The sequence below is a fragment of the Myodes glareolus genome, chromosome 18 (assembly GCF_982192425.1).
Source record: "Myodes glareolus chromosome 18, mMyoGla1.1, whole genome shotgun sequence".
Taxonomy (NCBI): Eukaryota; Metazoa; Chordata; class Mammalia; order Rodentia; family Cricetidae; genus Myodes; species Myodes glareolus.
The window spans coordinates 9,911,674-9,972,621 of NC_142043.1; the positions used below are offsets into that span (position 1 = coordinate 9,911,674).

Genomic DNA, 60,948 nt, shown 5'->3' on the forward strand with positions numbered 1-60,948 from the left:
TGACCCCTCCTACTTCTCAGGGCCACCCTCTCCTGGCCCCTCCTACTTCACAGGGGGAGGGTTGGAGCCCTCTCTCCCTGGGTCTGCTTACCTCACCCTTTACTCTTTTATCTTCCTCTTCAGCCTCTTCAGTAGCCATAGGTAAGGAAGTCACACCCCTTCTGAGTCAAGTCAGAGATAAAGTTAAGGGGTGTGTTTCAGGGTGAAGGCTGGAGCTCTGCTGTGACTGGTGGTCAGAGAGTTTGGGGGCATGTAAGCACCCCAATTCTATCCTGTTCTCTGGGAAGAAGCTCTTTACTCAGGAGGGTTCATGTTCCTCAGGCAGGGAACACAGGCAGACATTCTCCCTTCCCTCGTTAGCCCACCGCAGCCCTTGTGACACGGGAGAGAGAGAGCAGTATTGAGGAAGAGATGGGTCACTGTGGGCTGGACCTGGGAGTGTCCAGGGAAGTGGTTACATCATTCTGAGGAAGGAAGAGAAGGGGAGAGGTCCCAAGCAGGAGGGAGATAAGGAGGAAGAGTGGGGAGGTCAGGTCTGATGGGGGTGGCTTTTGCCACCATCCTAATCTGTTCCTTCCGCCTTCTTCAAGGACAATGTGAGAAGGCAGAAGGCTGGGAGATAGGGGTGCCCCTCAGGCCACCCTGAGAGTCAACTGGGACAAGTGGTTGACTCAAACCCAGCCCTCACCCTACCTCAGCCTCTAGAGACCAGTGGTCACCAAGCATTGGGGTCAAGTCTGGTGCCTAGCTTCCCAGACTTCCTGATTGCCAGTCCCCAACCCCCACTGGGCTGACCGCCCTACTTGTCTCATTCCAAGGACACTAAGTTCAGAACACAACTCACCTCCAGAACTTGCTTCTCAATAGCTGTGAGGTCTTGGACAAATAGCTTAGTTTAGAGCCTCAGTCCCCCTCTCTCATAGACTTCGTGTATGCAGCCAGTCAGTTGTGATGGTGTACATGCCTTTAATCTCCCGCACTGGAGAGACAGAAGCAGGTGGGTGCCTGTGAGTTTCAAGCCAGCCTGGTCTACATAGTGAGTTCCAGGACAGCCAGTGCTACATAGAGAGACCCTGTCTCAAAAAGAAAGAAGGTAGAAGGAGCTGGAGAGATGACTGGAGGACGTGGGTTCGTTTTTCAGCACCCACAAGGCAATTGCTACCCCTAACTCCCGTGGTGGAATCCAGCGCCCTCTTCTTGGCGTTAGGGGACTCCTGCCACGCGGAAGGCACATAAACTCATACAGGCCCACACACATAGACACAAAAATAATAAATCCTTTTTTAAAAAATCGTAGCTGTTGGAACCAGACTAAACTTAAAAGAATCCGGCGACAAAATGCCTCAAACCTTAGCAAGTTCGCTGGAGGAAGCGGGGGCTCCAGGGGCCGGCAGGGGTCGCTGTGAGAGCGCGCCCATTTGTGCTGGAGGGGCTACAGGGACAAGGGGTGCAATCCATATCTGTGTGTGGATACCCCCAAGTCTGCAAATTTCCCACCTGATCCCGGTCCCTCAAGGGCTAGCGCCGCCCTTCTGTGCGCTGCAGGGCCCCCGCGGGCCACCCCAGGGCCGGCTGGCCTCCCGCTGCGGGGCTGGGGCCATGAATGGGCGCGTCAACTGGGGCAAATTAACACGTAGCAAAACACCCCAGCACCTGGAGAAACAGGAGCCGGGCTGGGGGAGGGGGCCCGAGCGGGCGATAATTCACCCGGGCGTCCTGCGGCCTCCAGCCGCCCCCCAGCTCGGCCCGCATCCTCCGGTTTCAAAGGCGGACAAATGGCGCACTGTGCGGCTGTGAGGCTCCCTCGCTAAATCTTTCTGTCTTCGACTCGCTGTAACCTGAGCCTCTCGCGCTGACCCTCCTCTGGAGGCCTAGGGAGGGCGTGAGGGATGCTGGAGGAGGGGGAGGCCCAAGAAAGTCTGAGCCCTCTTGCTTCTCTTTAGCACGGGTCAACTCTGGCCCACCTCGGTGGCTGCCCTAGTCCCTCAACCGTTGGGCGCCTCCCCCACCCCAGGATGCTAAAGTAGCGGAATGTGTGCATGCTTCTTTAAAGGGAGCTCCTGCTTCTAGGTGCTTCGGGGTAGAACCGGGCGGGTGTGCAAATGTGTGTGAGGCAGACTGGCTGCGGGGAGGTCGCATGTGGAAAAGTCATTTTTCCCCCGAGCGGAGTTGAAGAGCAGAGTCGTCGCCTGGCCTCCTAGTCACCGCACTACCTTGGGTCCAGACAGAGCCACCTGCAGACCATCCTAACACTCTACTAGTAATGGACCCAGAGGCCAGGGAAGGGTCGTATCTCCCCGGACCAGTTCCATGTGGGAACCTCATAGAGCCCCTGGAACGATGTTCAGGAACCTGCCTGGCCCTGGCCTGCGGGCGGTCAGGCCAGGGTAGAAGTGGGATTCCAAAAGCCCTAGTTCAGGATTCTGGAAGCCTGGGACATTGAATTAAAAGGGGACTGGCTGAATGAAGGAAGGGCAGTGGCAGGGGTGAAAGGCAGGATTAGGCCACTGTTGAACCCTCGAGAGAGTCAGTAAGGCTAAGGGTCAAGCCGCAGCGCTGAGGGCTGGGGTCAGGAGAGTGGCAGGTGAGGGAGGAATGCCCACACAGATGGAGGAGTGAACTGTCTGGCAAGGTCTGCCGGGTAAGCAGACGTCATTAATTCTATGAGCAACCTGGTGTGGTGGAGCAACAGCTTAAATCTCGGCATTCTGGACAAAGAGGCAGAGGGATTGCCTCAAGTCCGAGGCCAGTCGGAATTGCACAGCAAGAAGCTCCTGACATCAACAGAAGGTTGGGGATAGGACAGATGGCTTTCTTAGCAGGCTGTACCTGTGTCCTGTAGTCCCAGAATCTGGGAGATGGAAGCAGGGGGGATCAGAAGTCAAGGGTAACTTCTGCTACACACAGTTTGAAGCCAGACTGGGATATCTAAGACTGTCTTAGAAAGAAAGGGAGTTGGGGACATAGTTCAGTAGTGAGGTTCTTGCCTCTGTGGGTGAGGCCTGGTACCTGATGTTACCAAAAGAGTAAGTCATTCAAGACTCCACATGCACCCCTGCTGTCCCTTGGTTGGAACCCCTCCGAGCTCACAGTGGTTGCAGGGAGACACTGGTCAAGGCTGTGGAGACAATGCTAGGAAAGGGTAGGAAGTGACAGAGTGATGGCCTGCTGGGATGAGCCTCAAGCCTCTGGGAGGTAGGGCACCAGCCCAGGAGATGCCTGATGAAGTGCCTGCCTGCAAGTAAACCTTGCCCAGAAAGTTCTAGAAACAATTGTGAGCGTACGGAGAAAGACAGAAGAGAAGACTCGGGAGGTGAAAGGCTGAAGTGGGGGCTAGGATTCTCCAGGGAGGCTCTGTGTCTGCTTCCCCCTCTGAGTAGAGGGACCCTTGGGTGCCCAGAGAGAGGAAAGAGGTAGGGATAGAGACATTAGAGCAGTGGTTCTCAACCTGTGGGTCACGTATCGGATGACCTGCATACCAGATATTTACATTATGATTCATAACTAGCAAAATTACAGTTATGAAGCAGCAACAAAAATAATTTCATGGCTAGGGGTCACCATGACATGAGGGACTGTATCAAAGGGTCATAGCATCAGGAAGGCTAAGAATCACTGCCTTGGAGACAGGTGGAGCGGGTCTCCATGGAGAATTTCAGGCCAAGGCCTCTGGGTAGCTGCCTTCCCGTCTCTCCCCCCACCTCTCCCCCCTCCATGGCAGGAGACGCCACTTCACTGGAACCAGGCCTGAAGAATTTTGTCACCCATCCGCCCACCCCCACTTGTTTGCTAATAAAAAGACTGGGGGGCCCTGTCTGCTCCCCTCCCGTTCTCCCCCTGCCGATCCCCTCTCCCTTTCTCTCCCCAGAGCTGATGCAGTTAATTGGAACGTCTTGAAAGTGCACATTAACACAGAGAGAACCGCGGAGACGTCTTGGCAGCAGAATATCGTTATCACTTCTTGAGCTCCAGCCAAAATCCCCTCGCGGTCAAAACACAATTCTTTAAACTAAACAATTAAAGATTTGTGGGAGTATGGCTGCCATGAGGTATCAGCCTGGGAACCTCTGCTGGTGTCAGTGACAACCTGGTCTGGGGGCCCAGCCGGTGATGGGCAGGGAGGAGCATGATAGGAGCTGGGCCGCCAGAGCAACCTGCTCTCTCTCCCCAAATCAGGGCAAAGTGGGTTTGAGACCCCAAAGGAAAGAATGGCAAGACTATGCAGGCTTATTGCACCCATCAGGAGTTGGGGGTCCAAACCTACCTTTAAGCCACCTAGCCTTCGCCAGGGTAAAGTCCCAGCCTCTATACATGTGGCCAATCCCTTCAGTCTACATAGTTCATCAAATGAAATGAGAGACTGGAGAATGTCAGAGGTTAAGAACACATCCTGAGCCGGGCGGTGGTGGCGCACGCCTTTAATCCCAGCATTTAGGAGGCAGACACAGGCAGATCTCTGTGAGTTCGAGGCCAGTCTGGTCTACAAGGGCTAGTTCCAGGACAGGCTTCAGAGCAACACAGAGAAACCCTGTCTCAAAAAAGCAAAAAGAAAAGAAAAAAAAAAAAGAAGAAAAAAAGAAAAGGAAAAAGAAAAAAAAAGAAAGACATGTTGAAGCCAAATAAATAAATAAATGATGAAGCCGGCTATTCTAGAGGATTAGGGTTCCATTCCCAGCTCCCTACATGGTGGCTCACAGCCCTCTGTCAACTTCAGTCCCAGAGGGTTACACACCCTGTTCTGGCTTCCGCTGGCACCAGGCACCACTGGAACATGAGGTGCACAGGCACATACAAACAAAACAGCCATATACTCATAAAATAAATGCATGCACACATACAGATACTTGCCACACCCCAGAGCAAGGGACTCTGAGGAGGCCAGGGAAGGGTTCCCTGCCTCCAGCTGTTCTGAAATGCTGCTCCTCCAGCTGCTGAGGAAGCTGGAGTTTGCAGAAGCCAAACTGGAGCCAGACAGCCTGGATTCAATCCCAGTTCCCACTGTCTGGCTGAGTGACTTTGAACCAGATGCTCAGCCTCTCTGTGCCACAGACTCCCCACTTGCAGACTGTGGGGAGTAACACCGCCTCTACTTCACAGCATTGATAAGAAAATTAAATACAGTATGGACACCAGATCAGGGCCTGGCCATTGGAAGTCCTCAGCAATGGCAACTGTTATTGTTTTTGTGACTTTCGTAATGGGCTCAAAGGTAGCCTTATATTAACATGCCACCTCAAATGTGTGCCCTTCTGTAGGAAGGCTCTCTCCTGCTGAACCTAGGAAGGGCAGGATGAAGTAGCCCTGTGCGACTTCCAAGGATAGGCCACAATAACCTTGCTTCTCGTCAAGTTCACTGCCAAGTACCACATGAGGTGTCCACTTGGCTAAGCCCACTCTGGTGAGGAAGCCACAGTTAGCTTCATGGAGAAGTCACAGAACTCAGAGAGGAGGTTGCCTGGCCTGGTGCCCAGCAGTTATGTCCACCCTGGCTGAGATGCTAGACATGCGGGTGAAAGAGAGAGCTGGACACCCCTCCAGCTCCAGCCTTCGTCTGGCTCTAGGCCCAGCCGCCTCCTGTTGGAACCAAGTGAGAGACCCCACAGAGAAAACACCCTGCTGAGCCCAGTCATTGTGTGCTTGTGATAGACAGTACATCTGTCTTAAGGAACAACGCCTTAGGATCTTGGGGGGGGGGGGTCAGAAGGAACTTCGGCAATCCTTGCATGTGTGTGTGCATGCAAGCGTGCATGCATGTGTGCATGTGTGTATGTGTGTGTGCGCATGCATTTGTGTGCATGTAGTGCATGCACACTGCATGCAGAGCCATGGCCAGAGAAGGATGACAGGTGTCTTTCATGCCAGTCTCTACCTCATAACTTTGAGACAGGGCCACTCACTGAACCCAGAGCTAAGGTGGCAACCAGCAGGCCTTAATGATCCTCCTGTTTCTGATCCCCACGGCTGAAATCACAGAGGAGCAGTCACCCCTGGCTTTTTAGATAGGTGCTGGGATTTGAACTTATGTCCTCGTGCTTGCACAGCAAATTCTCACCCACTGAGCCAATGCCCCAGTCCAAAACCCCTAATTTGAATATAATTCTGATCTAATAGTGACCCCAAAATGGCCTCCCATCACTTACTAAAGATGTATCTTTTTTATTTTATTTATGTGTCTGTGTGTCTGTGTGAGTGAAGGCCACATGAGTGCAGGTGCCCACAGCTGCCGGAAGATGGCTCTAGATCTCCTGCAGTTTGAGTTCTCCGATTTGGCTGCTCGGAATCGAACCCTCGTGAAAGGACAGCAAGTCCTCCCAACCGCTGAGCTCTTCTGGGTAAATTCTTGTCTGCTTCCAATTGGCGGGTCTCCGAGGCTCTGTGCCCTCCTTTCCCTTTAAGATCACCTCTTACCACTACTCCTTCCCTTCCGCTGCTCCATGCGCTCTGGCTTCCGAGTCATTCCTTGGCAACCAGGCTCCTGCCTCAGAGGGAGCTCCACTGAAGAAGCTCCCTTCATTCAGCTTTTCCTTCTAGTTCTTTCTTAGATGAAAGGGTTGGCTTTCGGCTTTCCTGACACAGCAGCACCCAAGTCGTCCCAATAGCCCTTGTCCTGCTGTCTTTCCCCTCTGTATACTCTTGACTCCCAGACGTCATATTGCAAACTTAATTTTACTTCTATTGATTAGCGCTCGACTTTATCCTAGAATTTCAGCTCCAGGAAGGTAGACCTTTTGTCTACTGGTCTCTGGGTCCCAAAGCACTGAACACTGCTTAGGACATATGTCCCAGTCTTTATTTATGGAATGTGTGAGTCTTTCTCCATCCCGGGAAAGCAACTGAGGCCCAGCGACTGGAGAGGAACTTGCCTAGCAGGCCCCGCCCCCCAGCTCATCCTCCTGACTGTCCCAGGTTCACCTGCTCCTCTCAGAAGACCCCGTCTTTCATCTCCATCCGTTGTCACTCAGACAAGTCCAGAACCCTCGGCTCGCCCAGTTATTTCTGCCAAACAATATTTACAATAAACTTTGTTTGAACTTTTGTCTAAGTGATAATAATAATAACATGATAATTATACGGAGTATAACATACAGCCAGCTGTACTTAATTAAGGCTGTAATTTCACTAAGGGTTTCTGAATATGGAGTGAACCGCAAGAGTTGTGCCGCCTGTACCCTAGGTGGAGATTACATCCACACAGGAGTGAGCCAAGACCTGGGAGCCAGAGGCTGCCAACAGGGTCTAGCTGTCACAAGCATGAGTGCTCCCATCTTGGGGTAGGACCAGGATAGCCTTGAGCCAAAGAGCGAGTCTGGGACCTCTCGAATCATTCGCATGGATTTCCTCTGAGCTTTGTTGGTTTTCAGGGAAGGTGTGAGTGTGTGTGTGTGTGTGTGTGTGTGTGTGTACGCGCGCACGCGCGTGTTCACGCTCACATGCTCATGTATGTGGAGGCCAGAGGTAAACCTCGGGTGTTCTTCAGACTCCATTTACCTGCTTTCAGAGACAAGGTCTCTCACACAGGCCTGCAGCTCAGGAAGTAGACTAGAATGGCCAGGCTGTGGACTCTAGGCATCCCTCCTAGATGCTGTCTACTGGAGACTCTGCCTCTCCCCTTGGATGTTGTTTTGTTGTTGCTAGTTTGGGTTCTAGGGATGGGGCTTTCACTTACACACCAAGTCCTTTACACACTTGAACTATCTTCTCAGTCCTGGAAAGTTGTTTCTTTCAAGACTAGGGCTGGGGGCTGGAGAGATGGCTCAGAGGTTAAGAGCACTGCCTGCTCTTCCAAAGGTCCTGAGTTCAATTCCCAGCAACCACATGGTGGCTCACAACCATCTGTAATGAGGTCTGGAGCCCTCTTCTGGCCTACAGGCAAACACACAGACAGAATATTGTATACATAATAAATAAATAAATAAATATTTAAAAAAAAAAACAAAACTAGGGCTGATGGGCAAGGAGAAGTATTAGCACACCCTGATGCTCCACAGTGAAGAAGCCACGGTGTAAGAGGGAAAGATGACAACCTAGCCCGCCCAGGGTCGGACAGAACCGATGTGGTCACAGAACACCGCCTCCAGTGGATCACACGTTGGGTGCTGTGTCAGGCTTTGGGGCTGGTTAGAAGGCATGGGACTTTGCCCAGCGAAATCTGGTTAAGTCAGTCTGAAGAACTAAACACACAAGGCTCTCTAGAATGGACCAGAGCAGCCTGCTTCTCAGACAACAGCAGGAGGGGCCTTGTGAGTCACCTTGCTTGTTCCTAGCACAAGATCCATGCACACACGCACAAACACAAAACAAGGCAAGGGAAAAGAGGCCAGTTGGAAAAGGCTTTCTTGTGGGGATTATTCAGAATGGTGCGGTCAAATAGAGGCAATCTGAATTATCGAAAGAGGCTGCAGCCAGGGTAGAAGCTGAGCTAGGCCCCCTAAGAGATGCAGATATATCCCTAAGTAATAAAATATCCTTTTCTCAGTATCAAACTTAACGGCCCAGGCTTCAGGTAGAAGCATCTCATGAGAACACACACTCTGCCCCTGGAGAGGATGCAGCAGACAGGAAAAGATGGTGAGGGGGGCAACTTGTGTGCTCCCCTCACTTTAGAGCAAAAGGCATGATAGTCTCTGAAAGGCTGCTGTCTACTGGAGACCACTTGGCACCACAGGCATCCCTTGAATTAGTCTCCTGCACGTGAGCTATGCTGGCCCATTTCTTCTTTTTCTGGTCCCCTCCTCCTCTCCCTCCTCCTAGAGTGCTCTTTTCCTGTCCACCTGAGCTGCGCGGGACTGTGTCCCTGTCTGTGTGTGCACCGTCTTCCCCATCTGGGTTCTGCCTTACACTGGGACAAGAAGTGGGAATCCTACCCCTGCATACCCCCATGCCTGGTTAAATTCCCCACCAACAAGTGTCAGGTGGGCACAGGCCTTGGACAGCTCCTGCATGCCCTGCAGGCCACCAGTACCCCCACATCTCCCTGGCCCTCCACCTGCTGGCTTGTGCCTCGGCTCAACACACTGTCTCTGACAGGCCGCTGGTTTAAATATAGTTGCTCACGCAAGACGGGGCTAATTTTAGCAGGAATGTGCTGGAAACTTTGAGGGCTCTGTTCTCTAGCTGTCTCCCCTGTGCTCATCGCTAGGGCAGAAAGAAAACCTGATAGCCCTCCTGCTCCTCACATCCCCAGGCTGCATCTTAGCCACCTCTCCCCCCAGTCTCTGCAGCAATCCCTTTCCTGGAGCCTGAGTCCCGTCCTCAAAGCCCCTCCCCGAGGCCCCTCCCTAAGGCCCTCCCCTCCGCCCTCCAGACCCTCTCCGTCCCCAGTCTGTCCAGCCAGTCCAAGGCCAGCAACCATGGGGAAGATGGTCCACCAGTTTCCCTTCATCCCACCCCACCCCAGTGGCACCCACCTGCCTCACAGACAAACAACATCCGCGGAGCAGCGGGTGCCAGTCATTGTGTGGAGAGCTGTGGGGTGGGCAACCTATTCAGCCCTCACCATCGCCCATGAGGAAGTGTGGACAACAGTTCACTTTGCACACCAGGACCCTGAGACTGTGGGAAGTCCCGGGACTCGGTTAAGGTTGTTCCGCTCCACGGCAATGGTTGCCTGGAACTATACTTGTCTTTCCCAGGAGAGCCACAGAAGAGGGCAAGCTGAACACAAAGGGAGGGATCTATCATGGTGGGGAGCCAAAGACTGATTCTGGAAAAGCCTAGGCTGTTGAGCCAAGAGTGAGGACGGTCCTTAATTCAGCTTGTCAACCTTTCTATCTCCAACCCACCCACGGGACTGGGCAACGGCAAACTCGGCTTATTTATGACAACTTCATTTTAGCAATGAGAGCTTGACCATACCAGAAAAACATCTGACGGTAAACCACACTGCCGGCACTATATCTAGTTTTATTCAGATCCTGGACGGTTTTTGAGTAGTATTAATAGAGCACATACTAAGTACCCTTTATAAAGCACATACTAAGTACTCGGCAACGTTGCAAATGTCTGGCTGCAAAGATGGAGGAGGAGCAGGGCACGGTTGGGCTCTGAAGTCCTCACCCAAGAGCTAGTACCAGGCATCAGCTGCCGTAACCAATCAGCAAGGAGGAGGGCTTGGAACAGGACCGGAGAGGAGAGGAAGAGCTGACACCCAGCAGAGGCAGCCTACCCCCGCCACCTCCCCCCAGGCGTCAACTCGTCCTCCCTCCCAGTGGCTGTAACCGCCCTCTCTAGCAGCTCAAACAACGTGCCCGTCTCCTCACCGCGCCGTGGAACAACCAGCGCTGCGTGCTTGTTGTGCTTGAGTGTGAGGACAGTTCTATAATGAGGATGAGAATAGTAACGAGGAAGCTGACACGCTACCACCGAGAGAGCTGCGTATCCTGGAGGCGGGCTGACTGCTGGGGAGCTGCCCAGGAGCCCCTTCCGCTGGACTGGCGGGGAGGGCGCTTTTAACCCGCTCCCCCCACCCGCCCCCTTTCCTTTGCCGTTCTCCACAGCTCTAAACTACCTCTCCTGAACAGCATGACTTGTCTTTTTGTTTTTCTTGTTGTCTGTCTCCCCGAAGAAAATGTAGCCTCCATGTTTGTGGCCTGTGGGTTCTCCAAGGACTAGAGCAGTCCCGACCCACAGTTCGAGAACAATTTGTATATGAAAAAACAAAAAAAAAAAAGTTGTACTGTACAGACTCTTGGTGGAAAGGGATCGGAACTGAGTTTCCAAGGATTTGGAGCTTGTGTTGGTGCCTGCCTGTGAGAGAGGGTGAGAGGTGTATGTGTGTGAAGTGTGTGGAGATGAAGTGTGGGTGTCCATGATGTGTGTCTGTGTGCAGTGCACGTGTGTGAGGTGTGTGAAGCGGTGTGAGAAAGTCAACCCTTTGAGATGTGAGTGTGAGAGGTTGTGTATAAGGAATATGTGGAATACGTATGAGGTATGGATGGAAGGTACATGAGTGGCACATGTGTAAGGTGTGTGTGTGTGTGTGTGTGTGTGTGTGTGTGTGTGAAGTGTATGTGTGTATCAGGTACATATGAAGTATGTCTGTGGTTTGTGTCCAAGGTGTGTCTGGGCTGGAGGTGTCTCTGTGAGGTGTACTGTGTCTATATCTCTGCAATCCATGTGTGTGCACTTTTCATTCTGGTCACTGACTTCTGTCACATTGTTCCCACGGAGTCTCCTCATGTGAGCACTCGGTTCTCTAGAAGATGCCATGGCTGCCGTGTCCAGATCGTAGATTCCTAACATCCTCACTTTCTCTACGCATCTGGAGCAGACTGCCATGTCCGCATGCCCCCCGTTGACACCTGGGCCCCTTCATGCTCTTCTTGCACATAAACTACAGACAGTAAGAGTGGGCCCCGTTCAGGTGGGGATTCCCAAGCGTGTCTCCTTTGTTGCTGAGGAGAAAGCAAGACTCGTGGGAAACAGCAAGAATGGACCAAACCTCAGGTTTCGCCGGCGTTGTGCCGCCATCATTCTCCCTCCTCATCCTCATGAGACTGAGATACTGCCGGTATAGACGAGAAAGCTGAGACTCTGAGGGAAGAAAAACGTGTCCAAGGCCACCACAGGCACTACACTCCTGCCCCCTCCTCATCCCAAGTCCTCCTCCTTTCCCTGCTTCAAAAGGATGCCCTCCTCTGCTCACAAGGCCCAGGGCAGGGTGGAGGGGGGAGGTGTGTGCTGTCTGCTGTCTCTGCTCACAGGATGACACCCCTGCCCTGGCTGCAGTTGGATCACCTCAAAGGTATCTTCATTCCCATCCTTGACACCTGCTCACGTGGCGTGGTTTGGAGATCAGATCTTCACAGGTGTAATAGAGTTAAGATGAAATCAGACAGGACGTAGGCTGGTGTCCTTCTAAAAAGGAAACTAACTGTCCAGTTGCCTCTGCGAAAACACAGGGAAATGCCATCCAACCATGGAATACGGGCCAGACACATCTGCAAGCCAAGAAGTATGGAGACTGTCAACGCCAGCAGCAGGAAGGCAGAGGCAGGGTCCTGGAGCATCTTCAATTTCCCCTGATGGCTACTTGTTTAGAGTGGACTCCTATGCTTTGGGGAGGAGCATGAATGTAAGAGGCTCACTGAAGCTCTTCTGTATGTGTGCATGCCCCCTCCAGTGCTGGGGAGGGAGCAGGATCCATGCCTGGACTTTCTTCAGGAGCAAACTGCTGCCTTGGTGTCTTTCAGCAACAGGAATGTAACCTACCCTAGTTGTACCAGCCAGAACTGTAAGCCTGTGAAGACAACGACACTGGCCCCGGCGAGTGTAGCTCCAGGGGACCAGATGCCCTCTTCTGGTCTCCCTGGACACCCCCACCCACACGAAAATATACATATACACATAAATAAAAATAAAATAAATCCTTAGAGCCTGGAGAGCCGGTTCTGTTGTTAAGGGCATTTGTTGGGTCTGCAGTACCCACATGGTGGCTCACAATCATCTGGAATTCCAGTTCCAGGGTACCTGCCACCCTGTACCAACCCCCACAGAGACCGGGCATGCATGTGGGGCACGTACACTCATGCCGGCAAAACACACACATAGAATAAATGCAAAAAAAAAAAAAGTACTTTTAAGAAAGAGAAGCTGCCCTGAGGACAGAAACTATTCCATTCCTTCTAGGTTTTTCCCTGCTCCTTTTCTTCACTTTCCAACTTCCTCCGCGTCCCTCCCACCCTCCTCCACCCACCCCCCTGCTACCCTCCTCCACACTCCACCCCTGCTACCCTCTTCCTCCCCCACCCCTACTACCCTCCTCCACTCCACCCCTGCTTCCCTCCTCCACACTCCACCCCTGCTACCCTCCTCCACCCATCTTCTAATGAATCTGTCTCTTTCCCACCTTTCTTTTCTCTTTCCCTCCCTCTCTCAGACCCTTCCCCTCTCCTTTCCTCTCCTCCTTCCATCCTGTTCTCCCCTCTCCTTCTTTCTCGTTTTCTTTCTCACTGAGTAAGCACAGCCCCGTCCCCCCACCAGCAGCACATTGCCACCTGTTGCTATGGAGAAGGTCCTTTATCACAAACACTGGGTAAACAGCTGCTGCTGGGAGCCCTTTCTGCTGGCCAGGGGTTTATTTGGAGAAAGTCAATAAGGAAAAATAAACATTCCAGGCCCTGTGTATATACAGCCTCGGGACCAGTGTTCCGCAGCATCTCGGGCCAGCCGCTCCCTAGAGGGTCAGTGAGCCCACCCCCACCTCTGCTCCCAAGATCCTCCACTCAGCAGAGGCGGGGCAAGATAGCCACTCACACTGGACCATTAGGCCACCCTGCAGGCTCACCTATCCAGGCTGAAGAATGAAGCTCAGTCCTCAACTTCTCCCTCTTGGACCACAGTCTGTTGAGAGAGACCGTCTACCCTGGTCCTCCCAGCCTGTTCTGACCATTCGTCTCTTCCAGAAACCCTTTTCTGACCTCCCTCCAAATATACTGAGATACCTGGGTTTGAGGGTAGGGGGAAAGGATGGGGGTGAGTCCCAAGGCCTGTCTGGCTTGATTCAGATCCCTCATTCTTTTCCTCCTTCTTTTTAAGATTTTTTTCATGGGGCTGGAGAGATGGCTCTGAGGTTAAGAGCACAGACTGCTCTTCCAGAGGTCTTGAATTTAATTCCAAGCAACCACATGGTGGCTCACAACCATCTGTAATGAGATCTGGTACCATCTTCTGGCCTGCAGGCATACATGCAGGCAGAATACTGTATACATAATAAATAAATAAATCTTTTAAAAAGATTATTCATTTTATTGGGACTGGAAATACAGGTCACCAGGTTCAATTCCAAGCACCCACATAGTTGTTATCAGCCATCTGTAATTCCAGTTCCAGGGAATCCAGTGCCCTCTTCTGGCCTCCTCCAGCACTATGCATGCACGCGTTGTGCAGACGTACATGCAGACAAAACATCTATGTACAAAAAATAAAATAGTATATTTTAAAAGATTAATACAGATTTATTTAATGCTATTTGATGTGTGTGAGTGTTAGCCTACATGTATGTCTGTGCACCATGTGTGTGCAGTATCTGAGAAGACCAGATCATCTGGAGTTACAAATGGTTGTGAGCCACCATGTGGGTGCTGGGAGGACTGTGTCCTCTGCAGGAGCAGCAAGTGAGCACCATGTGGGTGCTGGGAGGACTGTGTCCTCTGCAGGAGCAGCAAGTGAGCACCATGTGGGTGCTGGGAGGACTGTGTCCTCTGCAGGAGCAGCAAGTGAGCACCATGTGGGTGCTGGGAAGACTGTGTCCTCTGCAGGAGCAGCAAGTGAGCACCATGTGGGTGCTGGGAGGACTGTGTCCTCTGCAGGAGCAGCAAGTGAGCACCATGTGGGTGCTGGGAGGACTGTGTCCTCTGCAGGAGCAGCAAGTGAGCACCATGTGGGTGCTGGGAGGACTGTGTCCTCTGCAGGAGCAGCAAGTGAGCACCATGTGGGTGCTGGGAGGACTGTGTCCTCTGCAGGAGCAGCAAGTGCTCTTACTCACTGAGCCACCTCTCTAACCTGGGTCCTTTCTTCTTCAGCAGGTTAGTTTCTACAAAGTTCATTTGTTCAATCTTTTGTTTTGTTTTGTTTTGTTTTGTTTGTTTTGAGACCGAGTGCTTCTACAAAGTCCTGGCTGCCCTGAACTCACTATGTAGACCAGGCTGGTCTTGAACTCACTTGAATTTGAGATTCTTCTGCCTCTGGTTCCGTAATGCTAAGATTAAATATGTGTGCCACTATAAACAACCTAAGATTCATTCTTTTAAATTTGTGCTGTGAATTCAATCGCTGTGACCCAGTGCTTACTCCAATGCAGACACTGGGTTTGCAAGGAAAATGTTAGGAAGGAACAACCATTTAGATTACTAGGAGATGCTCCCCATATACCCAAAGGCATGCCACCTCATTGTGACCCAGAGGGAAGGACACTGTGGTCAGCACTCCTCTCCCACCCCAGGAAAAATTAGGAAAGTGAACTGGGGTCTGGCAGGATACAAGGATACCCTTGATGAAGCATGAAGTTCCTTTGTGAAACAGGCCACTTTACAGCCTGGTTGGGTCTCTGTCCCTGGTACCACTTGATCCAACCCCAGACATACAGGAGATTGCTCCAGGTCTCACCCAGTTGTATTGTGCCCAGTCTCATTAAAGGTGAGGGCCCTGCAGACTCCAGGCCTGGTATGCCTCCCACCGTGGTCCCCTCCTGGTGCCTGCCCATCTCCTATTCCAAGGCTCTGAGGAGGACAGGAGCCCCGCAGAGCAGAGATCCTGCATACCAGGAGCAAAGGAATTAACATTCCCAGGTTGTAATTATACCTTCCTCTGGGTGACACCTAAGAAAGCATCTTTTTATAAAAGCAGGTAAATTGAAGGTTTTTGGGGTTGTGGGGATGGCTATATTTTTAGCATGCTACCCTCACCAACTGTCAGAACTATAGAGAGTGCGCTGGTATTGGCGAGCTGAACTTAGAAAGGGTTCCCAATGGGTTTTAGGAATTGTTCAGAAGACAATCCAAGAGGCGTTAAGAAACTTGTCAAAGGCTGGATAGATGGCTCAACAGGTAAAGATGCTCGCCACCAAGTCTGACGACCTGAGTTCAGCACCATGTGATGGGAGGAGGGACTCCAGAAGGCTGTCCTCCAACTTCCCCAAGTGCACCGAGGCACACACAAACCAAAAGTATGTACACACAAACATGTGTGCAATAAACGAACAAACAAATAAATGAAAATAATGAGCCAGGCAGTGGTGGCCCATCCTTTTAATCCCAGCACCTCTGAGGCAGAGGCAGGCAAATCTCTGTGAGTTCAAGGCCAACCTGGTCTACAGAGCTAGTTCCAGGACAGCCAGAGCTACGCTACACAGAGAAACCCTGTCTCGAAAAACAAAAACAAAAAACAAACAATCATGCATACACACACACACACACACACACACACACACACACATAAATAAATAAAAGAGCCTAGTCAAATTGTGACTCAGTGATACACATCTGTAACCCTAGCCATTTGACTGAGGGCTTGTCACAAAAAGATGAGCTCAGGACCGCATAGAAAGACAAAAAAAAAAAAAAAGTTCCAGCATGTCACAGGCAGGCCAATCTCTGTACATATGAGACTAGACTGGTCCACATGGTGGGTTCCATGCCAGTCAGGAAGATCCTGACTCAAAAAAAAAAAAAAAAAAAAAAAAGAGCTTTGGGAGCTACATCATTCACAAGCAGACGGAGGATACATTTAAAAATTATACATAGCCACAAATAATGTAGTATTAGTAACATCAGCCTCCCCCCCCCAACATGGTGCTTGTTCAGTGCCAGGCAGTGTTCTGGGATCCACGTTTTAACTCATGAATCTTCATGATAATCTTATGAGGTGCACACTGTGGGGGTCCATTTTGCAGATGGGAAAAAAAAAAAACAAGGCATGGAAACAAACTAATTCTGAATTTTTGGAAACCTAAAACTTCTCTAATCAGAAAGCTCTGAAGGGTAAGGAAGTCCCTCCCCTCAGGGTGGAGCCTTGTGTCACTTCCGGCTCCTCTCTTGAGGCCCTGAGATTCCACCCAGTGCTCAGTCAGCCATCTTGGTTGGTGGGCAGTCCCACCACGTACTTAGGCACAGAACACTGAAGCAGGAGGCAGTGATTAGACACCAGAGAGCAGTCCCTTGAGCTGATGCTCCAATCTAGGGAACCAGTCAGAATAGTAGATATGCAGTTAGAAAGAAAAGAACAGGGCTTTCCTGATGTCCAACCCGTAGCTCTGCTATCTAGGGTTACCCCTGCTCTAGGCAAGGACATCAGCATAAAAAAGATAGTCAAGAAAGAGGGAGGCGAGGGAAAATGTGATTTTTTAATGTGAGCCTTGGTAATCAGCTATTTGTGATGGAATTTTATCTGTCCTGGTCTCTAAGGGACAAGAAGCGAGAGTGAGGGAAGAGGGGTCAGAAATTAGCATGCAGAAATATCTGATCAGCCAAAGTAATTTTCTTTAATAATCGTATTCATACTGCCTGCTCTCTGCTCACGAGAAGAATTAAGTATTTAATAGTAATATATTTCATCTGGCCGCAGTTCCATTTCGTTAGGAATCGTGATGCCTCACTGGGGTATGTGGTAGGTCTTGGGGATTGGGGACAGGTAAGAAGGTGTCAAAAAAGGAAAAAAGAGAAAAAGTAAACAAGCAGGAGTGGACACGGGTGGGCAGGAGAATGGCTAGAAGGGAGCTGTGGTGGTCTTCCCCTTCTAAGCACCCCCTGGCCTGAGACGTCCAGTTCCTTCCTTTGGCTGTAACTGGTGCGCTCCATCTGTCTCCACACTGTATGTGAGAGGAGGCACATGACACAGGCATGAGCCACAACATGTGGCATTCGGTTTGCTCTTCTCACCGCATGGGTCCTAGGGATCAAACTCAGGTTATCAGGCTTGGTGGTGAGAGCCTTTACCAGCCCCATCGCACTGCCTCATTTCTTCTTTTTGTTTTTTGCTTTGTTTTGTTGAGAGAGGGGGGTATCTCTGTGTCGTGCTGGCTGTGCTCAAACTCCCTATGTCGACCGGGTGACTTCAAACTCAGAGATTCACCTGCCTCTGCCTTCTGAGTGCTGGGATTAAAGGCGTGCGCCACTGTTATGCCTGGCTAAAATCACCCTGTCCAACTGCATTCCCGTCCATACCAGTGCAAGCTCTGAGTCCTCCCCAAGACTCATAGAGGGGCTGGGTACCCAGTCCTTCTGGGACTGGCATAACAGTGGGCTGTGGCCCATGCTCAGCCCCAGTATCTATGATTCTGGAGCTCTCTGAGCCCGTCCCAGGGTTTAATCCACTTACTCTCCAGGCTGAGAGTGAGCAGACTGTTACTGACTACATCCTGTGTGGGGCTGATATAGAACAGCAGCAGCCTGCGCAGGCTGGAGAAGTCAAGAGCTGCCTGTCTGCCCTGGGCTTCAGGAGCAGTGTGTCTTAGCTATTACGTGCTCTTGATAGTTAAAAAGCATCCGTCACATGCCAAGGACAGAATTGATGGCACCAGCACTTGGGAACCAGCCACCATGGGCAGCACTTGGGGAGGCTCTCTGACCCTCTGCAAGCTCCCCAGGTTCAGCTGTTTTACAATGGAAAACATCAGGGGCACTCCCGTTTGTCTGGTGCAGAGACACAGAGGGGAGGTTGCTCTGCAGGTGGCAGGGTTCGGCGTCTGCTGCTCTCCTAAGAGTGAACTTCACATGCTGCTGTACTGCAAGGCTGGCATTTCCAGACACCTGCCAGGCTGCAATTAAATACCTGTCCATTAAACTGACAGCCCCAGGAAGGAAGGTGAAGGAAGGGGTGAGGAGGGAGCAGGGAAGAGCTAGGAATCCAGCCACTCCTTCCCTGCAGGAGGCGATGCACCTGCCAGAGAGAGAGGCCAGGGTGGGAGCGGTAGCGTGTCGCAGTCCACAGTCTTTGGCTTCTGCAACAGTGTATAAACATGTGACAACAAGCTAGGACTCGTCAGGACTTTAGAGATGGAGACAGAGCATGTGACAGTTCCCAGGGAAGCTGAGAGACTGACCTTCGTTTGCTCAAAGTTCAGTCTTTTGTTGTTACTGTGCTGTGTTTGTTTTTGAGTCAGCATCTCACTCTGCTGCCCTGGCTAGCCTGGAACTCGATATATGGACCAAGTTGGCCTAAAACTCACAGAGAACCACCTGCCTCTGCCTCCTGAGGTCTGAGTACTGGAATTAAAGCCATGCACCACCACACCTGTTCTGTTGTTGCTGTTTTAAGATAGAGTCTCACAGAGTAGATCAGGCTGACTTCCAAACTGCGGTAATCCTCTTGTCTCTGGAGTGGGGAGATGGATTTATTATGAATGGCGTTCACAGGAGAATGAACAGAGGGGCAAAGGACTGTCTATCATCAGACAAAGACCATCTTAGCCGCTACCCTGGGAGTCAGCAAGAGAATATTAGTACCGGCCCAGCAGGGGGCCCCAGGACCCTGCTCCAGGGCTAGAACCAGAGTCCAGCTCCAGTGAGGACAATATCTGCCCTACCCCTTAGAGGGTGGCTGTGTCTGGTCATTATTCTTTGCTGTGCACTGTGAACATTCCAGAGAGTGCCTGGTGGGTTTTCTGAATGACGGACGCAAGCATAACAGACAAGAGCACGGATGTGATGGGCACTGAAGAGGGTGGGTTGCTATGGGGAAGGGTTGCTATGGGGAAGGGTTGCTGATGAGGAAGGGTTGCTGATGGGGAAGGGTTGCTGATGGGGAAGGGTTGCTATGGGGAAGGGTTGCTATGGGGAAGGGTTGCTATGGGGAAGGGTTGCTGATGGGGAAGGGTTTCTATGGGGAAGGGCTGCTGATGGGGAAGGGTTGCTATGGGGAAGGGCTGCTGATGGGGAAGGGTTGCTATGGGGAAGGGCTGCTGATGGGGAAGGGTTGCTATGGGGAAGGGTTGCTATGGGGAAGGGTTGCTATGGGGAAGGGTTGCTGATGGGGAAGGGTTGCTGATGGGGAAGGGCTGCTGATGGGGAAGGGTTGCTGATGGGGAAGGGTTGCTATGGGGAAGGGTTGCTATGGGGAAGGGCTGCTGATGGGGAAGGGCTGCTGATGGGGAAGGGCTGCTGATGGGGAAGGGCTGCTGATGGAGAAGGGTTGCTGATGGGGAAGGGTTGCTGATGGGGAAGGGTTGCTGATGGGGAAGGACTGCTGATGGGGAAGGGCTGCTGATGGGGAAGGGCTGCTGATGGGGAAGGGCTGCTGATGGGGAAAGGTTGCTGGTGGGAAAGGGCTGCTGATGGGGAAAGGTTGCTGGTGGGAAAGGGCTGCTGATGGGGAAGGGTTGCTATGGGGAAGGGTTGCTGATGGGGAAGGGCTGCTGATGGGGAAGGGTTGCTATGGGGAAGGTTTGCTGATGAGGAAGGGTTGCTGATGGGGAAGGGTTGCTGGTGGGGAAGGGCTGCTGGTGGGGAAGAAGTGTTGGTAATGGGGAAGGGTTGCCATGATATGTGAGAAGTTGGGAAGGAATCCCCATGGAGGACCATGAGAATATCAGAGCTATCTCCTCCTGATCTTGACCAGCCCCTCTGTGCACCCTCCTTTCTGGAACACCAAACCAGTGCTTATTCTTGGTGACAAGTCAGCTACTGATGGGACAGGGCAGACCCTCCTGTCAGTAATGCGCTTCACACAGGACAGAAGCATGGCCGTCTCTGTGCTCCCGGTCTAACTTGAGAGTCGGGGGATAAGATGCAACCTGAAGGGCTAGAGGGGCAGACCTGGAAACCCAGCACTCAGGAGCTAGAGGCAGGAAGTTGTTCAAGCCTAGCCTGGACTATATAACCAGCTGGAGGCTAGCCTGGGCTGCAAGAGACTCTGTCTCCAGAGGGGGTGGGGATGTCAACGTTTGGAAAACTCAAGAACATGACAACCTGGCCCCTGATTCCCGTCACAAATTCAGTTGGCCTTCCTCAGAATATCAGCCAGGCCTTGCTGGCCGCCAGCTCCCAAGAGTCTCCTTCCCATGTAGGTCCACTGGGAGGGCAGGACTTCCACAGGCTGTCACTTGGACCCATACCCTGACCTCATTCCTGCATCATGGCAGCCTCCTCCCTCCCGGTCCCTTGCCATTTGGCACTTAGCATTTGGAGTCTCTCTTTGTTCCTGTGTATATGCGCTCTGTGCAAGGGTGATCTCCCAAGACAGCTGTCCCCCAGACTGCTAGGATCACCACAGCTGATCCGTCTGACAAGGCTATTAATCTGTCTGCAGTGAGAAAGAGACTGAGAGGAATAGGAGGTGTGAACAGCTCCACCCAAGTGTGAGTCACAGCAGAAGTCACACTCCGGTGAGCAGGGATGCGAGTCAGATCCTGGTTCAAACCCCAGCTCTATCACTAACTATGTGCGTGCCTTCAGACTTGTTTGAGCTCTCAGAATCTCGTTAATTTAAACTAACTCTCTCTCTCTCTCTCTCTCTCTCTCTGTATGTGTATATGTATGCACACATATATGTGTACATATACATATATTTGCATGTATATATGTATATATACATGTGTTTGTGTGTGTTCCCACATAGGGGATGAAGGCATGCACATGCCATAGCACATGTGTGGAGATCAGAGGACAGTTTGATTAAATCAGTTCTTTCCTTCCACCGTGTGGGACCCTGGGATCGAACTCACGTTGACAGACTTGGTGACAAGTGCCTTTGCCTGATGATCCAGGTAGTTCCGAGGATTTGAGAAGAGGAATGAGAAGTGTTTTTATCAACTCAAATGACGCAGACGCTCACGGGAGCATTAGGGTTTCCATGGGGATTTTCCTGGGCTTGAGGACAGCTGACAAAGTGGGAAGGGGCAATAGTCAATCCTGGGCAGGGTCTGTCAGAGCAGAAAAGTCTTTATTGCACACGCACCCTCCCTGTGTGTGAGTGCTTGTACGAGTGCGTGTGTGTGTGTGTGTGTGTGTGTGTGTGTGTGTGTGTGCTGGTGTGCTCATGTGTGTGCCATGCATGTGTGTGTGTTTTACACACGTCCTGAGCCCCTGCATGACTCACTCTGAGCTGGTGCAGCTCACGCATCATTCACGGTCTCCAGCCGTTCTCAGGGCCATCTGTCTACGTCTCACCGGCTGAAATAGACTGTCTTCCCTGACGTGGCCTGTTTCTAGTGTGGATCTGCGGCGCTTAGCGCAGAGGTGACGCGAAAAGTGGGGGAGAAGTCGGGTGGGAGAGACAGACTGGATTTTGATCCTCAGAGCCCTGGATCTACCACTCAGCATTCCAACCCAAGTGTCTCACCACCAACTTGTTCAACTTACTGCCTCAGTTTTCCCATCTGCTACGGAACCTTCCACCATGAGAGACACTCGGACTCCACTTCTGCCAACTTCTAGTTCCCACATCGTTCACTGGGAGCCAAGCCCCCGTGTTCAACATCTGGACTCCCCCAACCTCCCCTCACCCCGTCCTCTACAACCTCCTCTCCTCACTGCCTCCCCTACGGTATCAGCTCCCAGTCTGTGTTTGTGAGCTCACAAGGAACCGCGGGACACAGGCCCTTCTCTCTGCCGTAATGAAACCCTTTAATCATATTCAAATAGGTTACTGTTCAGGGGGAAAATAGAAATATGGATTTGATAGCAATAAATTTCCCTGGCTGGCTAAGCCCAGTTCTTAATTGTCCTGTCCCAGGGCTCGCACATTTCATTGTTCGTTAGGTGCTTAAGTCCCCACTCTCATTTTGTGGCGGTGACATTACCGTTGATGGCTCTAATACTCTCATAATTTGAAAGGGGATTTGCATGATAGAACGCAGAGTATTAAAAGAAAAAGAAAAAAGGGAAAGAGAAAAATGGGGAGGGGGACAAGATGGAAGGAGGAGCATGGAAGGGAAGGGGGGCAGCAGGAGGGGGAGGGGGCCGAGGAAGAACTCAATCCAGCTTTTACTTTAAAAAAAAAGTCACTTTCTTCAAAGTCAAATCAAAAAAAGAAGAAGAAAGGAAAAAGCTGAAGCCGCACATGGGGCTGAGTGGGCACTGGTCTTATTGTTCCTAATGGTTATTAATTATTATTACCCGCCATGCAGGGCTCTGTAGACGTGATGTCCCCAATGTCCTTGGAGTGGTGTAGGGGGCACAGGGGAGGGTGGACTGTGGGTAGGGAGATCCAGTCTGGGCCACAGGAGTATTCAGATACTCATTCCGGGCAGAGGCCAGGAGAATCTAGGTTTTGGGGATAGCGACGGGATGGAGTTGAGGGTGGGGTCATGGCATGCTTCTCTCAGGGGCTTCCTGTTCCAGTGCCCATGGGTGACATTTCAGGTCACCACAAGGCTTTTCAGACCATTTTAAGAACTGTCTTCCTCACCTGCAGTCTGCCCCAGTTCAGACCTAAAAGGCCTACAGCGTTTGAGTGAAAAGGGCCCTGTCTGTCTTAAGAGTGGGCCATATATGGAGCCGGCGCAGGAAGGTGGGCAGGCGTGGAGCAGTCATGTGTCTTGATCTATCTCACACCTGCGGACCCATGCCACTTCCTGGTCTGGCGTGCTAGCACTTCCTGGCCAAGCCGCACCCCTCTACTGAAAAGTGTCTCTTTAACTACACTCCTCCATTTTGATGTAGTAGGGCACCATGCATGGCGTAGACGGGGCAACCACTGAGCGGCGTCTCAGGCCCTTATCGCTGTGTGTACTTGTGGGTCATGTTGACTTGTGGGTCAGCTGTTGGTGTGCTGCCCGTCGTTAGTCACCGGATGCCTTTGAAACAGAGTCCCTCACTGAACTTAGGGCTCACCAGTTGGGTACAATGTCTGACCAGCAAGTCTGAATCCTCCTGCCTCCACTCCTGCAGCCATGGAGTTACAGGCATGCACCACCAGCTTTTTTGTGTATTCTAGGGACCAAATTCAAATCCTCACCCCAAATCCTTTACCAACTGAGTCATCTTCCCAGCCACCTCCACCCCCACCCCCATTTAATTTTTTATTTTGAAGCTAAATCGCCCAGTGTTGGTCTTGACTTCATCTGTGGCAGGTAGACCTGACACTGTCCTCCTGCCTCAGCTTCTAGAGTAACTAGACTTACAGGCCTGAGTCACCAGCCATGGCCAGAGGCTGAGTAGGGGCCGGACAAAGCAGAAGAAAGAAGGATGAGGGGAGGGGACACATGAACTCCTGAGTAGCAAGGATTACAGGCCTACATCACAGGCTGAGTTTGCACTAGAATTTGAAATCAAATAAATTTGGGGTCTGGAACAAAAGCTGTCTTTAGGGGGGTCTAGTGACTGTGGCCTTCCTCATTCTACTGCTGAGGCGCAGCATGACGGGAAGTCATAGCCCCTGGTTGTCCTTTAACCCTCCTCGGGTTCTCCTAGGCTCGTGTCTCATGCGCCTCTCAACCTTCAAAGCCAGGCCTTTTCTCGTGTGTTAGACCTCTGCTGCCTATCCCCACAAATCCTTTCCCCAGTATGCCCAGGACTGCCATCCCTGCTGGAGAGAGAACCCAGGCTCCTAAGTGGTGGGTCTGGTAGAGCTGGTGTCTCCAGAGACAACCTTGGCTCAGCCTCGTGTGACTGCAGAAATCTAGACTGTTCCTTCGTTGTAGGGGGCTGAAGTCGCAGTAGAAAAAAAAAGAAGAGGATAAATCTAGGCTACCACAGAATGAACAAGCCAGTGGTAGCTGGGAGACCTTGAGTTCCCACACATTCCTGAAAGCTTTTCCCATGAAGGATGAAGCGAAGAACAGAGGAGTGCCAGGTCTGCCCCCTTCACCAACACACACACAGGAGTGATGGAAGACCCCCGACCCAGCCTCAAGGCCCTCTAGCCTAATTCCAAATTCATAACACTTCAGTCTGCACAGCCTTCCAGGGGGTACCCCCCACACACACCTCCAAGCCCCTTGAAGAGAAGCTGTCTCCAGGAAAGCAAAGAGACCAGGTATTCTTAAATACTTCCCTTCTCTGTAGTCACTCAGGGAGGAGGGGATGAGGGGATGAAGGAGGCTGGCAGGGGGGACAGAGGGGGTTTAATAGGCTCCGATGACAGCACAGTGTCCACATTGGGAAAAGATTAATGATGAAAATTAATCGCCTGACCTTTCTTTCCAGGAGCTGGAGGTGAGGCGAGCCATTAAAGCCTCTTATGTTGTAATTAACGTTGGAGGGGAGAGGAGAGCCGCCTTCAGAATGGATGTGATCATTTAATTAGGCTTAGGCGTGGGCGCCACAACAGGTCCGGAGAAGTCATAATTTAACTATAGCTTTAAATTACGCGGACAGAGTGTGGATGGCAGAGTTGGACGGCAGGAGAGCCTGCCCTGTAGCTTGCAGGAAAACAATTCAATAAACACCCCAAGTGAGCAAGAAGATCGGTGACAGAGATGGACAGACAGTCAGACAAAGAACCCGATAGGGCTGGCAGGCAGAGAGATGAGGAGGCAGGAAGGACACAGGGAAGGCCCAGCAATCAGGATGCACCTTGCACCTGAGCGAGAGCCAGACACACGCGCGCGGGCACACACACACACACACACACACACACACACACACACCAGAACTGGTGGCACATGTGCTCCGGGGCGAGTGGCTCTGAGCAGCCCCACCCTAAGTCTGCATTCCTCAAACACACCCCACTTCGGCTGAGAAGGTTGGAGGCAAGTATGTCACGCTCCTAGGTGTCTCAGGACACTGCTCTGCCCCCATCATCTGCTCACCTTGACTAGGAGGAGAGGGGACATTCTCTATGCCAATTCTGGAGAGCCTGGGAGCTCCCCCATGCCATGTTTCTCTGCATCCTGGGCTCCTAGGATGCCAGGCCTGGCTGGGCAAGAGCACAGATGGTCGAGTCGAGGCCTGTGTCTGGCACACACGGAGCGGGTGGTGACCCACCATCTCCCAGGCACCACAGCCCTCTGATAGCTCAACCTAGGCGATTAGCCACCCTGTGAGACCAAGAGACCGCTGAGAACTGATGAACAGAGTTCTGATGCCCAGGGCTTGGAGGAAGGAGGCTGGGAGGGAGACAGCAGAGAGGAGGGGTCGCACCGGGAAGCTGAGCCCCACGCGCCCATCGCAGCCTGCGGGCCTTGAGCAGTGCTTCTACACAGCAGGAGGAATGAGTGGGTCCAACGCAGACCCCAGGGAGGTCCAGAATGGAGCCTCTAGATACCTGGATGGCTGCTCTGTCAGCAACCATGATCCTTCTTGCAGTTTGCTGAGCCCCAGGAAGCAGCAAGACTTCTCACCTCCCTCCCTTTCTACCCCACGCCGCCGATATCAGTCAGGCTGGGCAGGAAGATGGAGAATCTGGGGAAAGGGGTTGTAACTAGGGCAGTGGACAGCATCTCCTTCACACCACATTTGGGCTGGGAATAGAGAGTTACTGATCTAGAGGAAGGCAACACACACAGATGCACACGCACACACACACACATAAACACACACAGAGACGCACACACACACAGACACACACAGACAGACATATACACACACACACAAACACACACACACACAGACGCACACACACACAGACACACACAGACAGACATATACACACACACAGACACACACACAGAGATGAACACAGATGCACGCACATAGACACACACACACAGACATATACACACACACAGACACACACACAGATGCATGCACATAGACACACACACACAGACGAACACACACACAGACAGACATACACACACACAGATGCACACAGACACACACAGACAGACATACACACACACACAGACACACACACAGACAGACATACACACACACAGATGCACACAGATGCACGCACACAGACACACACAGACAGACATACACACACACAGACACACACACACACACACACACACACACACACACACACACACACACACACACAGACTTACTTCCCGTTCATTCACTAACCCCTAGGCCCTACCCAGGGCTAATCCAAGTTATGAAAGTTTGTCTACTTTGATCTGATATAGTGGTGCATGCCTTTAATCCCAGTACTGGGGAGGCAGAGGCAGGAGGATTTACAGAGTGAGTTCCAGGCCAGACTGGTCTACACACATTCTAGCCAGACTCCATTGAAAGTCTGCATCAAATAAAAAGAGGGGGAGTTTAAAAATAAACCCAGAGAGTGAGAAAGTGCTTGCTGCCCCTCCTCCTAGGAAAACAAAAGCCACCAAATGGTCCCAGGAAGGATACTTTGTAATTCCAGAGTAGGGCAGAGTTGTTCAATTTTATTTACACATCCACAAATTCTCCAAATTAGTGAGCTTTGTCTCGATTGGAGTTTTGTCCTTCCCACGCTGGTTGATGGATAATGGTTGATGGACTGATCATCTAATGGCTTCATTGGTCTCTCTTGCAACTCAAAATCTGTCCAAAGAATGTCCATCCTGTAGAGAGAATAGAGGAGGAGTCTTCGCTGCCGTGACAGAAGAGAGATAATGCGGGAGCCGAGAGAGATACAGGGGTGCCAGATGGGGGGCAGGACTTCATTCCTCACACCAGAGCTGGCCCATAAATCCTAGGGTCAGCTCTTCATTGTGCACCAGGCTGCCTTGGCTATGTGACTGCCCTAAGGGCACAAATGCCCAGATCCAGAACTCCTGAGGCCCTGACCTAAGTCAGAGGGGAGCAAGGCCTGCTTAGCACCTGGAGTGCCAGACGGGGAGTGAGGGAGGAGAATGGGGAGCCACAGTGGGTAAAAGGCAAGAGGTAGGAAATGGGGGGGACCCTTGCCAGGCGGACCAGGTCTACAGCTGCTCACAGTTCCCTGGCTGAGAACACACCCTGCTTCCACCAGGGCTGTCCATACCTGGAAGAGAAACCCCCCATTTCAGGGGCTCCTTTCTCCCTCAGCGAAGACATGGACAGCAGGCCTGCCTAGGAGAGGTGTCTCCCCAGCCCTTTCCATTTTGTGTGAATGGAGTCTGTGCTGTTAAGAGCCCACAGGTCCCAGGACCCTAGACCAACTCCCTGCCTCCTCCCCTGCTTTTCTCTGTTCCAGCATCTTCTCATCTATCACCCTCCTACCACCAACCAGAATCCACACTCCAGGGAACCCCAACCCACCCCCAGGAGGTCAGGCTGGCCTGTTACTACTGAAATTCAGACTACAATGGCCAGTCACTGAGCAGACAAGGGAGCAACTGCTGGGCTTACAACGGCTGTGCCCTCCAACCGCACTGGAACCTACAGAAGACCCTCTTTTAGGGCCCCCTAGAATCTAGTCTTAGTTCTTCCAACTATCTGTGGGGTTCCCAGGTCTATACAGATAGGAATTGGGCATTTCCCCCTGGGCTCACTGACAGGTCACAAATCACCACGTGGCCCAAAAAAAAAAAACAACAAAAACCTAACCATAGGCATTCTTGACCCAAATGGCCAGGATGGCAGGCTCAGCCCAGAGTACTGGGGTTCCCTTGATCAGCAAAGGCCCAAACTCATTTTAGCTGAAACTCTACGAAGGGATTTCCTAGACTGGGGGAAAGCATTTTCCAGAAAAGAGGAGGGGTCAGAGAGTGACAGAAGGGGACCTCTGACCCTGCCTGGAGGAATGTGACAAGGAAGAATCTGGGCCTGGGACAGGGAGAACAGGGTTGGCCTCTCCCTGTGAACAGCCCCTGTGGGCCTTGGCCTGTTTGTTTTTCTGTCTGACTGTTTGCTGGCTGGGGGTGGGAGAGATAAGGATGTGAAAACAACCTTAAAATAACCCACAGTTCCTTAGGCAACAGCAGAGTGGACCCTGAGTCTAGCTTGGGGGCTTGTCTGTTGCAGCAGAAGGGAGAGGGATTAGGAGTGGGCTGTGGGCTGTCCTCATGGCCCTCCGCCTAGCTGCATGGATGGCCTGTCACCTCAGCTCATTCCCTTGTGTATTCTTGTGAGCAGGCTCTGAATTCTGTCTTCTCAGACACAGCAAGGATAAATAATCCTGTGGCTAGAGTTAGGACTTGGGGCACCCGAGGAAGGCTCAGAACTGTGTAAATCTCCCCACTCCCTAGCTGTTAGACTCTCCAATTGATTTGTGGGCTCCTCCTCCCTCTTCCCATCCCAGTCTTATCCGCTCAAAGGTTTCATCCTGGACTCTAGCTCCTCAGCCTGCTGGGGCTCCCTGCCTGCTATAGGAGCTGGCATGTGCAGTCATGTGGTCTCCAAGAGTCGCTTTCTCCATCCTGCAGATCCCAGCGCCTCTTTCCAAGTCTCTCTTTGCTCATTCAGAACCAGACTATGGAAATAGGTAAAAAACCCATCAACAATTTTCCCAGCACTAGACTTGGGAATCTGTGCCTCTTTCTACTTCTTCAGAGAGGACCATTTGTGTTGAGCCAACAGCCTCCCATCTCATTGCCGTGGATTTGAGCTCTCTGCTCCAGGCTACCAGCACAGCTCTGGGAACTGGTCCCTGAGCAAAGCCTTCTCCTGTACTCACCATATGCAGCAGGACAAACCAAGTTCCTTAGCATCAGCTCTGAGGTGTCATTCCTCCAAGGATTATTGAATTTCCTTTTTTTTTTCTTTAGGTTCATTTCATGTGTCTGGATACTGTGATAGTTTGAATGTAATCGAGAATGGCACTATTAGGAGGTGTGGCATGCTGGAATAGGTGTGGTCTTATTGGAGGAAGTGTGTCACTGAGCAGACAGACTTTGAGGTCTCACATATGCTCAAGATACTGCCCCTTAACACAGTCCACTTCCGGTTGCCTTCTGACAAAGATATAGCCAGTACCATGTCTGCCCAAATGCCACCAATGCTCCCTGTCATGGTGACAATGGACTGAGCCTCGAAACTGTAAGCGACCACAACAAAATGCTTTCCTTCCTTTCACTATGAGACCATGGTGTCTCTTCAGAGCAACAGAAATCCTAAGACAGTTACTTTGCCTGTATGTATGTATGTATATCCGCAACAGGCGTGCCTGGGGCCTACATTGACCAGAAGAAGGCACTGGATCTCCTGGAACTGAAGTTATGAAGGCTGTGAGCTACCATGTACGTGCCACGGACCGAATCCGAGTCCTCTGCAAGAGCAACAAAGCACTCCTCACACTGAGGCTCCCCAGTCCCAAATACATGAACTTTAAGAGGGACACATTTAGTCATTGGGTGGAATTGGGAGGGGCACCTTTGAAAGAGTGACTTTTTCCTGCTTTGTTTTACTTTTTATTTTAAATCCAAAAATATTTTTAAATTTTTAACTCTCTCTCTCTCTCTCTCTCTCTCTCTCTCTCTCTCTCTCTCTGTGTGTGTGTGTGTGTGTGTGTGTGTGTGTGTGTACACTATCTCTTGCCGTGGAAGTCAGAGGACACCCCTTGGGAGTTGGTTCTCACCTTCTACCATGTGGATCTGACTGAACTTGGGTCGGAGCTCTGTCTGCTGAGCCGTCATCCCACTCATCCTCCAACCAGACTTTAACCATTTCTCAAATGTGGACTGTGTAGACAGCATTTGCCGTCCGCGACAGTGTGAAGACCAAGATGAGCAGGACACACTGCAGGCCTCGGCTGTGTGGGCGACAGTTTTCTGTCACTGTAAACATACAGTGAGCCTCCCTTTCTCCAAGAATGGGGAAGGACACTGGGGAAGAGGACGTTTGCTACTATGAGTTCTGGCGCGTGCGGGAAACTCAGATGGTCGTCTTCCGGCCAAGCGTCTGCCGGTTCATATTGCTGGCACATTCACTGTGGCCGTGGGAGTTGCAGCTTCCTGTAAGGATGACGGGACGGAACCAAGAAATAAAGCATATGCAGATTACTGCAAAAATTATGATTCCATGTAAGATTTCGAAGACACGAGGAAGCTGGTACCATTCAGAACACAACGTGATTTCAGAATGCAAAGGACTCTTCGGATTGCACTCCACACACGTTCGTGGCTGACCTGTGTTCCTGAACTATGAAACATGAATGTGTGGGCTGAGGAGCAGCTCCTCCCAAGCAACAGTGAGCAATTATATGGACCAAAAAATATGAGATAAAGTCAGGGCTGTCACCGCTTTCCTGCCTGTGACCCCACGAGTAGGCTATGTTCTTACATTTTCCTATAGAGTCTCATTGCGCACAGGCTAGCCTCAGACTCCTTAGGTATCTAAAGATCCCCTTGAATTTCTGAGCATCCTCCTGCCTTCCAAGTGCTGAGACTACAGGTGTGAACCACCACGCCTGGCAGTCCTCTAGTGACCGGACTGGCGCTTTAGGTCTCCCTCCACTCCAGCAGTCCTCTAGCGCCTGGACTGGGGCTTTACGTCTCCCTCCACTCCGACTTCTAGCTTAGGGCTGAAACTAAGCCTGGAAGTTGATGTTTCCACGACGTCACTGGTATTGACTGACTCATTTTCACTCACTCTTTCACTGAATAGGCGTTCCCAAGCACCGACTCCGTGTTCAACACAAGATTCTTAACCCACAGACAGAGGAAGGACATGCAATGCCTGTGTAAAACTAACCCGGTAGGGCCCCTGAGTTTAGTGATCCACAGTGGGAAGGGGAGCTCACACTGGGGCCTCCGGAGGCCCAAGCCATCAAGGGGAAGTGGGACTTGAGGTAGCTTTATTTACTTTTATTGTCTTAATTACATTTACTTGTTTTGTTGTTTGGTTATTGAGAGAGGTAGAGGAGAGAGGGAGAGAGAAAAATTGTGTGTGTGTGCGCACAAGCGTGTGTGTGTGTGTGTGGTGTTTTTACCATAGCACCCTTATAGATGTCAGTGGACAACGTTTGAGAGCTGATTCTCTCTTCCATGTGAATCCTGGAGATCCAGTTCAGGTCATTAGGCTTGGTGACACGTGCCTTTACCTGCCGGGCCGTCTCACTAGCCAAGGCTTTCTTCTTCTGTCACTGCGAAGCTTGTCTGGCCCTCCTCCTTCCACAACTTTTGTGGCAGAAGTTTGACTGGTGTGGACCAAGAAGGCAGAACACCTTCACCATTTAGTAAGAAGAAGAACGGCAGGGGCTCCTGCACCTAAAGTTAGACAAGCCGGGTGAGAGGGAACACGGGGCTTTGTGAGCTGTCTGTCAGGTGGACTGGTTTGACTGGATCCCAATTATTGCAATGTGGCTGGAGAGGCAATGGGACAGAGCCAGGCATGGGGAAGCCCTAGGGGCTGCATTAGTCAACTCTTCAGCAGGCACTGCTGTCAGTCACTCAAGACTCCACCTTATAACAGACCTCTGCTTCCTCACTTCTGGTCCTTGTACCATCTGTGAGGGGACAGAGACACAGCTACACACTGTCACCCTCAGCGAGCCAAAAGAGTCCCTTAACCTTTTAGGGACTTCAACTCGGGCAAACACAGGCCCATGGCTTTATCACGGGATTAGCCAGCATAAAGCAGGGTTGGAGAATTTATTCAAAACAGAAAGGGGCTGGAGAGACGATTTGTTGGTTAAGGCTCCCAAGTGTAGCCGGACTTTTTAGTCAGCCACCAACCCCCCCAAATAATGTCAGAGAGACTTATTAATTATGAAAGCTTGACCTTTAGCTCAGGCTTGTTCCCAACTAGCTGTTATAAGTTAATTAACCTGATTCTATTAACTTACATTCTACCATTGCTTTTACCTCTCCCACTCTGTATGTCTGACTTGCTCCACATCTCGCTGGCGTCTTCCACCTCTCTTCTTCCCAGAGTTCTTCTCTCTCTCTGGAAGTCCCGCCTATTCTCTCCTTCCTAGCTATTGGCCATTCAGTTCTTTATTAAACCAATCAGAAGGCAATTTAGGCAAAGACACATCTTTACAGTGTACAAAAAGATTATCCCACAACACAGAACTTTCTGTAACTCCAGTTCCAGTGGGATCTAATGCCCCCTTCTGGCCTCTGCAAGAACTACACATCACATATATGGCACATATACACACATGCAAGAAAAACACTCATGGCATAAATAAAATTAATGAATAAATTCATAAAAGATATAATAGAAAAGCACTCAGGGAGAAAAATCAAAGTACACTCCAACAGTATGAGTGTGGGTTTCTCAGAGAAGACCACCCCTTCCCTCCACCTCTCTACCCCTAGACAAACTTGGTTTTTTATATTTTGTTTGTTTTGTTTCTCATGACAGGGTTTCTCTGTGTAACATTCTTAGTTGTCCTGGTACTCACCTGTAAACCAGACTTGCCTTGAACTCACAGAACTCACAGAGATCTGCCTGCCTCTACCTCCCAAGTGCTAGGATTAAAGGTGTGCATCACCAGGCCAAAAAAAAAAAAAAAAAAAAAAAAAAACCTCTTCTGACTGACCATTGATTAAATCTCTTTGTCTCTTGTCTCTATCCTTACATAAGTCAGATGGTGTGAGGCGAACACTTCTCCTCAGGTGCTTCTCTTTGCAGCTGTCTTACTTCACTCAGTGGAGTATCCTGGTGATTCACCCAGCAGGGAAGCCATGGAGACAGTCACGCAGTGGCTTGCACGCCCAATGGCCAGTTCATCTTTACCGGACTGGGTTTCCACTGTGTGCGTCTGCCACAGCAGAGTCCTTTTTCCTCTTATTCTCCTTCTCCCTCCCCTCTCCTTTTTTGAGACAGGGTCTTATTCTATACCCTCGCTCCTCACGTCCCAGCTCAGCCTGGTCATGTCCACTCTGGACTCTCCCTGATGGCCCTGCCTCTGGCTGTGCCCCCCCTTTTATCTGTAATAACTTTCTCCTCCACCACACCCAGGAGCAGTAATGTCCTTTCCTTCCCTTTTTATTCCTTTTTTTTCCATTCAACTTACATTCACACACACAAAATTAAAGCTTATATAATTTTAATAAATTTTTAATTTTTTTCTCTAATGCTTTTTTGTTGGTGTTTGGTTTGGGGGGATTGTTTTATTTTGCTTTTGTTTTGGGGAGGGTTTTGTTTTGTTTTGTTTGTAGTGCTGGAGATTGAACCTCACATCTGAACTGAGCAGGTCCTCTTATCTGAACCTAGTAGGTCCTCACATACGAACTTAGTAGGTCCTCGCATCTGAACCTAGCAGGTCCTCGCATCTAAACCTAATAGGTCCTCACATATGAACCTAGTAGGTCCTCACATATGAACCTAGTAGGTCCTCACATCTGAACCTAGTAGGTCCTCACATATGAACCTAGTAGGTCCTCACATCTAAACCTATAGGTCCTCACATCTGAACTTAGTAGGTCCTCACATCTGAAACTAGTAGGTCCTTACATCTGAACTTAGTAGGTCCTCACATCTGAACTTAGTAGGTCCTCACATCTGAACCTAGTAGGTCCTCACATGTGAACTTAGTAGGTCCTCACATGTGAACCTAGTAGGTCCTCCTCACTCATGCTAGTCAAGCACTTTACTACTGAGCAGTACCCAGCCACGTCTTGTTTGCTTTTGTTTTAAGACAGGCTCTCATGTTCTCCTGCCTCTCCTCCAGAGTGCTAGGATTGCAGTGTGCATTCCACTGCCTGTTGTATGTGGTCCTAGGAGGTATCAATCCCAGGACTCTGACACTAGACCATCGCTCAGCCCACAGAGCCGCATCCACAGCCTGCATCCGAGACTCTGAGTAGAGATGTGCTCTCTTTCCCTAGGGGGTAGATCCCAGCAGTGAAAGTCGCTAGTCACAGGTTAGATGTGGTCGTCCATGAGTGAGAAGCTTCGGCTGCATTTTCAAAGGGTTTTACTGTCTTAGAGTCATCTGCAGCAGAGATCCTGCAGCCCCTGCTTCCGCCAATGCTCGTTGGGGTTGCTCTCTGTAGGTGATTGGCTCCAGGGAGACTATGAGGTGGCAATTGTCCAAGTCAGTGTGCTCCACCAGGGCTTTCTCTCCTCTCCTCCCTCCCTCTCCCTCTCCCTCTCCCTCTCCCTCTCCCTCTCCCTCTCCCTCTCCCCCCTCTCTCTCTCTCACACACACACACACACACTCCCCCCACCCAGGTCAGGTATCCCAGACTGGCCTCAAGCTTACTGAGTAGTACAGATGACTCTGAACTTCTGATTCTCCTGCCTCCACCTCTGTGCTGGGATTGCAGCGTAAACCCCACACCCAGCTTATGCAGCGCTGGGTCTTCACCGCAGGCCAACAAGCAAGTCCTCTCCAGTCCAGTTCTCTTCTGTCCTGCAGCCTTCCTGTTTCAAGGTGCCTCTCCTGGGGTCGAGGCTCCCAGTTCCCGTCAGTGGCTCACTTGCCAGTAGGAGGCTCTGGCAGGACAGTGGAGTAAGAAAAAAGCCAGGCCACCTCTAACCCGTCTAGCCACAGTTCCTGCACACCGACGTCCTCAGCAATTATATGTCATCCCTGAGTTGCGACTGCCATCCATACCCTTGTAATCACCTTCAGAATTCTGAATTTGCTGCTTCTTATACTTAGGGACACACACCCCCATGCCATACTTGAATCCTCAGACTTTGATCAATTACCACTTTCTCGATGATGCCCCCAGCCCTGCCTGGACACCCGACTTGAAATTAGTCACCAGGCACTAGGTAATTCTTTTTGCTGTTCTAATTTCCTCCTGTAGCAATCACCGTGTTCCTTCATATTTTTCATTGTCTGTTCATCCATTTGTTTGTTTTTGAGTCCGGGTTTCTCTGTGTAACCCCGGCTGTCCAGGAACTTGCTCTATATACCAGGCTAGCCTCAATGTCTCTGCCTCCTGAGTGCTGGGATTAAAGGCAAGTGCCAACACTGTCCAGCTAGTTTTCAGTTTTTAGAGGCGAGGTCTTATGTAGCTCAGGCTGACCCTCAACTTGCCAGGCAGCCCAGGGTGACCTTGAACTCCTGACTCAGCCACCTGAACCTTCCCAGTGCTAGGATCTCAATGCCAGGCACGTACCACCAGGACTCTGCTGTCTGTTCTGTGTATTGCTGCGTCTCCACTGACCAGTGGCCAGTACAGAGTGGAAAAACTACGGTGAGTGACTCTGTAGACCATGTCTAAGTGGAGACAGCCTCGGGTACCCCAGGAGGATCACCGACGTTAGGATTCTGCAAATCTTGTCAGTTCAGTAGGTAACACAGTCCTAACTGATAACTGGGAGAAACCCTTCATCCTGAACTCAAACATCCCTCTTCTCGAAGCCGTATCCCTGAAAGAGATGAGACACACACATGCTCGGGACCTCCCATGTTGAGTGAGACACCCTGACCCCTATTCGGAGGCCCCAAAGCTGCTCCTGAATTCAGCTGTCAAAGTACACATTTGGACACAAAAGCCCTCCTAGATTAAAGTAGGTCTTTCATCGGGAGTGGGTGGGATCAGAGGTCAAGATGGTGCTAGCCCGTATTTTAAAAATGAATCTTGACCCCTACCTCACAGCGTACACAAACATAGACTCCAGATGGATTGGAGTTTTGAGCAGGACAATGAAGCAGTTGCACTTTTAAGATGAAACAGAATATCTGTGAGGCTTTTGGTCTGGCAACCGTCTTCTATGTTCTGTTTTTAAAAGAAACACAAAAGCATTTACGGGACAGAGTTGCTAAGTTAGCCAACGTGACAATTAAAACTTCTCTTCATCGAAAGATACTTTAAAGGGGAGAAAAAGACAGACCAGAGGATGGAGATGGTGTTAGTAAACCACAAACCCAATAAGGACTCAAACCCAGGAGACAGGTGACAGACAGAGAGATAGACAAATCTATCAATGGGTGTGGTGGTGCAAGTCTTTAGACCCAGTACTTGGGAGGCAGACCTCTGTGAGTTTAAGGCCAGCCTGGTCTACACAGTGAGTTCCAGAAAAAGAAAAAGAGAAGAAGGAAGGGAGGGAGGGAGGGAGGGAGGAAGGAAGGAAGGAAGGAAGGAAGGAAGGAAGGAAGGAAGGGGGAGGGAGAGAGGGAAGGAAGGAAGGAAGGAGGAGGGAGAGAGGGAGGGAAGGAAGGAAGGAGGAGAAGGAGGAGGGAGGGAAGGAAGGAAGAAAGAAAGAGGGAGGGAGGGAGGAAAGGAGGGAAAGAGAGAGGAAAGGAAGGAAGGAAATAGAAAATGGTGGACAAAATACTTGAATGAGCTGGAATGTGGCTCATAGAGAAGTACAGTGCTTGCCTGATGTGTTAGTCAAGGTCCCATAACAGCACGGAATGACAGAATGAATGCATATGTTAAAGAGGATTGACTAGATTGGCTTGCAGGATGTGGTTCAGGCAGTCCAATAGTGACTGTCTCACACTGGAGAGGCAAGAATCCAGTGGTCAAGTGCTCAGCCCACAAGACTGGATGTCTCTGAGGTCCCAATCTAGCACCAAAGCCCTGGAGGATCCTGGAGAGCTGCTGGTCTTCAGGCTATGTTGGAATCCTAAAGAAGTAGGGATACTACAGCGACAGAATGGGTGGACTTGCCAGCAAGAGTAAGGGCAAGCAGGCAAAAAGCAAAGCTTCCTTCCTCCACATATTTAAGGGTGTTTCTGCTTCAAATAATCTGACAAACAAAATCCTCACGGCAGGAGAGATGGACTCAGAGGTTAAGAGGACTTTTTGCTTTTACAGAGGACCCCAGTTCATATCCATAACCTTCTTCTGACCTCTGTAGGCACCAGACACATAAGTGGTACACATACATGCATGGAAAACATACATTTATTCTCATACACATGAGAATAAAATAACCTAAAAAAGTTAAAGATCATAATAAAGCCATCATTTCGCACAATTAAAATACATTCATTGAGACAGAAAGTTTCAATTTCAATGTTGTTAGTTATTGAGAGAAATGTAAAAATCAAAGCCATGTTGCAAAACTACCACACAGAGCCAAGAGGTTGATGACAGTGTGAAGCCCTGCTGCCCTACTAAGGGATATGCATGGCTCCACAATTAGTATGACTCACTTAGCATTAGCACTAAAACTGAGCAGATGCATAACCTATGACCCAGAAACTCTACAGATTGGCAAATGTTCATGCCATATCACATATAATAGCAAAAATCTAGAAAAAGTCAACAGCAGAAAACAATGATCAATGAAGTTTGTTGTACAATAAGATACCAAAAAGGAAAAAGAGTTACAATTGACCCAGAAGGAGATGGCTCAGCTCCTAAAGATGATCATCAATTAAGACTGATGACCATAATCAATCTCCAGAAGCCAGGCAAAAAGCCAGAGTTGGTGGTGCACATCTCTAATCCTAGGATTCCTGTGGCAAGATGGGAGGTGGACAGGAGAATTACCCGGAAGCCTGGAGTACACAGCATGGTGGCAGAAGCAAGAGAGACCCTGCCTCAGTAAGGTGAAAAGACAGACCCAACTTCTGAAAATTTGCCCTCTGACTTACACACACACACACACACACACACACACACACACACAATGGCTGGTGCACATATGTGCACACACCACATACACACACATGTGCATATGCACAATTAATCGATACTTAAAGAAGCACTACTTCTTTTTGTAACAAACTTCCCAAACATGTATCAAACTAGTTTGCCAATTGTATATGTATGGGAGTTCAACAGCAGGCAAGACAAACTGGCAATGTTAGAAGCTAGTATTGTCTAGGGTTCCCTTGCTGAGGCAGCGGACAATGACCAAAGCAACATGCAATGTTCCAAGATGCTACTCAAGATTTTTTTTTTGCTTGAGCCAAGTGTTATGGAGCAAACCTAAAATCCCAAAGCTCAGAAGGTAGAGGGAGAAGAGTCAGGAGTTCAAGGCCAGCCTTGGCTACACAGAGAGTTTGAGACCAACCTGGCCACATGAGACCCTGTCTCAAACAAACAAAACAAAGCAACAATCAAACACAATGCCAAGAAATTGCTCTTCATCAGAATGTTGTTTACACAGTGTACTCAATGGGAGTCACCTAGTCACAATGAACACCGAGAGTTAATCATGTGTGTGCAGGGTATGTTAAGCAGACTGTATCTTACAGGCTTAAAACAAGAGTGTTTAAGAATTCAAGGCTGGGGCAGGAGAGATGGCTCAGTGTTGAGAAAACTGGCTACAGGTCAGGAGTGATGGCTCATGTCTTTAATCCTAGCATTGCAGAAGAAGCAGGTGGGTGTCTGTGAGTTTGAGGACAGCCAAGTCTACACAGTGTGTTCCAGGCTATTCAAAGATCCATATGGAGACCTTTTTGTTTTGTTTTGTTTTGTTTTTTATTTTTTGTTTTTTAAAAATGTTGCAAGAGCACTGGATGCTCTTGCAAAGGACCTAGACTCAGTTCCCAGCACCCACATCGTTGCTCACAACTGTCTCTTACTCCAGGTAAACATACAGGTAAGACACTGTGTTAAAGTGTTAAAGTTTGAGAAAACATAGGAAGAGAGAAAAAGAGAAGCTATGCTTTAGAAGGTGTGATGGCCATTCTTGGTTGTCAACTTGGCTATTTAAGAGTTTCTGACTCAAAAAAACCCACAAAAGTCACAAAACCAAAAGTCTCCAAAGTTGTTATTATTATTTAGATTTATTTATTTTTATTTTATGTGCATTAGTTCTTGCATATATATAAATAAATTGCCAAGGTTGATCTTGAACTTGAGTTCCTCCAGATAAACATTGCAGATTCCACAGTTAGACAGTGCCCTGTGCTGACATCAAGATGCTCATAGACCACGATGGGGCAGCACTGAAGAGCCTGTCTGTTCTAGTTAGGGTTGTCATTGCTGTGATGAAATGTTATGACCAAAAGTAATTTGGGGCAGGGCGGTGGTGGCACACACCTTTAATCCAGCACTCGGAAGGCAGAGGCAGGCGGATCTCTGAGTTTAAGGCCAGCCTGGTCTTCATGGTGAGTTTCAGGACAGCCAGGGTCACAGAGAGAAACCCTGTCTGGAAAAACAACAAACAAACAAAAACCAAAGCAAAATAAAAAAAGCAAGTTGGGGGGAAAAGAGTTTATTATATAGATAAACTGTGTGTGTGTAGTACCTGTGGAAGCCAGAAGATATCAGACCCCTTGGATCTGGAGTTATGGGGACTGTGAACCGCCACATGGGTACTGGAAACTAAACCCCAATTCCCTGCAAGAGCAGCAAACGCTTTTAACCACTAACACACACACACACACACACACACACACACACACACACACACACACAATTGTTGTTAAGTGGATATGGGACCAGGAGAGGACTAGATCTCTATCTCAGTTGGTAGAATGCTTCCATAGCTTCAATGAAACCCTGAGTTTGTTTCCCCGGCACCTCATGAGCTGGGTTTGGTGGCATATAAGGTGTGGAGGCTCAGAAGTTCAAGGTAACCCTTTCTGGTTTCCTAGGAGTCTGAGGTCACCCTGGGCTACATGAGCCCTCTCTCACTCACGACTGAATGAATGAGGAAGGAGGGAAGGCAGGTGGAGGGTAGGACCTCTGGATAAACTTCAGCAATGGGTCTGGAAAGATGACTCAGGGGTTAAGAGCACTGGCTGAGCTGGGCAGTAGTGGCACAGGCCTCACAACACTCAGGGACAGAGACAGGCAGAGTTCTGTGAGTTCAAGGCCAGCCTGGTCTACAGCCAAGTTCCAGGACAGCCAGAAACCCTGTCTCAGGAAAAAAAAAAAAAAAAAAAAAAAAGGCATTGGTTGCTCTTCCAGAGTACCTGGGTTTGACTCCCAGCATGCACACGACACCTCACAACTGTCTGTAATTCCTGTTTCAAAGGATCCAACTCTCTTTTCTGGTCCCCCAGGCATTGCATGAGCGTGGTTCATGAACATGCATGCAGGTGAAACACGCATACAAACAAAATTGAAGGAAACTTGAGCAGTAGAAGCAAGAGCCCCAGAGGAGGTGGGTGATGGGGGGGGGGGGAACGAGAGCTGAGTGGTCTGGTCCCTTTCTCCTGTGTCAGACCTTCTCCTCCTGGGCAGAGCCCTCTCCTGGGCTCCCCACCTCAGAGCTCCCCAATCGCCCCCTCTATGCAGAATCCTCAATCCGCACACAAGAAGTGATAAGAAAGTGTTTTTGTGGGTGGAGACCTCATCTGCTAAACACAGTCACAGGAAGATGGTGGTCTTCAGACCTCAAGAATGGCCAGCTAGCCCCAAGGATTGATGGTGAGACGCCAAGGGACACATATTTCCACTGGGTGTCCTCACAGAGGTGCTCGATTACTACCCATGAGGAACTGTCACAACCAGAAACCGGTCCTACACGTCAAGCAGCGCCTGCTGACATCTACCATGCTGTCCTCCTTGCTCATCACTGTGCCCCTATGATGTGACATCATCACCACTTCTGTACAGACAACAAAGTGGAGGCACTGAAAGGCTGTTACTTGTCCAGGGACTTTAAACGGCAAAACAGAGCAAGAATTTGGATGGGGTTGGTGGCTCCCAAGCCCTTGTGATACACCCAGGATCCTGCCTTTCTGTGACCCATGGGACCACGCTTCCTTGAGGGGGCTTTGCAGGGTGGCTCTGGAGGTCAGCAGCTCCAGAAGCTCAGAGATCTGGGTCCAAGGTGAACTTACTTGAGTCAATAGCATCTCTGAAGGCAGAGGTTGCAGGAAGGGGCCACTGACAGCATGTACGTGTATGTGTGTGTCTGTGCTCACACTAGTGTGCAAGTAGGTGGATGGGGGTGGGGCTGGGGCCAGGGGAGACAGTCTACCTATTAGCAGAAAGCAATCAATCTGAAGGCCCCTCACATGCTCGGCACACAGCAAATATTTGTCGAATTAAATTGGAATCCCAAAGACAGAGCTCTATAAATGCAAGGTATCGCTATTACTGTCACCTCCAAGTCACAAGTCCTAGAAAAAAAAGACTCAAGCCCTAGAAAAAAAGACTCAGGGACAGTGGTTTGTGGGTAGCATTAGCCAGCTTCCTCTTGCCTCCAGGGCAACTCTGGGTGGGCACTGACTCCTTTGGGTGGTCGTTCTCTGAGAGATATTCCTGAGCTGGCTGAAGCAGGTCTTCCGCTCAGGAAGACGGTGACAAGGCGCTAATCACAGCAGTAACTGAGAGGCAAGGAGTCCTGCCCACTGGCTAGCTGTGTGCTAAGTGCTGTTTCCACACAGTCAATGAGGATGCCACCATGTGCCCAGAGGGTAAGGACGGGGTTGCACAGGGACTGGTCATGAGAACATGTACTTCATGTTAAGAATAACTAGGAAACCAGTCTCTCTGTCTGTCTCTCTCTCTCTCTCTCTCTCCCTCTCTCTGTCTCTCCCCCCCCCCCCTCTGGCTTTCTCTCTCTCTCTCTCTCTCTCTCTCTCCTCTCCCTCTCTCTGTCTCTCCCTCCCCCCCTCTGGCTCTCTCTCTCTCTCTCTCTCTCTCTCTCCTCTCTGGCTTTCTCTCTCCCTCTCTCTCTCTCTCTCTCTCTCTCTCTCTCTCTGGCTTTCTCTCATCCCTCTCTCTCTCTCTCTCCCTCTCTCTCTCTCTCTCTCTCTGGCTTTCTCTCTCCCTCTCTCTCTCTCTCTCCCTCTCTCTCTCTCTCTCTCTGGCTTTCTCTCTCCTCTCTCTCTCTCTCTCCCCTCTCTCTCTCTCTCTCTCTCTCTCTGGCTTGCTCTCTCTCCTCCCTCTCCCCAACCCCGTAGGTAAAGAGGGATGTGTATGTATATGTGAACATATGCACATGCGTACACATGCCGAGGCCAGAACTGATGTATCTCCTCTGCCACTCTCCACCTTATCTTTGGAAACAGGGTTTCTTACTCCACCTAGAGCAATTTGTCCAGGCTGGATGAACAGCAAACAGCATGGGTCCTCTTGTCTCCACCTCCCCAGTGCAGGGATCATAGGTGGATATCACCAAGCCTTTAAAGAAGGGAGGAGCTAGAGAAATGGCTCAGGAGTAAAGAGCACTGGCTGCTCTTACAAAAGACCCCGGTTCAACTCCTAATACCCACGTGGCAGCTCACAGTTCTAGGGGATCTGACACCCTCATACAGACACACATGCAGGCCAAACACCAATGCAGTAAAGTAAAAAAAAAAAAAAAAAAAAGATCAGACAGTGGTAGCACATGCCTTTAATCTCAGCACTCCAGAGACAGAGGCAGGTGGATCTCTGTGAGTTTGAGGTCAGCCTGGTCTACAAAATGAGTTCCAGGACAGATAGACAGGACTACACAGAGAAACCCTATCTCAAAACAAAACAGGAAGGAAGGAAGGAAGATTGTGTGTGTGTGTGTGTGTGTGTGTGTGTGTGTGTGTGTGCTCTCACACGACACATGCAGCCCCACAAGTGGCACAGCATGCATGTAGAAATCAGAGGACAACTCTCCAGAGTCCATTTCTCCTTTCATTGTGGGTCCCAGGGATGGGACACAGCCATCAAGTGTGTGTCCCTTTTACACTCTATGCCATGTTAATGGCGCATGTCCGGCTGCTGACAGGTGCAGGCAGATCCCGGGGCCTCCATTTCACCCAGGCTGGTGGAATCTTCAGCTCTAGGACAGGAAAAATCCCTGTCTCAAAAAAACAGAGAATGGACCCTGAGAAGAAACCCCTGGCTTGACCTTGCCCTTCCCACCCCAGTCACACACACATTCAAGAGAGCCCCCTAGCTCTGTGCTTCACGGGAGCAGTCTCTTTCCTGCCCTGTGAACTTGTGATGTTTGAGAGCTCCTGACCCTAAGGCTGGTCCCAACCCTCTCCACTGCCCCTGTAGCCTGTGCAGTCCTCCTCCGGTCATGTCAGTCAGTCAGTCCCCTGACTGCCACACCGATGACATGGTGCCTCCTCCCCGGAGGTCCAGAGCCTTAAAACTTAATAGTCTCTCAAACGCTGTAACACTAGAGGGGGCTTTTATGAACTCAACAGGGCTAATATTATGAGGGGGCAGCCACCGCCTAAAGTGGGCTGCTCACAGTCAGGGGCCCCTCAAACACACTTCAGAGGCCTCCGAGGGCGTCCCCACTTCCAGCTCCTCTGGGTCTGATGAGGTTATGACTGAGAAGTTTGTTGCAGACAAGGGCCCGGGTGGAAGGCGGAGACCCTTGTACCCTGGCTCAGGGGAAGCAGAGGAGCAGGGGGAGGGGCTCCAAGGGGGGAAATCTTGGTGACTAATGAGCAGGCAATTGAAAGTTCTGTCGTGTCAATGAGGAGCGGATGGGGGAGGTGCGGAATTTCTGCTGCCTGGCTTCTGAGGTGTGGCACTAAGGGAGACAGGAGGGAGGGAGCAGGCACCAGGTGGCAAGCTGAAGGCAAGGCTGTGGAGCTTTGGGACACAATCTTTTCTGTTTTGAAGTTCAGATTTTTCTATTGTTGCCTTTCTTTTCTCTTCTCACTCTCCCCCACCCCATACACTTCTTTTGAGACAGGGTTTCACTGCTTAGCCCTGGCTGGCCTGGAACTTAACTATTGTGGACCAGGCTGGCTTCAGACTCAGAGATCTGCCTGCCTCTGCCTCCAGATGCTAGAATGGAAGGTGTGCATCTTCATGCCTAACATCTCCCATCATGCCTAGCACCCTCCAGCATGTCTAGCATCTCCCTTCTTTCCCTGTTCCGTTCCCTCAACCATTTTCTCCTTTCTCAAAGGTGTCTGTCCCTAGACCAGAAACAGACCCCTGTCTGGGCTCAGTCTGTGTAGGAAGAACCTCCAAATAAAATACAAGCAACAGGAAATAAAGGACCATGACTGATTTGCCTATACACTCACACACATACACATTTATTCCGGACACATACATACACTTACCACACACACACTTATCCCAAACATACACATACACTTACCACACACACACTTATCCCAAACACATACATACATACACTTACTGCACACACACACACAGGTGCCCATGCTCCTAAGTATCATACATTGATACATAAACAAGTCTACTTGCATTCGCACTTCTCCAGACACATTGATTTGCAAACACAGGCACACACTGACACCTTCCCCAGACACATGCACACCCGGGTGCACGAACACACACATATTTTCTTCATTACCTCCTCAAATACTGTCTTTTCTTTCTGTCTTGAGTTCAATGTTGTTTTTTGTCTCTTTTTGACCCTCCCCCTCCACTTCCCCTCAATTTATTCCAGCTGTGAAAACCTTTTCCACATCTCCTCTGTCATCCCAGCAGATAGGTGAGTGGCAGGCAGAGGAGTCCGTTCAGCAGCCACCGTTGGTAATGGATGCCAGATGTGGAGCTGGCCCCTAGCCCAGCCCAGCTCTGAGCTGGAACTCCCGCGCCTGGCTCCTGCAGCTGGGCAAGAGAAGCTCTGGCCTGGGCCAGGATCGGCAGACCTGACTCAGGGGACGCAGGCAGGGAGGACCAGGAGCAGAGCCTACAGAACGGGAAGCTGGGTGCAGGGCACGCGGGTGGGAGCCCCTGTGGCTGGGCTGACCCAGTATGCTAAGAATGTGGCCTGCCTCTAGCTTCCTGTCAGCCATTTTATTTCCTGGGGGAAAAGGGTTTGCCACTGGTATTATTCATAAATACATGTGTTTGGTAAAATACAAAAAGTCAATTATAACATTCTAGAATCCTCCGCGTCTTTCTGCCACGGGTGATCATGAGCCAGATGACACTAATGTTTGGTTGGAAGTCACTTGCACAGGATGAATTCTTCTCTAAGGAAGTCAGCCTGGCAACCATATTGGGTAGAGAAAACAGTTGTCGCCACCCAGCTGATGGAGCAAAAGAGACCAAGACTTGCCCATCCAGAGAGTGGTGGTCTCAGGAGCTGAGCCATTGCGCTGTGAATCCATGGACCACACTAAGCTAGCAGAGGGCTAAGATCTCCCATGTTAGCTATATGGGGAGGGGTGCTCACATGCAAGCCAGAGATCTCTGAATATATATATATATATATATATATATATATATATATATATATATATATATATATATTGTGTCTGTGTATGCGATGGGGGCAGGACACTCACATAGAGGTCAAGAGAACATCTTTGTGGAGTCAATTCTCTCCTTCCATCTGTACTTGAATTCTGAGAATTGGACTGAGGCCACCAGGCTCATACAGCCAGCACCTTTATCCCCTGAGCCATCTCACTGGACCCCTCAAACTTATTTTTTGTTTATTTGTTTGTTTTTTTAGACGGGATCTCTCCCTAGGATATAGCCTGTGCCTTTTTGGTTTATCTACACTAATTGGCCAGTGGGGCCCAGCAATCTTGCTGAGCCTCCCCAGCCCCGAGGTTACAAATGGGCACCACCACGAATCCTGCTGAGGCTCCCTAGCCCCGAGGTTACAAGAGTGCACCACCATGCTTAGCTCTTTATTCTGGTTCTGTAGAAAGATTACACTCTAGTCCTGGTGATTATGTGGCAAGAACCTCACAGACTAAGCCACCTCCCAGTCACAAAAGATATTAAATTGTTAGAAAGTATGAGATTTGGCATCATGCACCGGTAATAACAGTATTGGGAAGCTGAGGCAGGAGGATTGACTAGTTTAAAGCTAGTCTTTAATCAAGTTCAAGTCTACAAATCAAGTTCAAGGCCAGCCTGGGCTGCATAAGATACGGCTAAATATTAGAAGGGACCTGATCCAGAACTCCTACTTTTCTTAGCCGGTAAACTGATTGCGCAAAAACATGAGAACAAGAGTTTGGATGCCCAGCAGTCACAAAAAGCTGGGCACTTTTTGAAGGAAGTGGAGACAGGTGAGTCCTGGGAGATGACCGGCCGCCCAGTCTAGCCTAGTTGAAGCTCTGGATTCAGTGACAGACCCTGCCTCGAAAAGTAAGGTGGAAATTGATAGAGATAGATAGACACCTATCTGTTATCAGGGCATGGGACTCTGGCCTCCCCACGAATGTGCACACAGGGGATGTGAGACATGGAGGGAGGCAGTCGGGAGGGTAGGACCTATTTAGTGTCCATTACCCTCTTACGTGCAGAGCCCCCACTTAGCACTTAGTCTCTGGTCCCAGCATCCATGCTACCTCAGCCTGACTGTGTTCTGCTTTGCTCCAGCAGGGACCAGGACATTCCCTGGTGTGTGACCAGGGGGCTCGAGAGGGCTTGCAGCAAAGGCCTGTGGTGCTCATCTCTAAGCCACAAAGGCTTCTGTGAAACCAAAGCTTCCCTCCCCCACCACTCGCCCACTGGGACACCTGACTCCCTTCTGGAGCTCACTCAGGGCAAAGGCAGCTTCCTGTCTGGGTCTTGGTAACCCCCTTGAAATCCAGGCCTCTGCCTCCCCATCCCTTCCAAACGCTTATTAAGCTGTTTGCAAATCCAGGGCTGAACCAGGGTGTGAGTTTAATAAAGTGAGAGGCATAGGTCATCCATCATAGGCGGGTGGGCTGGGGCTGGCAGGTGCACACTCTCGTGGTACTTCTGGTCAACCAGTGGGGGGGCACATCCACACATTTCCTGTCCAAGGTGCTCCCTGCGTGTTCTCTCCTCAGTTCATGTCCCAGTTAGCTAAAGTCTGTACAAAGAGAATAGCTGGGAATCATGGACGTCAACAACAGGCAGGGCCTTGGCCCCAGGAAGATACTTAACGGGAGTGGAGGACCATAACCTCAGCCATCAAGATAAATCATATTTAAATTAATAGCTTGTTGTGATAGTATTTCCTTGGGGGTGGAAGGTGAAGTAGGTGGGGCAAGATCTCATGGATCCTGGGCTAGCCTCAAATTCACTAGGTAGCTGAGGATGGCCTTTGGATCCTCCTGCCTCCACTTCAGTACTGAGAAGGCAGACATGCACTGCACTGGTTATGATTTATGTAATGCAGGGGTCTGTGCACAGTAAGTGAGCGCTCTACCTACTGAACCACTTCTTCTGTCATTACAGTCAAAACCACCATTTTAGATATACCCAGGGCCAGCCTTTCGGATTGGCCTGGGGGCCAGAGTGCCTTGTGGCGCTCACTGGACCTGGTAACCAGCCACCTCCCACTTCAAGACTGTCCCCCGGCATGTGCCTTCTACAGTCTTCTTACTTCGCTCTGGAAGGAAGTGCAACCTTGCAGGTACTCAGGCTAAAATGCTAGAACCATGTTTAGCCTCTTCTCCCACAACCATTGCCAGCCCACAGGAAACCATGGCAATGCTATGCTGCTGTTTCTTCTTCTTCTTCTTCTTCTTCTTCTTCTTCTTCTTCTTCTTCTTCTTCTTCTTCTTCTTCTTCTTCTTCTTCTTCTTCTTCTTCTTCCTCCTCCTCCTCCTCCTCCTCCTCCTCCTCCTCCTCCTCCTCTTCCTCCTTCTCCTCCTCTTCTTCCTCTTCCTCCTCCTCCTCCTCCTCCTTGTTTTTTTGTTTTGTTTTGTTTTCAAGACAGGGTTTCTTTGTATAACAGCTTTGGTTGCCCTGGAACTCACTCCTGAGTGCTGGGATTAAGGGTTTGCAGCAGATCAGCCCCACCACCACTGGTATCCCTGGCCCAGCTTCATGTCCTGTCCTCTGGAGCCAGAATCTCCCTTTATCATTTTATTTTTTGCTGGATAGTTGTGCACACCTTTAATCCTAGCAGTCAGGAGCAAGAAGCAGAAGGATCTCTGTAAGTTCCAGGCCAGCCTGGTCTATGTGGTGAAAGAAGTCACCAGCCAGAGCTACACAGTGAGACTTGTCTCAAAAAAAAAAAAAAAACACGTTTATTATTATTGACAAGGGGTGGGTGGCCATGCTTGCTGGGGTGCATGTGTGGAGATGGAGGCCATCGATTCCGTCACTCCACTTTATGTAGGGTTCCAAAGATAGAACTCAGGTCATCAGACTTGGGCCACAAGCACCTTTTCCCGCTGAGCCACCTTGTTGCCCCTTTAAGATAGCTTTATGTTGTTCATGATGACCTGGAACTCGCTATGTAGACCAGGCTGGCCTCTAACCTGTGAGGTTCCCTGCCTCTGCTTCCTGGGATCTCTCTCTCTCTCTCTTTTATTTTTCAGTTTCTTATTGTTATTACTTCAGATTCTTGGTTTGAGATTTTTTTTTTTCCTCGTGCAGTCCAGGCTGGCCTTGAACTCCTAACCCCCCTGCCTTTACCTCCCACAAGCTAGAACTGTAAGTTGTGAACCACCATGCCCACTTCCCCTCTTCACTTCATAGCTTGCATTGGTGCCTATGCCACTGGTGAGAACCTGCTCCTCTGCACCACCAGCCTTGGCACTATGGTGCCCCAATTTCTCCTGGATGAGGCTGGAAGCTCCAAGATGAAAAGGGGATTCATAGACAGACCTCACTTAGGGAGCCCATTCGTGTGACATGGGCTTGCCAGGCACATAGCAGGCCTCATTTTCTAACTCCCAGACTAGTAAGCACCCACCACATTGGTAGCTTGAAGTTCACGGTGGAGGGAATATGGAGAGCATGGAAACTGGCGAATGAGGATTTCCTCCTAGAGAGTCAGCTTTGGGTACTGTACCAGTCCACCCCACCCCTGCCTCCCCTTCTCAACTGTGGAAGCTGTGAAGCTAGGACAGCAGGGCTTACACACAGTGCAAGATGGGCTGGTGAGTGAGCGCCAACTGTCTCTTTCAGCCCCAGCCCTCATGGGTGTTGGACAGTCTAGGAATGGAAGGGTTCTCTGGAATCAATTAGATGTCAAAACATTTCAGAACAGGGCCTCAAACTAAAACAGGTCTCCAATGCATAGTGGTCCCAATTTCCTTACCCTAATATGAATTTTTTTTAAAAAAAATTTATTTATTATGTACACAATATTCTGTCTGTGTGTATGCCTGAAAGCCAGAAGAGGGCACCAGACCTCATTACAGACAGTTGTGAGCTACCATGTGGTTGCTGGGAATTGAGCTCAGGACCTTTGGAAGAGCAGGCAATGCTCTTAACCACTGAGCCATCTCTTCAGCCTGTAATATGAGTTTTGAAACTACCCTCAAGGGAGATGTGCTGAGGCTAGTCCCACTTTCCAAACAGGAAAGCACAGTGAGATGTATTAGGCCCCTTACCTGAAGTCCTGTGGGAGTGAAGTTGGGATTCACACCTAACAGCCCTGTTCTCTTGTTATGCGGCATCACTGACATATTTGGGCATAGGGACAAGCGTGGAGACCTCACTTGTTTCTTCTCCACATCCAGCCATAGACTGTGAGGAGTCTTCCACAATTGTTACTTGCTGCATTTTTTAAAAGTATCTATTTTTATTTTATGTGCGTTGGTGTTTTGCCTGTCTGTGTGTCTGTGTGAAGGTGTCGGGTCCACTAGAATTGGCATTACAGACAGTTGTGAGTCACCATGTGGATGCTAAGACTTGAACCCCAGTCCTCTGGAAGAGCAGTCAGTGCTTTTAACAGCTGAGTCATCTCTCCAGCCCCCACTGCTTGTTGCATTTGACGCCAACCTGGCCTCAAGCACTGCCAAGGACACCCGTAGCCAAGGATGACCTTGAACTTCGGACTCTGTGTACTAATTACTTCTCTACTGCAGTGACTACGATAACATGAAGAAATAAGAGTTTGTTTGGCTTATGATTCCAGAGTAGGAGTCCAACATGGTGAGGAAGCCAGGCAGCAAGCAGCGGGCACAGTGGCTGGAGCAGGACACTGAGAGCTCATATTTTGAACAGCAAGCACAAGGTAGAGAGAAGTACCTAAAAACGGCACAGGCTGTTTGGCTGAGTCTGCTCCCAGTGACACGCTTCCTCCAGCAAGGTCACACCTCCTGAACCTCCAAAAACGGTGTCATCGACTGGGAACTACCGGTCAGATACATGAGCCTATGGGTACATTTCCACTCAAATTCTGTCTCCACCTCACAAGGGCTGGGGCTATAAACTAAGCCCAGTTTTATGCAGTGCTGCAAACTGAGACCAACCTTTCTACCAGCTGAGTACCTGCCCACCCTGCCGGGTCCTTATGTGTACATCTCCAAAGGACCTTTCTCAGTGCCAGTGCCTGCCACAACACACCTGCTCATGCCCATTGGACATTCTCCCAGAGGAGACCACTCCCCAAGGCATTTCTCTTCTGACTTATTCTAGGACAGTGTCCCAATCTGATCTGACCTTCCCCACCCCTCCCTGACCAACCCCCTCTACCCCTCAGTCCTCAAAGCCGTTCTGTCACCCCTGTCACCCCTTCCAGAGCCTGATTCTATGAGGGTGGAGGCCAGAGCCAGCAGAGGCAGAGCCTGGGAGGTCAAGGGCAGGCCCAGGAGCTTTTCTGCAACATCCCTTCAATCCTTCTTTTGTCTCCAGCTCCTTGTGGTGTCTCCCCAGCTGCCTTCTGCTCCCTTGGTTCCTTTACTCCTGCCTGTGTGTAGATCTCTTGGGTATTTCCTCCTTAAATCTCTGTCCCCCTCACTTCTGATGGCCTTTGCTTTTGTCTCTCTCTGGGTCCAGCAGGAGTGTACATGCATTTTTTTCCTCTCTGCTTTGTGGTTGTCTGTGTCTCCCTGTATGTTGCTTCTCTCACCTGGTGAGTGTGTATGTTGCATGTGTGTGTGTGTGGCTATATGTGTGCATATAGGTGTGTGTATGTTGCATGTGTGCATGCATGTAAGTGTGTGGTGCATGTGTGTGTGCATGTAGGTGTGTGGTGCATGTGTGTGCATACATGTGTGCTTGTATGCATGTGATGTATGTATATGTGTGAACATGAATGTATATGTGTACATATTTGTGTGTTTGTGTGCGTGTGTATGCATGGTGTGTATGAATGTTTGTGTGGGTACACATGTATGTGTGCATGTGTGTGTGTGTGTCTCAGTCTTGGGGTCCACCCTGAAGCTCTTTCTGCCTGTCTACCCCTGACTTCGTGTGTCTGTCTGTCTTTAGGGTTCTCTCGAGGTCTCTTCCTGGCAGCAGCATTCACTCAGTTCATCATGGCTGCTCTCTGGAGACACCCACTTACCCCTCCCAAAGTTCACTGCCTTGTCAAACGGAGCTAATCTCCTGCGGGAGGAAAAAGCTTCATTCACACTGGGGGGGAGGGGGAGTAGGGCAGAGAAGGAGGGGGAGGGTTCAGGGGCTGCAGTCTGAAAACACCCTGGCCTATAATACCGCTTTTGTTCTAGGCTGGTGGGAGGGGGTGGTGGGGGAGGAAAGAAGGGGGATATTAAAGGAGCAGGTGAAAGACTTGTCTTCGGCAGCCATGATAAGCGCTTACCCCTTCTAATCTGACTAAGGCCTATTATCTTCCCGCCACAGTCATTACTATTAATATTAAACACCCCCAACCCAGCTTAAAAACTACTTGAAAGCTCTGGCTCCGCCGCCCTTCCCAGACACCTCCCACAGTACTTGACCACCAAACCGGGCTCCCAGACCCCATGGCCCTTGACTTCCCCATGACCTTCAGTACCCAAAGCCTCCTTTCCCCCATCCCCAGCCACACTCCTCTGCTTTGATAATCAACTAGTTCTCTCTCTAGTGAACCCCCATTTTGGCTTTATTTCTGTGGACTTCTCTATACCCCAGACCTCTTCTCTCCCCAGGAGAAAATGGAAAGTGGAATGTTTGTTCCCGATTGACAGCTATCAAACATAGCTGATTTATGAAGGTAAATTTTCTAATCCTGCGAGCCTTAGTTTCTCATCTCTAAAATGGGAGGAAGATGTAGTCTCTACAACTAAGGATTGTGTGAGTGAGTGGATGAATATGTACTTATCCTACCCCTGATGTCATTTTTAAATTAAATCATTATATTGATTTTAGCTTAAAATTTTTTGTTCATGTGTTTGTGAGAGGCAGAGAGAGCACACACTCGTGTGCCTTGCTAAATGTGGAATTGAGGAGACAATTAATTTAACGGAGTCATCCATCTTTATGTGGGTTCCAGGGCTCAAGTACCTCTACTGACTGAGCCACCGTTGACATAGGATCTCACTCTTTAGCCTGGCCCCGCTAGAACTTGAAACAGAGATCCACCTGCCTCTGCCTCCTGAGGACTGAGATTAAAGACATGTACCATCACACCTGACTCTGTTTTAGCTTTGAGATAGGGTCTACTAGGTAGCCTAGTCTGGTTTCAAAGTTGTGATTCCCCTGCCTGAGACCTCTTCAAATTGGCATCACAGTCCCAGGCCAGCATACCCAGATAAATCCTCAATATTTTATACATTGTTTGTAGGCATGTGTATATATAAATGTTTGTGCAGCACTGAGGATCAGACCCCAAGTTCACATGGGCCAGGTACGCACTTTACCATTGAGCTCTTCCCAGCCTCTGTAGCTTACATTCTTCCTAAATTAATTAGTGCTATGTGCATGTGCTCATGTGAGTCTATGTGCAGCATGTATGTGCTCGTGTGAGTCTGTGTGCATCATGTATGTGCTCGTGTGAGTCTGTGTGCACCAAGTGCATGCAGGGTCACTCAGCAAAGAAGAGGCTGCTGGATACCCTGGTGCTGGAACTGATTGTGCGTCACCATGTGGATGCTGGGACTCCAAGCCAGGTCCTCTGCAAGAGTAACAAATACTTTTAACCACTGAGTCATCTCTCCAGCTCCTGTACCTTATATTTTATCTTAGAAGCCTATGAACCTTGAAATTTCAAATACAACTGTCAGATATTTTACTCCTCAACAGAGGAATCTAAAATGGCTGAAAGACACCTAAGAAAATGCTCAACATCCTTAGCAGAGATTTGATTTGCAGAGAAATGCAAATCAAAACAGCACTGAGATTCCATCTTACACCTGTAAGAATGGCCAAGATCAAAAACACTGATGACAACTTATGCTGGAGAGGCTGTGGGGAAAAGGGAACACTTCTGCATTGCTGGTGGGAGTGCAAAATGGTACAGCCCTTGGGATACCAGTATGGTGATTTCTCAGAAAATTAGGAAACAACCTTCCTCAAAACCCAGTAATATCACTTTTGGGTATATACCCAAAGGATGCTCAATCGTGTCACAAGGACATGTGTTCAACTGTGTTCGTAGCAGCATTATTTGTCATAACTAGAACTGGAAACAACCTAAATGCCCCTTGACCAAAGAATGGATAAGGAAAATGTGGTACATTTACACAACGAAGTACTACACAGCAGAAAAAAATAATGACATCTTGAAATTTGCAGTCAAATGGATGGATCTAGAAAACATAATATTGAGTGAGGTAACCCAGACCCAGAAAGACAAATATCATATGTACTCACTCATAAGTGGCTTTTAGACATAAAGCAAAGAAAATCAGCCCACAAATCACAATCCCAGAGAACTTTGACAACAATTAGGACCCTAAGAGAGACTTACATGGATCTAATCTACATGGGAAGTAGAAAAAGACAAGATCGGGGCTGGACAGATGGCTCAGTGGTTAAGAACATTGCCTGTTCTTCCAAAGGTTCTGAATTCAATTCCCAGCAACCACATGGTGGCTCACAACCATCTCTAATGAGGTCTGGTGCTCTCTTCTGGCCTGCAGGTATACATGCAGACAGAGTATTGTATACATAATAAATAAATAAATATTAAAAAATATAAAAAAAGAAAAAGATAAGATCTCCTGAGTAAATTGAGAGCATGGGGACCATGGGATAGAGTACAAGGGGAGGCAAAGGAAATGGGGGGAACAGAGAAAACTATATAGCTCAATAAAAACAATAAAAAAGAAGTAGAAAAAATATAATACCAGGCAGTGGTGGCTAACATCTTTAATTGCAGCACTTGGGAAGCAGAGGCAGGTGGATCTCTGACTTTGAGATCCAGGGCAGCCAGGGCTACATAAAGAAACCCTGTTTTGAAAACAAAACAAAAGCCAAGCAAGCAAACAAAACAACAATAACAGAACTGTACATATTTTAAAATGCCATTTAATTTAAGGAGGAAGTTTATTTCATTTATTTATTTTTAATTTTATTTATTTATTATTTTGTTTTGTTTTGTTTTGTTTTTGAGACATGGTTTCTCTGTGTAACACCCCTGGCTGTCCTGGAACTTCCTCTGTAGACCAAGCTGGCCTCAAATTCAGAAATCTGCCTTCCTCTGCCTCCCAAATGCTGGGATTAAAGGTGTGCACCACCACTACTTGGCATAAAAAGGAAGTTTTAAAAAGTAAAAATTTTAAATTTCAAAATGAATATAAAATAAAATGTCATTAAAAAAATAATCCCTCCCCAAATCTCACGCAAACTTAAAGGATGGGGCTAGGCATGGTGATATACTCCTTTTTTTTGTTCATTTTTGCTGATAAAGGGTTTCTCTGTATAGTCCTGTCTGTCCTTGGAATTCACTCTGTCGACCAGGCTGGCCTCGAACCTGGAGATCTGCCTGCCTCTGCCTTTCAAGCACTGGGATTAATGGTGTGAGCCACTGCAGACTCAGTGAGTGGTGGCATACTCCTAAAAGCTCAGTCCCTAGTCGGCAAAGATCAGGAGTTCAAGGTCATCCTCAGCCACTTAACAAATTTGAAGTCTGAAAAGGCTCAGTGGTTAAAGAAGCTTGCTGCTATTACAAGGTTTTGTTCCCAGCACCCACACAGCTCCTCACAACTAAACCGCTTTAACTCCAGTCCCAGACCTTGTGGCCCTCTTCTGGCCTCTGCACAGGTGCGCACGCGGATGAAATTGCAGTGTTTTTGGGATTGCACCGTCCCTTCCCTTGCCTCTCTGCTCTTGTGTGCGGTGTTTGTTGATGCTGCCTGAGGCCCTGTCCAGTTTTGATGCTTGTACCTTCTTTCTTCACAGAACGACTGCCTACCATTCTAGCCACACTTTCAGTAGGTCTGCCAATCATGATTCCTGGATCCTCCAACCCTAGGGTGGGCCCATGAATCAGACCCAGCCAATCAGCACTGACCATCTGCTTTGCCCTGGAAGTGAACACCTGACCAAGCTGGGACGAAAGGAGTCATCCCGTGTCAGAATCTGTAGCTCTGCAGCTTTGGGCCTGGTAAGCTCTCTCTCTCTCTCTGCGATGTGAACGGGACTTTGCTCCCATCTCTCCCTGCCCTCAGATGGGTCAGAGAAGCTCTGACCTCCCTTCTTTGCAGCTAGAGGAGACTCAGCTTCAGGAGGAGAGAATCAAGCAGGCCAGTGAGAGGGCTCGGCTGGTAAAGGGGCTTGCTGCCAAGCCTAGACCTGGGTTCTATTCCCAGAGCCTGCTTAGTGGAAGAAGAGGAATGGCTCACACGAATTGTCCTCTGCTCTCCATACTCATGCATGGCCTGCATGCATGTGCGAGCGTGCGCACGTGTGCACACACACACACCCATCCTTTCTGATCATTTGCCGTCTGGCGCCATTACTACTCATACTCGCCTTCCTTCTCCATGAGGTGAATTTCCGTGATCGCTCCATGAACACGGCCCTGGCTTAGCTACACTGGAGACAAGAACAAGACAGGGATCAGGAGACCAACAGGCTTTGGGGTTCAGGAGACTGAAGCTATCTTAGGTAGATGTCACCTTCCGCCATGACCTCTTGAGGACCTCGATGACAAGCTTTGGGCTGGAAGGGACCCCAGGAAGATAGGAAGACAGAAGACCTGCCCTAACCGGCCCTCCACCATCTGTGAGAGAAAACGGACCCGACTTCCTGCCTTGGGGAGTGGGGGAGAGAGGCTTACATTGTACCTCAGGCTAGCCTGGAATGTACTATGTAGCCCAGGCTGGCCTCCAAGTCTCAGCAATCTTCCTGCCACAGCTCCAAGCACTAGGATAGAAGTTACCTCACATGAGTGTGAGCTATATTCTCAGCCCTCTTTTTACTTTTTACTTTGAGACATGGTCTTATTAAACTGCTCAGGCTGGCCTTGAACTTTGGTTCCTACAGGCTCCTATTTCTGAATAACTGCGATTACAGGCTCATATGACTAGGTCTTGTCCTGGCTTCCCCCACCCCCACTTTCCAAGAGACTGCAAAACTGTCCAGCTACGAGTCCAGCTGGCTTCACTCTGCCCTGCGCTGGGGACGCTCAGGAAGCAGCTCACCCTGTATTTCTCCACTTGCTCAGAGACTCACCCAATCTTCCCTTCCCTGCCCTCGGCCTTACTTAGCACAGGCTCATGCATGCTGTACACTGCCCTGAGAGCACAGGCTGCAGCAGGCAGGGCCAGTCCTGCCACTGTCGCTAGCTGTGTGACTTCAGGCAATACACTTACCTTCTCTGAACTTCAGTTTCTTTAAGAAATGGAAAAGGTTTCAAGAATGAACTATCATAAAGGGCTTGAAACTGGGGTCAGAGAGACAGGCTAAGAGTGGACACTTCACTTGGAGAAGACCTAAGTTTGGTTCCCAGCACCCACATCAGGCAGTTCATCCCCTGTAACTCCAGCTCCAGGGGATCCCACGTACCTGGCCTCTGTATGCCTGCACCCACTCACATGCACATACTCACACATATAGATAAATAATAAAAATTGGAAGAATAAGCTGTTTGGGGTTATTCCCAGCTCATAGTAAGTACTGACTGGATGAAGATTAACTTTTTTGATAAACTGAAGCGTGTGTGTGTGTGTGTGTCTGTGTATGTGTCTGTGTGTGTATGTCTGTGTGTGTGTATCTGTGTGTCTGTGTGTGTGTCTGTGTGTCTGTGTGTGTGTATCTGTGTGTCTGTGTGTGTGTCTGTGTGTGTGTGTCTGTGTGTGTGTCTATGTGTCTGTGTGTGTATGTATGTCTGTGTGTGTGTGTCTGTGTGTGTGTGCCTGTGTGTGTGTCTGTGTGTGTGTGTGCCTGTGTGTGTGTGTGTGTGCCTGTGTGTGTGTGTCTGTGTCTGTGTGTGTTCAGGACCTCCTCCACACTAGGAGACCCCTTTGAGCAGAAACACACCTTGTGCATTTAATGTTTAAGAGTGTATGTGAGAGCGCCTGCATGTACGTATGTTCACTGTGTGCGAGCAGCATCCAAAGAGGCTCGAGGAGGAAGTCAGGGTCCCTGGTGCTGAGCGACAGGTGACTGTAACCTGCCATCAGATACCCAGAAGTGAACCTGAGTCGTCTGCAGGAGCAGCCAGGGCTCCTAACTGCAGAGCCACCTCTCTGTCCCCATATCCTGCTCATTTTTAAAGACTGGAGTCTCAATGTCCTAAGAAGTAAAAATGGCAAAATAAACTAGGCGGTAGTGGCACATGATTTAAAACCAGCACTCAGGAGACAGAGGCAGGAGGATCTCTGAGTTTGAGGCCAGTATGACCTATAGAGAGAATTTTGGGACAGCCAGGACAACATAGAGAGACCCTGGCTCAAAAAGGAAAAAGAAAAAAAAAAAAAAGAAAAGAAAATTCAAAAAGAATTGAATAAAAGAATAAAAGGTGTCCTGTTCTGGGTCTCCCCCTCATTCCTCACAAGTAGACGTCAATTTTGTTCACCCCTGACCCAGGGTGAGAGACCTGTCAGGTGTACACTGAGGGGTAGCCGGATATAGCTGACTGGTGGTGGGATGGAGGCCAGGACCTTGTCATCTGTTTGGTCAGAGCCTTGACAAACACACACCAGAAGCTGAATGTCCCCTCTTTTGTCCCTCCTGGTTGAACCATTTGGCACTCTGCTGTGGTCTGTTTCAGAGTATGCGGGTCCAAGTCCAGGTGACTGTCACCCTCCCCACAGCCTTTGTTTATGACTGCACCTTCCATATGTCCTGATATTTGTACTGCCTTGCTGGAGGGGAGGCAGAGTAGAGGAAGCCCAGCGTGCAGGACTGAAGGTGACTCCTGAGTACAATGGCCTATTGTGGCCCCATGTCACATCCCCTCCCCCTCCACCACACCCAGCACACAGCATCCTGTTTACCTGCCCCCAGGAGCTGGCGGCTTCTCAGGTGCCACTCCAACGGGGCCCACGCGCAGGCATTGCCAAATCCTCTGCCCAGGAGCCCCAGGCTTGGTATCTGCGCATTTCCTAGGGGCACCCCCAGCCTTTGTTTTAGCCACAGCCTCTCTGCTCCAACAGTACCGCCCAATAGATTCCGTAGACATGCATTAGTAATAGTAACAACCTCCAAGTCTCTGGGCCTCTAGGAAGAGGTTCTGAAAGCTTCTGAAGTGCAGGTGGCATTGTGAAGGAGGTGGTGGCCAAGCATCAGCTGGCTTGGGGGCTTCCTTTTTTGTCCCCTTGCCTGAGCCTGGATGGGGAACGTGAGAAGACAGGGCCCACTGCTCTCTTGGGACTGAAAACCCAAATAAGGCACTCCCTTGATCCAGCTGGGATGCCTTTCCCTTGCTGCTCCAGAGGTCAGAGATCAAAGGTCAAAGGTCATGGCATCAGGAAGACCTTTGGAGACAGACCCTCCTCTAAGAAGGCAGATGGAGAGGGCCAGTTCCTCAGGCCCAGGCTGCATTTATGGACAAGCTGCTGTGTGGCAGTGTGGAGTGTGGAGTGCTGTTTGTCCACAGGCTCTCCCTCACAAAGAACTGTGGCAGAAGAGGACAAGGGTCCTTGCAAAGAAAAGCCAGGGACAGAGGAGTTAGGGAAGAGCAGAAAATCCCAAGGAGAGATGAGGAGTTCCGACAGGGATGGGAACGGGAGCAAGGGAGGCAGGCAGGGAGAGGCAGATGCACAGCCCAATGCACAGATTGCAGAACTGGATGTCCAACCTGCTTATTTTCCACATCAGGAGTTCAAGGCCCAGAGGAGGAGCACAACTTGCCCGAGGACACACAGGAGGTCTAGGTCTAGAGTCTAAGAACCGAGGCATTGAACCAGAAGACATTTCTTAGCTTAGTGTTGAGCTGTCAAAGGGGGATTCAGGGGTCCAGCCTAGAAATTAGTTAGGATACCCATCATGCCTCTCAAGACAGGTATCCGGGGGTTTACCAGCCACATTTACGGGTTTCACTTCAAGGTAAGGTTTGATGGAATTTCTGTTTTACCTAGTCCCCATATCTGTCTCTTTTTTAAAGAGTTATTTTTAATGATGTGAATATACATATGGATATGTGCCTATGAGTGCAGGTGCCCCAGAGGCCAGAAGAGGGCGTCAGACCCCTTGGAGTTACAAGTGGTTGCATCCCAGGGAGCTACCCAAGATGAGTGCTGGGAACTGAACTAGGGTCCTCTGGAAAGTCATCAAGAGCTGCTTACATGCACAATGCACAGTGCACAGCACACACACACACACCATTAAAAATAAAAATAAATCTCGGAGGCACAGACCATCATGCCCAGAAGGAACTGAAGTTCTGTTCTGAGTGTGTATGGGAGAGTCCGTTTAGGAGGGTGAGTTATGCTTGGGTGCTCGGCCAGAGGCTGGGGTGGGCAGCTGCAGTTGGCAGGCATCCCTTGGCTCCTCTCTCAGCAGGTGCCAGCCACTCTCACTACTCTCTGTGCCCAGCCGCTGGGAAGAGCACACCAAAAGGCTCCAAAGTTGAGAGTCTCCTTAGAGGCTGGGAGGTGGGCTGGGACAGCAGGAAAGACCCAGGAGGCCTTGGGGGAGAGAGGAGGTCGCACTGGAGGCCAGCCCTGCATCTGGCACGAGCCCCACTGGGCCAGGGTCCCAGGGAGTCACTGATGAGTTCCCAATGATACACTCGCACTGATGGATTCTTCCTCGGGCTGACACTCTCACAAGTCCCCATTGTCTCTGTACCGATTGCGGGCCCAGGGCAGCCACCTCAAGACCTCGCGCCTCTCGTTTCACTTCCAGAGAAGAGAGACTCTCACCTCCAGGCACACGACCCTCCCCGCCCTCGCCCAGCTGGCTCAAGGGCCCAGCTGCCAAGCCAGCAGGCACTCCCAGGTAGGCGGCTGGCAATGCTTGGATGAGGGGCTAGCTGACCAGGCTGGCTGTAGACGGGAGGCCTTGCCATTACTCCACCGAGCCTGCGCAGGAGGGGCAGGGGTGTGGCCCACAAGGAAGTGGGTGTCAGGGTGTTGAGGAATAGGACAGAACAAGGGCAGAGGCGAGGATTTCACTGACCTGAGTGGGCGGGAGTGGAGCGAATTCATAAAACGTTGTGCTTCTTCAGTGGTCTCTTTCCCCTCCCCTCTGCGAAGGCCCTGCTGCGGGAGGGAGGGAGCGGACGCGGTCGGGGGCAGGGCAGGGCTGGGCCCTCCACAAGTGACACCGAATTCCCAGTCTGGACTGGGCGGGAGCTTGAAAGCAGCTAAATTAGCAAAACAGAAGTCAACCGTCGATTGCTTCTATGGAGGATTAAGTGTGATAAATGGAGGGTTTGTTCGCTCTCCGGTCCAGATGTTGTGTCTAAGTGAGGGGTTTTTATGCTTTTTTTTTTCATTCTTGGCCCAGATCCCATATATATTTTGGATACTGCTGGGAGTATATAATATCACTGGAAAATGATGTGGTCTGGTAACCTTTTAAATAACATTTCCGCCCTCCTCTGTTTTCTAATAGTTTGTTTTTCTTTCCATGTTTGCCTTTTATTGGGGGAAATTTTTTTTGGAAATTAATGAGGCTCAAGTTTGGAGACCAAAATGAGAGAGAGAGGGAGAGAAGAGGAGAGGGAGGGAGAGAGAGAGAGAGAGAGAGAGAGAGAGAGAGAGAGAAGGTGAAAGGGGGCGGGGATGAATCTGGGATGGTGTAATGTTCGTGTGTGTGTGTGTGTGTGTGTGTGTGTGTGTGTGTGTGTGTGTGTGTGTAAGTGATCTTGGGATGAGTCTGGGATGGTGCAATGTTTGTGTGTGTGTGTGTGTGTAAGTGATCTTTGCTTCCCCCACACACACCCCTTTTAAATGTTCCCTGCCCTCGGTTGGGGCTACGTGGTGGCACGCGCGGGCAGGGCGCCCGGGATTCGTCCTGCCCGGGCCACGGGGCTGCGTGCCTCCTTCCTTTGGGAAGAACCTGCCATTCCCCCGGCTCAGCCGGGGCTC

The 60,948-nt window shown here is 50.0% G+C and overlaps 2 long non-coding RNA genes across 3 annotated transcripts in view; both read right to left on the bottom strand.

The window, feature by feature from the left end:
* The window catches only part of LOC125407568 (uncharacterized), a 10,447-nt gene extending 855 nt beyond the window's left edge, over positions 1 to 9,592 (bottom strand). Inside the window, exons 1-3 of one of the 2 annotated variants that reach the window (XR_014998429.2) lie at positions 9,408 to 9,592; positions 845 to 979; positions 92 to 161 (exon numbers count right to left, since the gene is read on the bottom strand). This is a non-coding gene — a long non-coding RNA (uncharacterized LOC125407568). Of the gene's footprint in view, positions 1 to 91; positions 521 to 844; positions 980 to 9,407 lie in introns of those variants that run through there. The other variant, XR_007234257.3, reaches the window with a different exon arrangement.
* A 17,095-nt stretch (positions 9,593 to 26,687) lies between these two features.
* Positions 26,688 to 60,345, bottom strand: LOC146890686 (uncharacterized). The gene is made up of 3 exons (XR_014998209.2): positions 60,035 to 60,345; positions 29,803 to 30,178; positions 26,688 to 26,866 (listed from the first exon to the last, which is right to left on the bottom strand). It is a non-coding gene; the product is annotated as an uncharacterized LOC146890686 (long non-coding RNA).
* Positions 60,346 to 60,948: the final 603 nt, after the last annotated feature.